Raw genomic sequence first — 72089 nt, 5'->3', positions numbered from 1 at the left:
ATGTAACTACAACCAACAAGTTTGTTCACTTTATTGAAATCGTTATTAGTTATGTGTAAACCATCTTAATTGTTCTTGAAAAACCATCGTTTAAACCTTGAAAATCATTTTGTATATATGAATCACCCCAAGACAATTGAAAACAGTAAAATAGGGGAACTATGTACTCACATGTAGTGCAAAGTATCCTCAATCAATAGAACTTTAAAGCAAACGAAAGGAATCAAGTAGCACCTAGTAATTGAACCACTAGTCAAACAATAGACGCCTAAATCGGACGATCGGATAGAATGAAGTCTCATAATCCAAATGAGTGTTGGAACTCATGTGATATGGTTTAACAAAGCTTACATCCTAAATTGAAACCTAACCTAAGTGCTTTCGACCCATCACGACCCATTAAGGTAGCTTACGCTACTTTAACGCGTCGTGTGCGCAAAAGCGCATTCAAGACGTCTAACTAGTCCTATGACAAGTATTATATGCCCATACCTGTTTAATTATGTTACATAATCAGTTACGTGTCAAAAGTTTAGGTTACATATATTTAGTTACCATTTATGTATGAAAAAGGGTATTTTGGTAATTTACCAAAGGCATATAAACTACCTGTTATGCGACTAATCAAACCTAAGTGACCATAAGGTATAACCTCGTAAGGTTATTCCCTACGCTACTATGGTCACTTAACATGTTTGGTCGGATCCTAATGATCGACCAAACGGGTCGTGTTCGAAAGTCTAAGCGGGTGTTTAGTCCGCTTGACTTTTGGCTCCACACAATCACTAATCTAAAAAAGTGACGAGCTAAACATGCTAGAACATGTTTAGTTAAGTTAGAAAACAGGTTTTGATATCAAAACAAACGGTTTTAATATCCTAGAGTAGGTTGGTTAAAAATACGCGAGAAAACGCATTTTGGCCGAAACTACGACTCGTCACTGAGCCTAGATAACGTGGTAATCTGTAGGTATAGTCACTAGGGACTATAACCATCATGATTACGCTCATGTTATGAAGTTCAAACGAACTTCGCATTGACCATAAACTGGTCAATGTAGAAAGTCAAACGCAGTTTGACTTTAACGATAAAACGAATAAAAGGAACGAAAGAATACTTACAAAAGGTCCCCGCAAGCTTTAATCTGATTTACTCTCAGGTATGAAGCATAAACTTCAACTTAGAGAGCCAAAATCAGATCAAGTGTGCTTTCGGAGTGAAGTGAAGGTGGGTATTTATAGGAATTCAAGAACCGTTAAGATCGTTCATCGAAAACTGAGCTTTGATCTGGACCTTACATGTGTGCCCATGGTTTTCTAAAACCATGGGAGCCCCTAATATGAGTCATAATGGACTAGGTTCATTGAATACCAGCCCATGGTTTTGCAAAACCATGAGTTAAAGCAATCAACACTTCAAAATGGACTAGGTTCATTGAATCTTGTCAGAAATTTCAAAAATGGTCCCGGCACTTGTAAAACTTGATTGTTTGTGCACTTTTAAGCCCCGTTAACCCCATTTCAAGGCTCTAAAATAAAGTTAAAATATAGGGAACTCAAAACATGCTCAAAAATATCTCGGATGTCGGTTCGGTTGGTCGTACGGTTGCGTTATTCGCTTAATTACGACGGAAGTCGTAACGAACGCAAAAACGATCCAAATTAAGAGACGAATGGAATTTTATCATGCCAAACACTAAAATAAAATATTTTAATGCTTACATAAATTTTTGGATGTCCGGATATATTCAGAACGTAAAATATTCGTGAAAATGCAAACTTGTGCACTTTTTGACGCTTTTAGTCCCTATTGATCAATAAAGTTTATTTTAGCATATCGAACCCCTCAAAGCCTATTTCTAAGCTATGTAAAGGTTATTTAGGGTATTTTTAACTTATGATCAAGTTCCAGAATGTTCGTTACTATACAAATCGGTATAGTTTCGCAGTTTGACACAAATAGTCCCTGCGATCGAACAAACTTGATTTCAACACACCAAACCATTCAAAACTTATTTCCAAGTTATGTGGAGGTTATTTAAGGTATGTTAAGCCTATGTCACTATTCCGGAGTGTTTGTCGCGTTATACTGACTGCGTTTACGCACCAGTTTGCGTACAACCTTCCAGAAAGTGATTTAAAGCTTGAAATCGGAATAGAATCAAATTGTAAAATCACCAAACATAAATACACACATAATAACATCAAAACACATATAATACTACCAAAGCACATTTTTTTATTGATAACCAACATTGTTTTACATTGTACGACGATTAACAGAACACAGTTGTCACAGTCTCCCCTACTTCAGGAAATTTCGTCCCGAAATTTTATTTAGAGGAAGCTTGTGAAAACAAATGCGGATATTTTGCCTTCATCTGGTCCTCACATTCCCAAGTAAACTCTGGGCCACGTTTGGACTCCCAACAAACTTTGACTAATTTAATCCGTTTGTTCTTCAACTGATTGAAAGTACGGTCCACGATCTCCACTGGTTTCTCAACAAAGTGCATCGTTTCATCGATTCGGATTTCATCAAGAGGAATGTGGAGATCAACGTCAGCTAAACACTTTCGCAAATTGTACACGTGAAAAGTCGGGTGAATATTCCCAAGTTCTAGAGGTAGCTCTAGTCGATAGGCAACTTTCCCAATTGTTTCCACAATCTTGAATGGTCCCGCATATCGAGGTGCACATTTTCCTTTCTTTCCACTTCTCACCACTCCCTTCCAAGGTGAAACCTTGAGTATGACACAATCTCCGACTTGGAATTCTAAGGGCTTGCGTCGCATATCCGCATAACTCTTTTGACGGCTTCGAGTTGTCACAAGATTATCGTGGATTTTCTTGATTTTGTCTGTTGTTTCCAGAATGAGTTCAGGTCCAGTAGGCTGAGCTTCACCGGTCTCATTCTAACAGACAGGTGAACGACATTTTCGACCGTAGAGAGCTTCGAATGGTGCCATATTAATACTAGCATGATGACTATTGTTGTAAGAGAACTCTATCAATGGCAGATGAGAATCCCAATTACCACCAAAGTCTATCACGCATGCTCTAAGCATATCCTCCAAAGTTTGAATTGTTCGCTCAGATTGACCATCTGTTTGGGGATGATAAGCAGTGCTTAGATTTAGTTGGGTTCCCAAAGCAGACTGCATGGTCTTCTAGAAATGAGATAAAAACCGAGCATCACAATCAGAAATGCTATCCAAAGGCACACCATGTCGTGATACAATCTCATCAATGTAAATCTTTGCAAGTTTATCAGCAGATAGATCCTCGCGAATTTGAATAAAATGAGCTGATTTCGTTAATCGATCGATAACAACCCAAATAGCATCATGACCTTTAGACGTACGCGATAACTTAGTGATGAGATCCATTTCAAGGCTCTCCCACTTCCAAACCGGTATCTCTGGTTGCACAAGCAAACCAAAAGGTCGTTGATGTTCAGCCTTAACTTTGAGACAAGTCAGGCATTTTGATACATACAAGGTAACATCCTTTTTCATACCAGGCCACCAACACTGAGTACGAAGATCCTTGTACATCTTATCAGCACCAGGATGGATAGAATATCGAGACTTGTGAGATTCGTCCATCACCAAGGTGCGAAGATCGTCTTGTTTTGGAATCCACAAACAATCCTTGAAATAGAGCAACCCATCGTCCTTCGTTTCGAGTTTAAGCTCAAGCTGATGTGGTAATTCCGTACCCATCAAATTTTGTGAAACACAAAATTGTTGAGCTTGAAGAACACGAGTTTGAAGATCAGATAGCATTTGAACAGAATGAAGCTTGACTCGCTCTTTTCGACTAAGCGCATCAGCTACGACATTTGCCTTACCAGGATGTTAACGAATCTCGCAATTGTAATCGCTTAAGAGTTCAACCCAACATCATTGCCTCATGTTCAACTCTTTCTGATTAAGAATATGCTGAAGACTTTTGTGGTTTGTGAAAACCACACACTTCGTTCCATAGAGGTAGTGTCTCCAGATTTTAAGCGCAAAAACCACAGATCCTAACTCAAGATCATGAGTTGTGTAGTTCTTCTCGTGAATTTTCAGCTGTCTAGACGCATAAGCTATGACTTTACCTCATTGAATAAGGACGCAACCAAGTCCTAGATTCGACGCGTCACAATAGACAACGAAATCATCAACTCCTTCAGGCAGAGATAACACAGGAGCATCACAAAGTATCTGTTTCAGCGTTTGGAACGCATCTTCTTGCTTGGGTCCCCACTCAAAAGGCTTATTCTTCTGAGTCAAAGTAGTGAGTATAACCGCGATCTTCAAGAAGTTTGAGATGAATCGACGATAATAACCAGCAAGAGCAAGAAAAGATCAAACTTCTGTAGGTGTTGTTGGTGTATTCCAGTCTCTAATAGCAACAATATTGGATGGATCCACATGAATACCATGCTCATTTACTATATGACCCAAGAATTGAACTTCTTTAAGCCAGAATTCACACTTGTTGAATTTAGCAAAAAGTTGTTCCTTCTTCGGGAGTTCCAATGTTAAGCGAAGGTGTTGCTCGTGCTCGGCTCGAGACTTTGAATATACAAGAATATCGTCGATGAACACAATGATGAACTTGTCTAAATAAGGTTTACAGACCCTATTCATTAAGTCCATAAAGATAGCTGGAGCATTCGTCAAAACCAAAAGGCATGACAGTGAATTCATAATGCCCATATCTTGTGCGGAAAGAAGTTTTGGGAATATCTTCTTCGAAGACACGAAGTTGATGATACCCAAAACGCAGGTCGATCTTTGAAAAGAATGAAGCACCTTGCAGCTGGTCGAAGAGATCATCAATTCGAGGTAGGGGATATCGAATCTTGATGGTGAGCTTATTAAGCTCACAATAATTGATACATGTTGCTGACAGTCTGTTGCTGACAGAAGCCGTTGAAGCTGAAGCTATCCAAAGACCAAAGACAGTGCAAGATTACTTGAAGATTGCAAGACGACCGAAGACAAAGTTTTGACTCAAGACAAAGTTTTTATGAAGCTATTGTCAAGGGGGAGTTTGTTGGTGCATATTTGTGACAACAGCTTAGATTTGGTCTTTGGATATCTTGTAATTAGTTAAACGATAAACAGTTAGCGGGTTTAGGTTTGTAATAGTTAGTTGTTATGTTTGGGCTAACTAAACCCAAGGAATTGGGTGATGGGGGCGAATTGGGCCTGTCCAATTCGCAGCCCAGGAGTCTTTATCCTAGCCCACTTGTAAACCTTGTGTTATATAAACAAGGTTAGACATTAGGGTTAAGGTTAATCAGCCAAAAACAGTGTTTGAGAGAGCAATTTCGTGAGGGACTAGGTCTTGGACGAAATTTAGGGTTGTTAGGGTTTTGGATTGATTGTAATTCGTGAGATTGATAATCAATAGAAAACCCGGTTTAAAAGTGATTACTGATTTCTGTTTCTACACTTTTCTGCTGATTCTGATCAAGAGGATTCCGCACTCTTGATTAGAAAGACGATTCTGTGACGATCCATAACATCAAGGGGACCTTGAGCATGAACAAGGGAAAGGAAATAGAAACTGGAGAAAGTTCGAAACCACCAGAAAAGGAAATAGGAATAGATCTTAAGCAAAAGGGAATAGAAATTGGCGAAAGCTCTAAACAATCTGAGGAAATCACGTTCCAGGACGAAATAGACCGCCTACTGGATAATTGTGATGTTATAGAGCCTATCAACGATAATCTTTTCTCTTATCCTGTTACAGCCCAATTTCCACTAAACTTAGGACCAGCTATTCCAGACCCACTAGTTCACACCAGACCATTAGGCCAAATAGAGGAATGGTGGACTAATGACTGGCAATTCCAAAATATAGTTAATAATCCCTATAGTTTTCTCCCACAGTTTGATCCAGAACCTATCCCTAATCCGCCAATGAGCTATGAAAATTTAGCTGAGTTACGTCAGTTTGGTGAAGAACTGATAGGCACCGGGAATAGGATCCGGGAAATGGGGGAGCAGATCTCTTGGAAGTACGACGAGAGGGAGCGTCGTTACTAAAACTGACAGTGGACCAAAAGATAGGAAGGGCTGGAAAAAGTTTGTCTGTATTATAACTAATATAGTGAAACTGATTCTGTAAAATGGGCAATAAAACCTTGTAAGATATGGTGTGTACGGATGCATATACAATATACAATAACAAAATGACAGTCGAGAAATCGACAATTTTGGTTATGTTTGTATGTTGTAGTAATTTATATGTTCATCTGTGCTAAAATTATTATTATTAAGTTAGACACTAATAGTTCCTATTAATTAGCAGATGGAAAACGCTAACAATGAACCAATTAATGAAGTAAATCAATCTGAGCAAGAACAGGAAGATCAATATATAACCCGACAAGATATTGAGCACTTTATCGCCCAAGGGATAGCCAATGCTATTCCAGAAATTGTAGCTGCTGTTCAAAAACCTGCCGAACCACAATTAATTCCTAGTAAACGTATTCCAGAAGATAACGGCAGTAACAACATAAATGGAGGCGGCAATCATGACGATCATGATCCACAACAGGCCCCACTCCCTAAGAGAATAAAAGCTGCAACGCCTGGTTGCACTTACAAAGAATTTCTTGCTTGCAAACCCGCATAATTTGCAGGTAATGAAGGGCAACTGCAACACTGCGTTGGTTAGAGAAAACTGAGGCAGTAATTGCAATAAGCAAATGTGCCGAAGAGGATCAAGTGATGTATGCATCAAATCTGTTCAAAGAAGGAGCACTAGAATGGTGGAACACGGTCCTCCAGGCAAAAGGAAGAAGGATAGCCTATGCTATGAGTTGGGAAGAATTTAAGAATCTTGTAGAAAGAAAATTCTGTCCCGAATACGAGAAGGAACAAATGGCAAACAAGTTCCTAAGTCATCGTATGTTAGGTGTAGATTGCCGGGGCTATACTTCGACATTCTTTGAATACGCGAGAGTGGTGCCAACACTGGCTTCGCCAGAACCGGTACTTATTTCCCGTTACATCTGGGGGTTAATTAGTGAAATCCGAAACATCGTTAAAGCTGCGAGACCTCGTACTATTGACGATGCGGTAGAATTAGCTAATACCCTAACGGATGAGCTGGTACGCACAAGAGAGGAATATCGCAAGAAGGAATTAGCTCAAAAGATTACCCAAGGATTTCGTGTGGGTAATACCAAGAAAAGAGGAACGGGGCAATCCTCATCATCTCCTTTCTGCAAAACTTGCAAAAAGAAGCATTATGGACAATGCAACATGGTTTGCAATTTTTGCAAGACCAAAGGACATCGGGAAGAAGACTGCAGGAAGAAAATAAGAATTTGCTATAATTGCAAAGAAAGAGGTCATTTCCAATTTGAATGTCCTAAATTAGCTAAACCTGTAGCCAACCAAACCAAACCAGCTGAAGGAGCAACCAAGAGAAATGCGCGAGCATTCCAGCTGACCACTCAAGAGGCCGAACTCATTCCAGATGTGATAGCCGGTACGTTCCTAGTACATGACGTATTTGCAAAAGTATTATTTGACTCTGGTGCGAACCAAAGTTTTATAAATACTTCATTTTGTCAAGCTCTTAAGTTACCATTAACCACTCTTAGGCAAATTTTCATAATTGAAACCGCAGAAGGAAATTCTGTGAACATAGATAAAATCTGGCAAGGAGGAAAAATAGAACTCTTAGGCCATAAATTTTATGCAAATTTGTTACCAATGAATTTAGCCGGATTCGATATAGTATTAGGAATGGATTGGTTAATAGCCAACCATGCACGGATCCTATGTGACAAAAATGCAGTAGAAATTCAAACCCCTTCAGGAGAGGTAATTGTAATTACTGGAGATAAACCTCGAAAGCCATTGAAATTCATATCAGTAATGAAATTGGCTAGTTATTCGAGAAAACAGGAAATGGTGTATATGATTTCCGTAATCATTAACACTAAAGATAAGGAACTTCAGGACATCCCCGTAGTTTCAGAATACCCAGATATTTTTCCAGAAGAATTACCTGGATTACCACATGATAGAGAAGTAGAATTTAGAATTCATTTAATTCCAGGTACTGCACCAATAGCCAAAGCACCATATAGATTAGCACCTACCGAAATGCTAGAATTGAAAAAGCAGATAGATGACTTACTAAGCAAAGGATTCATACAACCTAGTTCATCCCCTTGGGGTGCACCAGTACTCTTTGTGAAAAAGAAAGATGGATCGATGAGAATGTGTATCGATTATAGAGAATTGAATAAGGTTACGATTAAGAATCGATACCCACTACCTAGGATTGATGATCTTTTTGATCAATTGCAAGGAGCTAGGTATTTCTCTAAGATAGATTTAAGATCTGGATATCATCAGTTGAAAGTACAAGAAGAAGACATACCTAAAACTGCTTTTAGAACTAGGTATGGTCATTATGAGTTTACAGTCATGCCCTTTGGATTAACGAATGCCCCAGCAGCATTCATGGACATGATGAATCGAATCTGTAAACCATACTTGGATAAATTTGTGATCGTTTTCATCGACGATATACTTATTTATTCCAAAAGCCAAAAAGAACATTGTGAACACTTACATGTTCTCTTAACTTTGTTAAGAAAAGAAAGGCTTTATGCCAAATTCTCGAAGTGTGAATTTTGGCTGCAAGAAGTACAATTCTTAGGTCATGTGGTAAATCATGAAGGTATCCATGTAGATCCTGCTAAGATAGAAGCAATTACAAATTGGAAAGTCCCACAAACAGCTATGGAGATAAGAAGTTTTCTAGGCTTAGCTGGATACTATAGACGATTTATCAAAGATTTTTCTAAGATAGCCGTACCATTAACTAAGTTAACCTGTAAAGCCGCTAAGTTTGAATGGGGACCTAGACAAGAAGTAGCCTTTAAGATTTTAAAGCATAGATTGACGAATGCACCAATCTTAGCTTTACCCGAAGGAACAGAAGATTTTGAAGTATATTGTGATGCTTCAAAATTAGGCTATGGATGTGTGTTAATGCAACGCAAGAAGGTAATTGCGTATGCTTCTAGACAATTGAAAAAGCACGAAGAAAATTATACGACTCATGATCTAGAATTAGGAGCCATAATTTTTGCCCTTAAGATATGGAGACATTATCTGTATGGAAGTAAGTTTACTGTTTATACAGATCATAAGAGTTTAAGATATATATTTGGGCAAAAAGAGTTAAACATGAGGCAAAGAAGATGGATGGAGATGCTAAGCGATTACGACTGTGATATCCAATATCACGAAGGAAAGGCAAATGTAGTCGCAGATGCCTTAAGTCGTAAGTACCATGAGAAACAGAAACAAGTCCGTGCTCTGAGGATAAATCTACAAGTAGATTTAACGGCACAAATCAAAGAAGTTCAGAAAACAGCAATCAAAGATGATGCTGAAGGAATGAAAGGTTACCTAAAAGAACTAGAACAAGGAAATGATGGAATTTGGAAATTCCATAAGAAACGAATTTGGGTACCTAAGCAAGGAGAATTAAGAAATAAGATTTTAGAAGAAGCTCATAAATCTAGGTATACCATGCACCCAGGAAATAATAAGATGTACCAAGATTTAAGGAATAATTTCTGGTGGATCGGAATGAAAAAGGATATAGCCGAATACGTATCCAAGTGCTTAACTTGTTCACAAGTTAAAGCTGAACACCAGAAACCTTCAGGACTACTACAACAGTTAGAAATGCCTGTATGGAAATGGGAACTCATAACAATGGATTTTGTTACCAAGTTACCCAGAACCAGAAAAGGCCATGATGCTATTTGGGTAATTGTCGATCGATTAACCAAATCAGCTCATTTTCTACCAATGAAAGAAACCTTTAGCATGGAAAGGTTAGCACAACTGTACGTGGACGAAATAGTATCCCTACACGGAGTCCCGCTCTCCATTGTATCGGATAGAGATAGTCGTTTTACATCTCATTTCTGGACAAGTTTTTAGAAAGCAATGGGAACTCGACTAAATCTAAGTACTGCTTATCATCCACAAACAAACGGACATAGTGAAAGGACAATACAAACTCTAGAAGACATGCTCCGAGCATGTGTAATTGACTTTGGTGGTAATTGGGATAGCCATTTGCCATTAATTGAATTCTCCTATAACAATAGTTATCATTCAAGCATCGAAGCTACACCATTCGAAGCACTGTATGGACGCAAGTGCAGAACCCCAGTATGTTGGGCAGAAATAGGAGAAAGTCAATTATCAGGTCCTGAAATTGTACAAGAAACTACTGACAAGATAACTCAGATCAAGGAAAGACTGAAAACAGCTCGAGATCGTCAGAAAAGCTATGCAGACAATCGTCGCAAGCCTTTAGAATTTCAAGTCGGAGATAAAGTACTTTTAAAAGTCTCTCCTTGGAAAGGAGTAGTACGATTCGGTAAGAAAGGAAAGCTGAGTCCCAGATACGTAGGACCATTTCCAATAAGCCAACGAATAGGACCAGTTGCTTATCGTTTACAACTACCAGAAGAATTATCTGGAGTACATGATGTATTTCATGTATCCAATCTTAAGAAATGTCTATCAGATGAGTCCCTGGTAGTACCTCTTCAAGATGTAGAGGTGAACGAAAAGTTGAAGTTTATAGAGAAACCACTACAGATCGAAGACAGAAAAGTCAAGTTTCTCAAACATAAACGACTGGTGTTGGTCAAAGTCAAATGGAATTCAAGAAGAGGACCAGAATACACTTGGGAGCTAGAATTAGAAATGAAGCGCAAATATCCTCATTTATTCCAATAAATCTCGAGGACGAGATTTTTCTTAAGGTGGGGAGGATGTAACAACTGTCACTAAAATCCATACTTAGGATGGTAATTAGCTATTAAGGAAACGCTAATTGAAAAACCCAAGTGATTCCGCATAAACCCTAAAATTTTCGTAACAATCGGAATCAGGATCAGGGCCCCTAAAACTCAGGGGGGTTAAACCCTAGTGACGTTTATCCTCTAAACTTGCTGGAGAAGTAAAATTTCGTTTGATTAACAACTCATCCAAGCTACTGGGACACGAACCTACCCTACCCTAAATTGTTACCCGTCGCGCCACGCGACAGGACCAGGTTTCCCTGTCGCGACACGCGAGGGAACGCATTTTCCAGCTATAAATAGAGGGCAGTGGGACTTGGTTCTGTGCTTTAATTCGACGTTCAAATTCTAATTGTGCTCTGAGTTATAGTCGAAACAGTTCACAAACACACACGATTATCGAAACGCTGCCGCAATCAGGGTAATAACTCGATCGCTATTACGATTCAACGTCCGATCGATTATAACTATCCAACGATAGTCCAGGTGCTGCTCAATTGAGCTTGTACTTTGATTATTTGTCGTGATTTCGACTTGAATATTAGAGTGCTGTTCGAATTCGTACTATGCTCTGTTATTCGTTGTGAATCCGATTGAATTATCGAGTATTGCACTGATTAATCGTTGTGAGGGTTTAATCTCGTGAATTGACGTAATTGCTGTATTAGTTACTAACCTGCCTGTGTGTGCATTGTGTTAAATTAGGTTTAATCAAGGCTAATCAGTAGGCTTATATCTATTGCTCGTTAATCTGCAATGTGAGTCATTCTTCCTTTTAACTGTTTTCTCACAGTTTGTGAGTAAGTATTACAATACCTCAAATTATTTTCAAGGTTATAATTACAGGGATTAAGTCTTTGTAATCACCAAATTACAGCTGGTATGTGGGGTATTGTGCACATTACTATTTCTATCACTCTATGTGAGTGAGTATTACTCTATGTGAGTGATTATTACTCTGTGTGAGTAAACCATCACTATTGGGGTGACGGGACCCAATAGTGGTATGACCACAGTCAAAGATCCGGTCGAGTGACAAATACCCATTCTTGATAATTGGTTGATAAAAACATTGTAATCGCTCTTATTACTGTAAATTAATAATTAACGGGTCGTTTTAGAAAAAAGAATGATTCACTCAGTATTTCCCCGCTGACAAAACCTTTTTCAAACATGTTTCAGGTGATCTGTGTGATACAGGAAAAGTGCAGTAAAGCACTACAAGCTCAGAGAAGTGGCTCATTGTGAATAAATAAATAAAACATGTTTTGGAAAATAATGATTTCTGTGTGAAATCAACTGATTGTGAATTATGGGATTTTATCCCTAAAAACTTTGTGTAATATATTAAAACGAGCATGTTTTTACAGTGAAAAGATCCTGTAATAAAAGACTTCCGCTGCCATCAGATACCACGGGTACCACTGGAACTGCTCGCGGGCCCCGATTCCGTCCAGGGTGGGTCGGGGATCGCGACAGGAATACGAACAATCTTGTCGAAACAAACCACCTCAGCATGGTGTTTGGTTAACCAATCTATTCCAACGATAATGTCGAAGCTCCCAAGTTGCATCGGCGTGAGGTCAATAGGAAAAAAATGGTTATCAAGGTTCAACTGAAAATCACGAATAGCAGAATCGGGAACAAGAGTTTTACCAGTAGCAACTTCGACAGATAGGGGTTTCCTCAGTTTAGTTCTAGGTATCGCCATTAAAGGTTCAAAAGACAATGAAATAAAACTTCTATCGGCACCAGAATCAAAAAGAACAGATGCAGGTCGATTATTAACAAGAAACGTACCATTGACAAGGAATGTACAATTGACAACGAGGTTGTCAGCCAAATCAATCGCTTGACGCACAACGACAAATCAAAGCAAATAGGTCAATATAATGTATTGCTAAAGACATGCTTGCCTATAAGTGATCACTCACCACAAGAGTTCCCAGGTAAGAGTGACTGGTCCGATTATGTGGATTTGTACGAACACTCTAGCCTTAGATAGAAAACTCAGAGTACAGGCACTCACTCTTCCAGTTTGCACATGTTCACATTATTTTGGCCAAACTTTGATGAGACTTTGAAAACTTAGATGGTTCAAAACCTTATAACAGAGGGTTCAAAACCTAGTAATCAATCATCCTAGAACAGATGATTAGTTTTTAAAGCGGATTCGAACTTAGTGTTCTCATTGTGGTTATCACCTAAGGGTAGGTGACAGTATTGTTTTAAAATCTAAACATAAGTAAACTTGTGTTAGGGTCCTAAAGTTATAGCCTAGGCCAAAGCATTACTAATAACCTCATTCCCTATAACCATTGGCTCTGATATCAACTTCTTCTGTCACACCCTGACCACGTAGGACAACAAGACTTGGCGGAAACGTCGGGGAGTGTTGTAACAGAAGCTATTGTTTCACAACCATGGATACAAAAATAGTTTCGTTTTATTGATAATATTAAACATTACATTGTCTGAACACAAAACAAACAAGTTAAATATCGACTATCATTGTTATTATGTCACTAAGGCCTTGTCCAGAGCCTACGTGACGCATACATCCTAGAAATCAATCAAGCAATCACACCTGAAACATATGTAAAAACAAAGCCAGCAAAGAAATGCTGGCGAGTACATAGGTTTTATGAGAGTATCGGAATCATGGCTTCGTTTACATGTTGCAGTACTTAATTAGACTACAAGAGTCAACATACAAACTTTGTTTTGAAAAGTGTATTGCAACATAATTAACCAACTCAAATCAAGATGGTTATAGTTTATAAAATCACGTAGCCATGATTCTTAACCCCAAAAACATTTGTTTTAGAAAACCAACTTGTAAAACATCTTGTAAAAACTCGTTAAAAACTCATATGGTTTATATCCTTTAGAAAACATCATTGTGTGACATTGTTTCAAAATCGTTTACCTAAGTGAACTAAATAACGACACGGGTATGTAACATGATGAAAACACTTGTATATAAGAAGTACCAGCGGCGTATCTTCCATGCCTTTATCACATTACACCCGTCCCGTTATCTAAACACTAACCAAAAACCAATCGTTTACCCAACTCGTTTAACTTGTTCAAATCGTTTTCAAATCGTTTCCAAATCGTTAACTCGTTTAAAATCGTTTAAATCATCCTTGTTTTAATTGTGAAAACTATATATGGTTGTCTCGCTAACAACATTCAAACCTTTGTGACTAGACCACCTCGCTTCTCGCTTCTTGAATTAACAAACCACCAAAGGGTAAGTTAACAAACATCAGATTCAGTCGTTACCCACAACCCCCACACATAACCATGGGCGCAGTAAAATAACGGGATTTGTCAGATCCTATGGTACCATAACCTAATACTGATCGGCTTGATCAATGCTAATGAATGTCATTTGTTATGTAACTACAACCAACAAGTTTGTTCATTTTATTAAAATCGTTATTAGTTTTGTATAAACTATTGGTGCATCCGTCTGTCGTCTTCGTCTTGTATAGAATTGTTTAGATTAGGGCACGAAATGTTGATTTCCCACAAAATGGACATGACTTTTTCGTGACGAATTAGAAAATTGGCATTTCGTGGGGAATCATAAAGTTGTACTTTCGTGGGGAATCAGAAACACTATAAATAGTGTAGTGATATTGTCATTTGGTGGGGAATCAGGATATTTGTACCGAGGTGCTGCCAAATTGTCTCCAGCCATTGTATCATCACGTTAATCAATACAAGAGACCGTTAAAGTGTATAACAAGCTAAACGAAGATCAAATCTTTGTATTCCGCCTCTGATTTGATTTAAGAACTCTTCTGAACGACTCGTTCGGGTCTGAAATCGATCCTACAAGTGGTATCAGAACTCAGGAAGAAGAGTTCTTACCGTTTAGCTCGTTTTCACTGGAAAATTCTGATTTCTACATCTTCTTTTCACCATTTTTGAAGATTTCACGGTTAAAATTGGTTCAATTTTTCACAAAATGTGTAAAACAACATATTAACAAACCCTTGAAAGTTTCATGTTAAAATTCGGACTAAAAATGGACAAAATTGACTTCCGAAGTGATTTCGCTTGAACGGAACTTGTCTGATTTCGCCTGAGAAGGTGTGATTCAGCTCCAAAGTTCTTACTGATTCCGCTTCAGACTGCTAAATTGCTGATTTCGCTTTAACATACTTGTTGATTCCGCTCCAGTACATCATTTCTGAGATTCCACTCCAAAATTAGTTTGTGATTTCGCTCAAGAAAGCTATATTGTTGATTTCGCTCCAAACTTCATTTTGGTGATTTCGCTCGAAACACTATCTAGGTTATTCCGCTTGAAAGTGTTCAAGCTAAATCTGTGATTTTGCTTGAAATACACTTATTCCGCTCGAAATTGTCCATCTTAGTTCAAGCGAAATCAGATTTCGCTCCAAACTACACCTTATTCCACTTGAAAATCAAAACTGTTGATTCCGCTCGAAGTTATTGACTGATTTCGCTTGAGCATTATATTCCGCTTGAAACGCTATTTCATTTGAAAATGTTTCAGAAGTTCACGTGATGTTCTTGATTAGATAAAATCATATTGTGTAGTCCAATTAAAATTGATTAAGTTGCATGTGATAAAGTTGGGTGGCCCAATTGGATTGTGTTGGGTATTAAAGTTGTCGGCCAATTACATTGTGACTTAAAATCATCGTAAATTGAAGTTCAGATCTTGTAAATTGAAATTCGGCTTAGTGGAAGTGAAGGACCAATCAGATGTTATTGAATGTCAGTGCATGTGATTATGTGACAGTAGATTCAATCCATATAGAAAGTGTTGTGAATAATTGTTGTTGACCATTGATGTTGTCAAGATAGTGGGTATTGAGTGTCATAGTGGTCCAATTAAAATTTGTGGTTAAAAAGCTGATTCATAAGGTTTGCATGTGAAAGATTGCTTGTCGGTCATTTATAAATCAAAAATTGAATTTGAGTGTGCATGTGTGTTGAATTGTGTGTGCATGTATCGGTGATCATTGAGATATTGAGGCCCAATCACATTTATAAAGGGGTCCAATCAGATTGATTTGAACAATTGCTATTGTCAACTAAGTGAATTTTGAGGTCCTATAAAATTGAATCTTATCATTTTTGTCGACCCAAATTTGTGGCCCAATCATATTCTGACAATTGAATTGAAGATAACGACAACCTATTTGAACGACCCAATAGAATTGATGTTTGTGTTGGATCATTAATATCAAACCTGCGAGGCCCAATCATTGATTCAAAGTGATTCAAAGTCAAAGCATCGGATACCCGCACAAGAGAATCCTCACCCGATCAGTTGTCGCTTGATTTTTGTCACTAAATTGGATATTCATCTGATTCAGTTGATTGATAAAGTGACTGAACTGATTTTAGTTTGTGTGAATTATCGTATCATTCAAAAATTCGTCTTTGAAAATCTTTTAATACCGAAACATGGGTTCTGAATTTTATATTGCACAAAATAAGTTTGATAGTTTTACAGGTATCAAGGGAGAGTCTACAATAGAATTGATCAAGAGGTATGCCAAGTTGCATATAGAAATGAAAAATTTGAACATTAACAAAACGAATGAGGAATGGACTGATAAGTTGGCGAATGCTTTACCAAATGATGCTTTACCGTTGCGAGTCGAGACCACTGTTGCACATACACTATTGGGCCTTCACTGTCACGGGCCCAATCTATTGAGCCCAACGATTTGAATTATGGACTGTTTGTTATTGGACCGGTATACGTTTACTATTTGGGCCGATTGAGAATCTGGACTGTTTTGTTATTGGGCTGCTTATGTCATTGGGCCGGGTATGATTGGACTTAGAACAATTGGATCCTCACATGTTATGTCTTATCTGCTTACGTGCGTACATGTTTGCCATGACTATACGTGATTACTATATACGTGCTATATACGAACCTGACTCGTATAATAACCATGATAGGACGTGAGTGACCATTTACTTGCTACTTGTACTTTCTGTGTATCTGCCGAGCAAACCAAGGTGAGTTCACACAGCCAAGGCATGGGATTCCCGGGTTGGGAATTGGGTTGGATATGATGAATATGGAATGATTACTCGTACTTACGCATATACCAGACTATAGACCATCGTCCTCAGGTTAGTCAGGACACGTTACGTAAAGCCTACGTAACCCAGTATATTTGCCATATGTCTCCCGGGTCGGGAAGGACACGTTACGTAAAGCCTACGTAACCCAATACCATTCACTGGCTTCCAGGTCGGAAGGCCACGCTGCGTAAAGCCTACGTAGCCCCCACGCGTACCACTGTCCTCGGGGAAGGGCACGTCACGTAAAGCCTACGTGACCCTGTACGTTTTCCTGTTCTCGGTAAAGAAGAACACATGGTCGGAAGTTAGTCTAGTAAGTACCGTTAATGAGAAGCCCTCATTAGCCAAGATAAACATGGGAAGCCCCCACCTTTAGTACACACTAGTATGGGAAGCCCCCACTAGCTATACTTATGCATGTTATGAACTTACTTTCTGTGAACTCGCTCAACTAGTTTGTTGATTATTTGCTGCATGTCTTGCAGGACCTTAGGTACATTGGGGAGCTTGCACAGGGAGGAGCAGGTCGTTGTGGGAATTGGATTCATAAACGTTATTGAACTTATAACTTTATTTGGATTTATTATACATTGCTTCCGCTATTAAAACGATGTTTGGTTTTGGAACATCAATCATGTCATGATGATTTACATTATTTACTTTTATATTAAATGCTATGTTTGATATGATTGATGGCTTGATCCTGGTCAGTCCCGCTCCCAAGCGGTGGTATTCCGCGGGTGGATTTTGGGGGTGTGACAGATTGGTATCAGAGCCATTGGTTATAGAGAACTTGGTTTTAATATGGGAAAACGTTTTATTAAAACCGGACTATAACCAGTACAGTGCTCTCAACGATCCACAACGACGCTTCGCTCCACGTGCAAGACTCGACCTCCTAGGTAATAAGGTTTATGTTTATTGCCTGTTTGCTAGAACTGCTTAGAACTTTGCTCGCATTACGCTTAGATACACATGCTTTGGTTACATGAGAACACCTATATGCCTACGCTTTTCTGTCATCGCCCTACTCGCGAACCATTCTTACGTATGCTACTTGTTACTATGAAGATCATGTCTGGACGAATCAACATGACACAAGCCCAACTAGAGGCTCTTGTTCAAGCTCAAGTTGCTGCGGCAGTTGCAGCAGCTCAAGCAGGTAGTATACCCTGCAGTATAGGCACACACTAGGATCTTTAGATCCTACATTAACACTCGTATTTAACTTCGTCCTATTCGTACACAATAGGTCAACACGCGCAGCAGCCAGTCTGCACATTCAAGAACTTTATGGACTGTCGTCCAAATTCCTTCAGCGGCACAGAGGGGGCAGTGGGACTCCTCCACTGGTTCGAGAAGCTAGAATCAGTATTCGAAATGTGCGAGTGCCCTGAGGCTCGCAAGGTCAAGTTTGCTACCGGTACTTTGGAAGGAATAGCACTGACTTGGTGGAACGCCCAAGTCCAGATCTTAGGGTTGGCAGCTGCTAACGCCACCCCATGGAAAGACTTTAAGGAACTCATCAAGCGTGAGTATTGCACACGTGAAGATATTCACAAGCTAGAAGACGAGCTGTATAACTTGAAAATGGTTGGATCAGAAATCGAAGCGTATACTAAACGGTCTAATGAGCTGGCCGTTCTGTGTCCTACTATGGTGGACCCTCCTTACAAGCGCATTGAGTTGTATCTCAAGGGATTGGCGCCAGAAATTCAGAGCCACGTGACGTCGGCTAATCTCGAAAACATCCAGGAAATTCAGCGTCTCGCTCATCGCATCACTGATCAGGCAGTGGATCAGAATAAACTGCCCAAGCGTGTTAATGCTACTGCTAACGTCACCACCTCAGTTACTCCTGCTACGTCTGGTGACAGTAAAAGAAAATGGGATGGAGATTCTAGTAAAAGTTCAGCATCTGTTCAGCCACAAGCTCAGCAGCAGAAGATTGACCACTATCAGCAATCCTCTGGTGGACACAGACAGAGGAGATATCAGGGTAGTCAACCTAGGTGCCACAACTGCAACAGGCATTACCACGGCCCGTGTAACAAGGGTCGTTGTCAAAGGTGTCTCAAGATGGGTCACGAGGCCAAAGACTGTAGGAGCCCTCGTCCTGCGAATCAGAATCAGCAGCAGCAACAACCCGCTACACAGAACCAGCAGCAGCAGCAGCAGCCACAGCGTGGAAACCGGGGATGTTTCCAGTGTGGGGCTGAAGGTCACTTCAAACGCGATTGCCCTCAGTTGAACCAGAACCGCAACAACAACAACAACCAGGGCAACGGCAACAACAACGGCGGGAACAACAACAATAATGGCAACGAGGCAAGAGGTCGAGCTTTTGTCTTGGGAAGAGGAGACGCAGTGAACGATCCCAACGTTGTTATGGGTAAGTTTCTCCTCGACAATATTTACGTTACTGTTTTATTTGATTCGGGTGCGGATACAAGCTATATGTCTGTGAAAATGTGTCAACTGCTAAAACGTGCACCAACACTTTTACCCACCAAACATGTAGTAGAGTTAGCTAACGGTAAAAGTCTAGAAGCCACGCACGTAGTTCAGGGTTGTAATCTCATCCTAGCTGGTCAGGCTTTCTCTATCGACCTCATTCCCATAGTTTTGGGTAGTTTCGACGTCGTGATTGGGATGGATTGGCTTTCCCAACACCAAGCAGAAATCTTATGCAGCGAAAAGGTTATTCGCATTCCTCGTTCGGGTCAGGAACCTCTAGAAGTACAAGGCGACAAGAGTGGTGCAGTGGTTGGCATCATCTCTTTCTTGAAGGCTCAGAAATGCTTACGTAAGGGTCACACAGCCATTTTGGCTCTTGTTTCAGATGCTTCAACAAAGGAAAAGAAATTGGAAGATATTCCAATCGTACGTGATTACCCTCAGGTGTTTCCTGAAGACTTACCTGGCTTACCGCCTCACCGTCAGGTTGAATTTCAGATCGAGCTCGCTCCAGGAGCAGCACCCATAGCTCGCACACCATATCGTCTAGCTCCATCGGAATTGGAGGAACTGTCAAAACAGCTGCAAGAACTCTTGGAAAAGGGTTTCATTCGCCCAAGCTCTTCGCCTTGGGGAGCTCCAGTGCTTTTTGTGAAGAAGAAAGACGGTACGTTCAGGATGTGCATCGACTACCGTGAACTCAACAAGGTGACGGTGAAGAACCGTTATCCTCTTCCGCGCATCGACGACTTATTCGACCAGTTGCAAGGGTCGTGCTACTATTCGAAGATAGACTTGAGGTCGGGGTACCATCAGCTGAGAGTCCGGGATGAGGACGTCTCCAAGACAGCCTTCAGAACTCGTTACGGTCACTACGAGTTTCTCGTCATGCCATTCGGGTTAACGAACGCGCCTGCTGTATTTATGGATCTTATGAACAGAGTGTGCAAACCCTATCTTGACAAGTTTGTCATAGTATTCATTGACGACATTCTGATTTACTCCAAGAGTCAGGAGGAACACGAGCAGCATCTTCGTCTTATTTTGGAACTCCTTCGGAAGGAACAGTTGTACGCCAAGCTTTCTAAATGCGACTTCTGGCTTCGTGAAGTCCACTTCTTAGGCCACGTGGTAAACAAGGATGGGATTCATGTCGATCCATCCAAGGTAGATTCGATCAGAAACTGGCCTGCACCGCGTACGCCGACAGAAATACGCCAATTCTTGGGTCTGGCAGGTTACTACAGACGGTTTATCAGAGACTTTTCGAAGATTGCTCAGCCGCTTACGCTACTGACACAGAAGGGTGTTACCTATCGCTGGGGAGAGCCCCAGGAGACTGCTTTTCAGCACCTAAAGGATAGACTTTGCAGTGCACCTATCCTCTCTTTGCCAGAGGGCACAGATGACTTCGTGGTTTATTGTGATGCATCCATTCGGGGACTTGGATGTGTGTTAATGCAGCGCGACAAGGTTATTGCTTACGCCTCTCGTCAACTCAAGGTTCACGAACGAAACTACACGACGCACGATCTAGAGCTGGGAGCTGTCGTTTTCGCGCTTAAGATATGGCGACACTACCTGTACGGTACCAGGTGCACGATTTACACCGATCACAGGAGTCTCGAGCATATCCTTAAGCAGAAGGATTTGAATATGCGTCAACGACGATGGGTCGAGTTACTTAACGATTATGAATGCGCTATCAAGTACCACCCAGGCAAAGCCAATGTTGTGGCTGATGCCCTCAGTCGGAAAGACACTTTACCACGGCGCGTGCGAGCGCTACAGCTTACGATTCAGTCTAGCCTTCCAGCACAGATACGAAATGCTCAGGTAGAAGCATTGAAGCCCGAAAATGTCAAGGCTGAAGCCTTACGCGGCTCACGACAACAAATGGAACAGAAGGAAGACGGCGCCTACTATGTAACGGGGCGTATTTGGGTCCCTCTTTATGGCGGACTACGCGAACTTGTAATGGATGAAGCTCACAAGTCTCGCTACTCGGTACATCCAGGGTCGGATAAAATGTACCACGACATCAGCACTACTTATTGGTGGCCTAGTATGAAGGCCCACATCGCTACGTACGTTGGAAAATGCTTGACCTGTGCGAGAGTCAAGGTCGAATATCAGAAACCAGCTGGCCTACTTCAGCAGCCTAAGATACCTCAATGGAAATGGGAAGAAATTTCTATGGATTTCGTTACAGGCCTACCTAGGTCCCAGCGTGGGAACGATACAATATGGGTCATAGTTGATCGACTCACCAAGTCTGCACACTTCCTGCCGATAAAGGAAACGGATAAGTTCTCCACCCTCGCAGACGTCTATCTTAAAGAAGTTGTTTCGAGGCACGGGGTGCCCACGTCCATCATTTCGGATCGCGATGCACGATTCACGTCAGAACTTTGGCAAGCAATGCATAAATCTTTCGGCTCAAGGTTAGACATGAGCACAGCATACCACCCTCAGACGGATGGACAGTCTGAACGTACGATCCAAACTCTCGAAGACATGCTTCGAGCATGCGTTATAGATTTCGGCAACGGCTGGGAAAAGCATCTCCCTTTGGTGGAGTTCTCGTATAATAACAGTTATCACACCAGCATTCAAGCCGCTCCATTCGAGGCATTGTACGGGCGTAAATGCCGGTCACCCCTCTGCTGGGCAGAGGTGGGGGATAGTCAGATCACGGGTCCAGAGATTGTAGTGGACGCCACAGAAAAGATTGCACAGATACGACAACGCATGGCGGCAGCACGTGACCGTCAGAAAGCCTACGCGGACAAGCGTAGAAAGCCATTGGAATTTGAGGTCGGGGACCGGGTTTTATTGAAAGTTTCACCCTGGAAGGGTGTGGTTCGTTTTGGCAAACGGGGCAAACTGAATCCGCGATACGTCGGACCATTCGAAATTATAGAAAAGATTGGCAAGGTAGCCTACAAGTTGAATTTACCAGCTGAACTCGGGGCAGTTCACAATGTCTTTCATGTATCGAACTTAAAGAAGTGCCTATCGGATGAAAACCTCATCATTCCTTTTAAGGAACTCACTATCGATGAGCGGTTGCAGTTCGTCGAGGAACCAGTGGAAATCACGGACCGGGATGTGAAGGTCCTCAAACACAAGAGAATCCCTCTTGTTCGAGTTCGTTGGAACTCCAAACGTGGCCCAGAGTACACCTGGGAACGCGAAGACAAGATGACAGAAAAGTACCCCCAGTTATTCGGGAACAAGGCAACCACTACTGAGGCTGAAGCTACTACTTCGGAATTTCGGGACGAAATTCCAGATCAACGGGGGGAGGATGTGACACCCCAGGAAAATCAGTGAACAGTACAGTTTGCCTAGCTTCCTCAGTGAGTGCATACCAAATTTCGGGACGAAATTTCCAATTAGTTGGGGATAATGTGACAACTCGAACTTTAGGCTTGCTTTGATGTAACGTTACGTGCTTATGAGAACTGGATTATATGATTTTAAACGAATATTTGTTACGTGTGTTATGTGTGTATGTATGTTATGCGTTGCACGAGCCCAAACTACACAAACCGGCCACACAAAGCCCTTTGGGCCACTCCTTGTACACGCGGACCATTAGACAACCGAGTGGGCTCGGCCCACTCCCCACTCGCAACACACAAAACCGAGTTTAGGGGTTTTGTTTTACCACTTTTGCAAATCACAAATACACACACACAAACCCTAGAAGCTTTGCTCTCTCTCTCGTTCGTTTGGAACCGGACGGCACAAGCAACCGGAAATTGATTCCGATTTGGATAACCCTCGACCGATCGGTTAGTGTCTTTAATTGAATTGCTTTACTTGATTTGTGTGTTAATTGGCTGAATGTGTTGTTCGATCGGCCGGACACGTTTGTTAATCAGCCGGACAGGTTATATAATCGGATTTGTTGTTGATGATGTTAGTTGATAGTGTTATTTTAATTGGCTGCATATATGTGCTGAACGAATATGATTACTCGGCTCCATAGTTGTTAAAATTGAACATGTTTAAGGGTTTTGATGGATTGTTCATGAATACGATTATTAGGGTTCATAAGAGTTCTTGATGTAATACTCTATTTGATCGATATGATGCTAATGATTTGTTGAAAATTATGTTAATTGATCTGGTTACCAAACTGACCAAACTGTTAGCTGAAATCACGGAGTTAATTGACTAGAATTATGGAAGGCTGTTACATGCGCACGGTTGCGACTCGGCATCACCAGTTGCGAGTCGGAACCCCACTCGAGACCAAACCGCACGAACCGCAACCACGGTTGCGAGTCAGATTGCGACTCGTAACCAGACCGGGATGAACCGAGACCATCTATTGCGACTCGCATCCAGCCGTTACGACTCGAGATCCCCGTTGCGACTCGTAACCCCGTTGCGAGTCGAGACCACTGTTGCACATACACTATTGGGCCTTCACTGTCACGGGCCCAATCTATTGAGCCCAACGATTTGAATTATGGACTGTTTGTTATTGGACCGGTATACGTTTACTATTTGGGCCGATTGAGAATCTGGACTGTTTTGTTATTGGGCTGCTTATGTCATTGGGCCGGGTATGATTGGACTTAGAACAATTGGATCCTCACATGCTATGTCTTATCTGCTTACGTGCGTACATGTTTGCCATGACTATACGTGATTACTATATACGTGCTATATACGAACCTGACTCGTATAATAACCATGATAGGACGTGAGTGACCATTTACTTGCTACTTGTACTTTCTGTGTATCTGCCGAGCAAACCAAGGTGAGTTCACACAGCCAAGGCATGGGATTCCCGGGTTGGGAATTGGGTTGGATATGATGAATATGGAATGATTACTCGTACTTACGCATATACCAGACTATAGACCATCGTCCTCAGGTTAGTCAGGACACGTTACGTAAAGCCTACGTAACCCAGTATATTTGCCATATGTCTCCCGGGTCGGGAAGGACACGTTACGTAAAGCCTACGTAACCCAATACCATTCACTGGCTTCCAGGTCGGAAGGCCACGCTGCGTAAAGCCTACGTAGCCCCCACGCGTACCACTGTCCTCGGGGAAGGGCACGTCACGTAAAGCCTACGTGACCCTGTACGTTTTCCTGTTCTCGGTAAAGAAGAACACATGGTCGGAAGTTAGTCTAGTAAGTACCGTTAATGAGAAGCCCTCATTAGCCAAGATAAACATGGGAAGCCCCCACCTTTAGTACACACTAGTATGGGAAGCCCCCACTAGCTATACTTATGCATGTTATGAACTTACTTTCTGTGAACTCGCTCAACTAGTTTGTTGATTATTTGCTGCATGCCTTGCAGGACCTTAGGTACATTGGGGAGCTTGCACAGGGAGGAGCAGGTCGTTGTGGGAATTGGATTCATAAACGTTATTGAACTTATAACTTTATTTGGATTTATTATACATTGCTTCCGCTATTAAAACGATGTTTGGTTTTGGAACATCAATCATGTCATGATGATTTACATTATTTACTTTTATATTAAATGCTATGTTTGATATGATTGATGGCTTGATCCTGGTCAGTCCCGCTCCCAAGCGGTGGTATTCCGCGGGTGGATTTTGGGGGTGTGACAATTTTGAACACTATCGTCATTGGAAGATGTGAACGTAACATCAATGTTTTCCGGAAGTTTAACTTCACTTTCTTCTCCAATTTCAACCAACCCCGATTGCTTCTTCGTGTAATTATCCAAAACCAGCGGTGGAACTTTATGAAAACCCACCCTAGTTCCATCAGAATAAACATCTTCGCCAGCTTTGTTTTTCCCGATGGGTTTGGGAACAATATGTTGCAAAACAAAGCTTGCGGAGCTGTAACTATTAAGCTTCAACTGGATTCACTCGTTTTCAATTTCAGCCTCTTGACATTTAAGTTTCAGCTTAGCGATTTCATCCAGTTGTTGGTTGATTGATTCTTCTTTTACTCTAAGCACAGCTTTAAGTTGAACGTTTTCTTTGTAAGTTTTACCATTTCGATCATCATTATTTTTCATTGTGCTTTTGAGCTTTTCAAACTTCTCAGAAATCTGACGGTTTTCAAGAATTAACTTTTCATTTTCTTGTTTAACTTTTTCATGTTCAATTTTATCATTTTCAATTTGACTAGTTAATTCTTTTATCCGTTTAGTTGAAGCTTTAACTGTTTTGTCATGACTAAGAATTTGATTCTCAACGCTTCTGACTTTTGCTGTCAGATCATCAACTTTCTTTCCGTTGAGATACGTGACCGTATTACAAAATTTGCACTCTTTGTTGCAATTTTTGCAATCCACATTTCCATCAATTTGTTTACCTGACGCACTTGTTGACAAGTTTGAACTGACCTGGCTTTTTGACTCAGACACGGAGTTAGAGTCTACCTCAAGTGCTTTAGCTGCCAGCACTTTGTCAGCCATTTTCCCCAGATTCTCAGCAGTCAACTCCTGCGTTGTATCAATAACTCCAGTATCAACTTTATTTGCCTGCCCTTCTTTCTCTTTTCTCTCTTTCTCTTTCTCGTCATCAGTTCCCCACCACTTATTCTGCCAATACTCATCCTCTTCTTTGTACTCCTTGATGATGGCTTCAATATCAAGTGTTTTGTCCTCGATTGCAATGTTTCCATATGGATCAAGATAGCACTCTCTGTCCAAATCCCATCTTCTCGCTCTTCTTGCCTCCAGATAGATACCAGAATTCTGATTACTCTGTTTTCAGCCAACATCTTTCTGTATCTATACTTCTGCTCTTCAGTTCGATTATCTTTCCAAGGAATAGGTTCGTTTTTCGCCATGAACGCATAACCAACCGCATCTTCCTTCGGTAGAACCTCTTTGCTCCAATCATAACCCTCATCATCATAAATCACCGCAAGTGCTCTAGATTTTTCTTTGTTGTCTTCAACCTCCCTTAATCTAGGCGGCTTAGATTTATTCTGATGATAGATTGCCTTCTTGTAGTAATCCTCTCTGAATGGGTTCTCCGACTCATCAGCATATGCGTTTCTGCATAATCGTTTGAAGTGACCTTTTTGTTTACACTTAAAGCACGTCACCTTCGATTTATCAAAACCCAATTTGCTAGACAGACCACCAATTGACTTCATGCCCGTTATCTCCATGAACCGTTGAGCACGACGAACAACACTAGCCATACACCAACGAATATCTATAAGCTCCATCTCTTCAGGATCTATTTGATCATAGTCCTCCTTCGTTAAGTTGGTGTTGCCTATCTTCCCTGCTACTAAACCTTCATATGATTCCAGAACCGATGCTAGGAAGATCATCTGCTGCTTAGCCGACTCCTCATCAAAATTCTGAGCATTCTTTAAATCTATTGCGATGTTACATTGAAATTTTGCATGAGAATGACTTGCAGATGATGAAGATCCACTGTGATAATCACTATGATTTCCACTGCTTTGACTGCTTTGACTTTCTTTGCTAGTTGACGAAACATTCTCAGCAGAAAATGCAGTCTTGGGAGAAGTTGCTTTTGGCATCATGCTCTTTGGATAATAAAGATCCAAATTCTGCTGGTAGGATGAATGATTGACTTTGAATGTCTTCTTCAACTCCAACTCATGACTCTCGAGTTTTTCAATCAGCAGATCTAAAGTCAACTTTTCTAGTGCCTTGATGGTATTCTTCAGCATCAACGCATAATACCTCCAATCCATCTCGTCTGGCAACGAATCAAACAACTTGTCGATAAGCTCATCTTCAGGATATCTGATACCATGTCTTGCCAATTCCAGCTTCAGATGACCAAACCTTTTTATCATTTCACAAACAGACTCGTTCTTTAGACATCCAAAAAGATCAAACTCTTTTCTAAGAAGTTTTCTTTTGTTTTTTACAATTTCAGAACTTCCTAAGCATTTTGTTTCTAACTTCTTCCAGAGATCTTTCGCATTTGAATAATCGATCAGTGAGATTATATCCTCCTAAACCGACTGAAACAACAAAGCCACAAACTTCTGTTCAGCTACAAATGAATCAATTTCCTCAGCTGATGTCAACGTTTCACCAGTTTTATTTTCATTGTCATAACCGTTCTTCAAACTCTTCCAGCTGGAAAATGCAAATGCCATCAACCAATCTTCAAACTTTCTCGACCACCTACTATATTCTTCGATAGCCATTAGCTTTGGAGGTTTGTTGAACGTTCCAAAGGCACTTTCCGATTCCCAAGCTTCCTTTTTATTCACAATCGTTGGATTCTCATTCGTATTGCTTGACGAAGTATCATGGTTTCTGGAATTTCCAGCAAACGCGTACATATCACTGAATGGGTTCAAGAATATATAATCCATCTTGAATGTACCTGCAAAATCAACCAACACTTAGAGAAATTTTTCGAAATTTTTGAAAACTGTGACAAATAAGCGAAATATTAGCTATTGTGACTGATAAGCGAAAGTGTCAAATAAGTGAAACCACTCTTGTCTGAATGAGCGAAAATGATAAATGACCGTATGAGCGAAACTATATTTGTCCGTATGAGCGAAACTATGTGGTTCGTATAAGCGGAACTAACTTGTTTGTATGAGCGGATCTAACTTTGTTCGAATAAGCGAAACTATCAAGTTCGTAAGAGGAAACTAGATGTTTCAATGAGCGAAACTACCGTATAAACGAAACCAGGGTAATTTCAAGCGAAACCTACAAGTGAAACTAGGTATTTCGAGCGGAACCTGCTATTTCTGAATAAGCGAAATATAGTTATTACGAGCGAAACCTTCGATGTCCAGAAAAGCGAAACCTAGTTTCTAACTGATTTTTACTATTTTTAATCCGTGTTTTAACCTGAAACTTTCTAGGGTTTGTTATTTGTATGTTTCACACGTTATAGTCAAAAATCAGGCCATTTCAATCGTAGGAACCAGTTCAAACTGAAAAAGTATGAGAGAAAGTGAGTAGAAATGAGAGAATTCTGTAGAATCAAGCTGTAGTAGTATGAACTCCTCGTCCTGAGCTCTGATACCACTTGTTGGACCGTGTTCACGACCCTAAACAGTCAGTTGACAATGTTCATCTTCACATACGAAGGCGGAATCAACGTAAATGAAGTTGCACAGCTTTTCCTATTCAATTTCTTCTCTTTATTGCTTTCTGAATCAAATTTGACAAAGTTTCACACCAAAAGCACACACAGTGTTTCGCTCCAACGTACACAACTAATGATCAGGTTTCGCTTCTGAAGACTATATATAGTCCCTGTGGTAAACTACATAAGCGAAACCTATAGATGACTAATGAGCGAAACCTCTTACATATTATGACATATAAGCGGAACCTATATAATATACATGTTTTTGACTTTCAAGCTCCTAATTTGACCTATCTTGACCTAAGACTTAACATAGACGTAGTCAACAGACATTCCATGCACCAACAAGAAGTGCTCAAAATGTGATAAATTTGAGTCCGTCAATGTCAAACTCTTGAAGGATGTGGAGAGTTTGACATTGGAAAAAAAATTTTAAAAGAAAAAGAAAAAGATTTTCAAAATCAAATAAAGATTTTAGAAGATGAGAAAGATATTTTTGGTAAAAATAATCTTGAAAACAAATTGCAATAAATTCTCATCTTGCTAAAATCATTCAGCTTGAAAAAGAAGCTGAAAGTGATCGGAATAAAATTGCTGAATTAGAAAATAAGTTAAAAGGTTTTGTGACTTCTGCACCATATGTGTGTCCAGAACCGATCAATGCTGTTCCAATAACTGACAATGTCACAAATTTTGACAAAGTCAAAATTGAGGATTGTGATGATAAAACTGATGATGAAAATGAGAAAAATGAGAAAATAAAATATTTTTAGAATTAAAAGAAAAATTTAAAAATACTGTTTTGCTATCTACTGAAATTGGTGAAGGCTCAAAGCAAAAGCCTTTTAAGAAGATTGTAGAACAGAAACAAAAAATTCAAAATTCAAAAAGTTTTCAAAATGAAAATAAAAGCTCATCAGTTCAGTCATCCAATCATTATGCAATATCACAAAAATCTGAAAACAGAAACTCACAAAAAGTTGATAATAAGTGGTGCAGGTCGGACCACAGTGCTCAAAAGCCAAATCCAGCAAACAAGGGAAGAAAGGAGTATCACCAAGCCAAATAGTGCTTTGATCTGAATGTTTGGGCTGGAAATGGTGATTGGTAGGATAACAGAGTGTGTTACCGATGCGGTTATCAAGGTCACATTGCTGTTAACTCCCAGGGTTGGAGTTATGAGACAAGGAGATGCTTTAACTGCAACATCATAGGTCACATTTCCAGAGATTGCCCAAGGAGATCGAATGACAGATTGAGGGATAATTCTCAAAAATTGGCAAAGAAACCAGTCAATGTCAAGCCCAAAGAACAGAAGGTTCAAGAACCTAAAGTTCAAGAAAAGAAAGTGAAGCTTTCTCAGGGGCAGAAAGAGAGACTGAGGAAAAAGAGGAAGAAGGCCAGAGAGTATCTGGAGAAGATTTTGTCCTCAGGTTCATCTGTTGGTAAAAATAAGAGTTCTAATGAATCACTTTCCTCGACTGCAAAGTAAAGCAAGATGAATTCATTAGATACAAATCTGAGGACAGAAGAGAGAAAGAAGAAGTAGAAAGTTACTGGCGATGAATCTGTTTCCGTGAAAACAAAGGAGCCACATGTCGGCGATGAATCTGACTCATCAAAGTTAGACAAGCCACATTCAGGCAATGAATCTGGTGTGGTAAAGGCAGAAGAGCCATGTGTTGAGGTAAAAGTTGAGAATTCTGATTTAACAATGGATGATGTAAATTTTACACCATTGTTGAACAAGGATTCAAAATCACCCAAGGACCGTCATGCTTGGGTGAATCTGTTCAAATGAAAAACCTGACTTGCCGGAGTTCCCAGGTTGGTAAGCGTGGAACATGAATCGGGACATTTCTTGAGAAATTTCACTCTGGTGATTTTTCATCTTACATGTGGTAAATCAGGGACATTAAGTTGTACTTGATTTTCTACAAGTGGTTTTTATGGTAAAATCAAAAAATGATAAATCTTTGCATGTGATTAAAAGAACAAGGTGATGAAATGACCCCGAACCTACAAATGATTGGTAAACAAACTAATTTTTCCGGAAAAACCATTTTGATTAAAACAAACTTAAGTGTTTTGAAATCACAATGGGAAAATAGTTTGTTGTGAGGGGGAGTTCTGATTGTTTACGCCAGGTGGATGGAGATTTGAAGTGATTCTCATCAGCTTGTCAACTTTGTACAGTTTAATTTCAAATTTTCTTAGAAAATCAAAATTGAAATATATTTTGATTTTAGGGGGAGAAAATAAAAAAAATAGATAGAAATTTGAAAATGCCAAAAACATGATAAAATCAAAAATGAGTTTTGTTGTGAAAAAGAGGAAATGATAGTACATCAGTGGACTGTCACAACATGCAAAAGAAATGGAAAGTTAAAATGTGATAAACAATCTCACTGCGGATATGCCAGTAGGTTTTTGCACATTTAGTAGATTGTGACGAGATATAAACCTAAAAATCCAAACTTGCTTAGTTCGTGGGTAACAACTTCTTGGATATATGGGTAACCCCCGAAATCTTGTTTGAAAGGTCCCTCTTTCTGAGATACTAGGTCTTTATGGTTAGTGATATCTGGGGTATTATCCTGGGACTTCTGCTATTTGGAAATACTGACCTAGTCCCCGTATAATACTTTCCGCAAATGCTTGAAAAAGCGCAGCCCTCAGCAAATTGATGAAACAATAAAATTGATAGTCATTGCTGTTGAAACAAAAGATCCTCTAAAGGGGACACACCTAAAGTCAAACCGTCTTCTCTCTGCTGAACGGAAGTTCTGACCTGAGCTCTCACGGTTTCGCATCTAACCCCTTACAGATATCATCTAGGTATACTCACCTGTAAGACTGAATATTGGGATTTGGATACGGGAGTATATTCAAGTAGTGGGACACGCGAATAAGTTTAAGTCTCTAAAACACTAATATCGTATCTCGGATCAGTTGAACTTTGTGTGAAAATTTAAGTGGACCAGTATATTGACAATCTAGGTGATTTGTCTCAGAAACTGATATGATCCTCTTACACGAACTCACAAAAATATTGTATGTAAATATTTCTTTACTGCATTACATTTCTCTTATTACAAAATCCAAAAATATTTTAGTGTATTTTAGCATTATTTTTTTTTAAATTCAAAAAGATTTTCGACAACTGGTGTTGAAAAGCTGATTTTCAAAATTAAAGTGCTAAACTTGATGAACTGGTTTGGGAGTAGTGTGTGTGAAAGATTTAAAGTTAAAATTTACAAGTGGTCATCAAAAGATTTAAATATATTTCTCCTACAAGTGGTTCATTAGAAACTAATTGATAGATCAGATTGTAATAGGATCTACAAGTGGTGTATGAATACAAAAATGTTTTATCATAAAACTTATGTTTGTGGTAGAGTTTTATGCAGGTTGAATTAGAGCTAGGTTTGTTGATCCTAAGCAAGATTCAAGAATCCACATTTAAGGGGGAGTGCGTGTTGTTGCTGATGAATTTGAAGATGAAAGAGAAGAGATAGAGATTGAGGATACTTACAGCATCAAATACTTGAAAGAGAAGCCCAGAGACTGATAAAGACTAAAGATGCGAAGACTCGATGTGACAACCGGTAATTTACGCCCTTAATTACGTGATTAACAGGCGATTTGCGTGACATTAAATGGTGTTTACGACGTTAATTAACTTAACCAGGCCCTTGGAGTGCCCAAGAACATTTATTCGAATATACAGTGCGCGTGTGGAGATTTACAGGAAATCGGCTGAATATCAAGCGACAACGAACTGATACCGTATGAAATACTGACAACGCCGACAAATACGAATTTTCTATGAATATTCTATGTTTATGAAATTAATTTTTGAGAATTTAATTTGCTTTCGTACATCACAAAACGCAAACGGGAACAAGAACGCGACTCCAGGAAACACACCGGTAACAAAACGGAAGCATCGGAGATGCGTATTATTTTTAGAACTTAAATTTTTGCAATATATTTTGTTTCGAAATTAAATTTCAGTGATTATAGTGAAATCGGATCGAAAAACTGATCTAAACAGTGAATGGCGTCTTCTACGAAATTTTTGTGAATTTGTACCGTAAGCGACGCTCAAGCACGTCAGGCGCGACTACCGACACTAAGTTACGTCTTTTTAATTTAAAACAACAAATTTCGACATTTTTACAACATCGGGCTTCAAAAACGAGTTCATAGAAATCATCGGGCCACTTAAAACACGAGCTTTGGGGCTTGTGGGCCTTGGGCCCAAGCCCAAAGCCCATCAGCTAGTATAAAAAGGGACCATGCCCTCTTTACTTCACATTTTGAAAACAAACAGACAAGAACACACACACCCTGACTTCTCTTTCCCTCTGTTAATCTTTCCGGCGACACAACCGGCGGAGCCGGCCGGTGGCGGAGCTCCGGCAGTCCTTTCTCCAGTCACACACCCCCCCCCCCTTCAACCCTCTCACCTTCGACAACCCCAACACCCCCTGAGCTCCTGCCTATCTCGTCACAACAGGTCACCGAAGTGACTTCCGGCCACGATTTTGACCGGCGTTCGGACGCCGGCTTCTCCGTCAAACAACCACACACCCACACCTGTCTCATCCCCTTTTCTCACTCAGGTTCTGGTCGCCGGACTCCGGCGACGGATCCGACAGATAATCCTCCGGTGAGGATGATGAAGACACAAAGATTGGCAGGAGAGAGAGGGAGCTAAGAGAGAGACCGAGAGAGAGAGGGAACCGACGGTCGGAGGTTCGGTTCGATTATCCGACGATCCTTGTTTCTGTCCGACGAGTATCCGGTTAAAAACCCACCTTTTTCATCTTTTGTTCATAAAGATTGATATTGATGATAATGATGATGGTTCTTATATTCCGACAACAGACTACCGACGACGGCGGAGCCGCAACATCGGTGGTAATTTTCGGGTTAGCGGTGGTCAATTCTGGATGGTGGTTCGCAGCTCGGGATCAGGTGCAGGGCTCCAAAAATTCGAGTCTAGTTGTGTTTCAGTCAGAGATGGTCTCGGCTCAGGTTAAAATTGGTTCGACTCAGTGTACTCCGACTCAACTCGGTCCGACTCAGCTTGACTCGGTCCAACTCGGCTTGACTCGGTTCATCTCGCCTCAACTCAGTCAACAAGAGCTGACTCGGTCAACACAGTTGACCCGTTCAACTCAGTTAGGCGGCTCGACATTTCGGCGTGAAGACTTGGTAAAAACTAATGACACGTTTAATATTTACGTAATTTTAAGTATTTCGTGAACGAGCTCGACCCGAACTGATTTGATAATAGTTTACTTTTGGTACATTTGGCAATAATTACATATATATAGTGTTTATATTGTTACTATTTTGTTGAATTTTGATATAATAACGACAACTGGTGTTGTTGGGGGCGTCCAAAAACAGAGGAAACTCTGCCCGTTTTTCTAAAAAATCCGTAAAAAAAGCGTGTTTTATTATAAACCAAACATTCGGATTCTAATAATCTTTTAAAAAATCAAATACGAACATACAATTACTTTTGTCGACACTATACAACTTACGAAAGCTACGATTCGAAAATTATATACGACAAGTAAATATAGTTATTATATTTATTTGAAACTCCAAAATCCGACATGTCTTTTATGAAATCAATATAATTATTTATATTGTTTCAAACGCCGAACACATCTTCGCTTTATAAAATAAATATAGTTTTATATATATTTTTTCGAATGTCGAACAACATGAATTCGTTTTTACAAAATAAATATACTTATCATATATATCTCAAACGTTAGACTCAAATCCTTTTATAAATAAATATAGTTACATATTTATTTCCGACACAAGCAAAACGATTCTCTTACGAAAATAAATATAGTTATTTATTTATTTTCGAACACGACAAGTCGACGATTCTTTTTATAGAATAAATATAACTTTTATATTTATTTCAAACGCCTAAACGGCTTACGATATATAATACGAGTTTATTATAAATTCTTTTCATGAAACATTCGTTACATACACGTACGACTTCACAAGACGGCCAATACGATTACAACAATATATTTATATATTTTTATAAATATTTGTATACTTAAAATCTTTCGAAAACTAAGTGTATGTAGACTTAGTAAATTATCGTAACAATAAACAAAACCTAGCAAGTATAACTCGGTCATTTTCGTTAAGTTAACAACGTACCAATGAATCGTTCGATTAATGATTCGGTAGAGCTCGGTGACACGTAGTTTTAGTTACCGCTTTTAGAAACTTATTAGATATTCCGTGTTAGGAATATTGTAGAATGCACACTAGCAAGTCTCGTCTTGGAAACGACATTACGAAGTCGTAATTAGCTAGCTTCGTACAGGAATATTCAGGTGAGTTCATAACCCCACCTTTTCACTGTTTTACATTTTTCTAAATGTTTTCGGGGTGGAAAGACATGCACATTTTGCAAAGCATACAAGAATTACATATTCATAAACCATTTTACAAGCAAGTTTTAACAAATTACGAAAAGCTTATGTTTTATACCGGTTTTTCCAAACAAGCATCTTTTTTTGAAATATGCATACACACGAAATCTAGTTTTCTAAACTACTAGAAAATACAAGTACAAAGAGATACAGGAATTGAGAAATGATAAAAGAATTGAGAAATGATACAGAAATTGAGGAATGATACGAGAAATCGTGTCACGAATAGGGTAACATAAGCACCATTAATCGTGTACATACTAAGACCGCAGAACAAAAGGTTAGATCTAACGGGTGTCAGGGCAGCCCCACTCTTGGTGACAACTAGAACCAAGTAGTGTTTCTGTGTCTCAGTCGTGAATCGACTACAGAAAAATGCCTATGGTTTGGTGACTTCCTATGTCGTGTCAAATGTTAATGGCCTTGCAACCCAGTAACAACAAGATACATACATGTTGGTGCATGTTTTGTGACAACAGCTTAATAGTTTGTTTATTTAGTCTTTGGATATTTTGTATTGGGCTTAGCATATTGGTTAGGGAGTTAATTATTGTTATGGGCTTGGAGAATGGCCTAGCCCATACCAAAGCCCATATGCAAAGCTTATCCTACAAATACAAGGCTTGGCATTAGGGTTTAGGTAAGCCATTTGACACACTTGGAGACATTGAGAGAGAGTTAGAGAAATCTACAGAGAGTGGCGTGGCTGAGAGATTTCTTGTGGACTTTAATTGATTGTAAACGTTCGTGTTGGATAATCAATAGAAAACCGGATTGAAGGTGTATCGTGCTCTTGATTCTTGTTCTACTTGTTTTCTGTGAAATCTGATCTAGGGGATTCATCAAAATTGAGTCATTATAATGGTAAATTTGTTGATGTCAGAAACTATATAGCTGACGCTATCCAAGGACCAAAAGACTGCAAGATGTTTGAAGACAAAGTTACACTATGAAGCTATTGTCAAGGGGGAGTTTGTTGGTGCATGTTTTGTGACAGCAGCTTAATAGTTTGTTTATTTAGTCTTTGGATATTTTGTATTGGGCTTAGCATATTGGTTAGGGAGTTAATTAGTGTTATGGGCTTGGAAAATGGCCTAGCCCAGACCAAAGCCCATATGCAAAGCTTGTTCTATAAATACAAGGCTTGGCATTAGGGTTTAGGTAAGCCATTTGACACACTTGGAGACATTGAGAGAGAGTTAGAGAAATCTACAGAGAGTGGCTGAGAGATTTCTTGTGGTCTTGAATTGATTGTAAACGTTCGTGTTGGATAATCAATAGAAGACCAGCTTGAAAGTGTATCGTGTTCTTGATTCTTGTTCCCCTTATTTTCTGTGAAATCTGATCTAGGGGATTCTGCACTCTAGGTTAGATCGACGATTCTGTTACGATCCGCATGGGTTAGGGGACCTGCAATAAAGAAATACTTGATACACAAAGATACTTGAATTATACAAGAATACAGGATACATACAAGAATACTTGATTTTACGAACATAAAGCGTTACAAATACAAAGTTTCCATACAACGCAACAAGAAAATGATTTTAAATTCGTTTTCTCAACAATACTTCAAAAACCGATTATTCAAAAAGATTTATTTCAAATCTTTTACAAACAAACTATGAACTCGCTCAACTTTATGTTGATTTTTCGCATGTTTCTTTCTCAGGTTACTTTTCAGAAACTATGGCACGGTTGGAATAGGAGGACCATGCAGAGTCGAGTACTTAGTGGCGTTCATTTTCTAAAAGACTTAGATTATTTGCTTCCACTGTGCAATGAAGATACCAGTCCAGTCAAGCCAATGCTCTGATATTCGGGGTGTGACAGATTGGTATCAGAGCTATAGGTTACAGCGAATAGGTTTTCTGTAGAAATACCTAGGCTCTAACCTCACTATCCTCTGGGAACTTAAAATATTAAAACCTGAATACAGAACGCCTAAGACTCGAATACGGTCTCCAACCGTTGCCGAAAAACAAACAGTCAAGATTTTGTTTTCAAACATACGCTATTGTGGCGTTATACACATGGCACAGAAAAAAAATTATATACAGTACACAAAACTCTGAGAGTTTAGGAAACATGCATTTAAGACCTTCAGAAATTCATGTTGAAGTTCATTAAAGGTCATCACGTAGGAACCGCGAATATTAACTCGGGCACACACTATTATTCATATTGTCTATGATATTTTAACTTCCCGAGCAGGCGTCATTATAATGGTAAATTTGTTGATGTCAGAAACTGTATAGCTGACGCTATCCAAAGACCAAAAGACTGCAAGATGTTTGAAGACAAAGTTACACTATGAAGCTATTGTCAAGGGGGAGTTTGTTGGTGCATGTTTTGTGACAACAGCTAAATAGTTTGTTTATTTAGTCTTTGGATATTTTGTATTGGGCTAAGCATATTGGTTAGGGAGTTAATTAGTGTTATGGGCTTGGAAAATGGCCTAGCCCAGACCAAAGCCCATATGCAAAGCTTGTCCTATAAATACAAGGCTTGGCATTAGGGTTTACGTAAGCCATTTGACACACTTGGAGACATTGAGAGAGAGTTAGAGAAATCTACAGAGAGTGGCTGAGAGATTTCTTGTGGTCTTGAATTGATTGTAAACGTGCGTGTTGGATAATCAATAGAAGACCAGATTGAAAGTGTATGGTGTTCTTGATTCTTGTTCCACTTGTTTTCTGTGAAATCTGATCTAGGGGATTCTGCACTCTAGGTTAGATCGACGATTCTGTAACGATCCGCATGGGTTAGGGGACCTACAATACAGAAATACTTGATACACAAAGATACTTGAATTATACAAGAATACAGGATACATACAAGAATACTTGATTTTACGAACATAAAGCGTTACAAATACAAAGTTTCCATACAACGCAACAAGAAAATGATTTTAAATTCGTTTTCTCAACAATACTTCAAAAACCGGTTATTCAAAAAGATTTATTTCAAATCTTTTACAAACAAACTATGAACTCGCTCAACTTTATGTTGATTTTTCGCATGTTTCTTTCTCAGGTTACTTTTCAGAAACTATGGCACGGTTGGAATAGGAGGACCATGCAGAGTCGAGTACTTAGTGGCGTTCATTTTCTAAAAGACTTAGATTATTTGCTTCCACTGTGCAATGAAGATACCAGTCCAGTCACGCCAATGCTCTGATATTCGGGGTGTGACATATTGGTATCAGAGCTATAGGTTACAGCAAATAGGTTTTCTGTAGAAATACCTAGGCTCTAACCTCACTATCCTCTGAGAACTTAAGATATTAAAACCAGAATACAGAACGCCTAAGACTCGAATATGGTCTCTAACCGTTGCCGAAAAACAAACAGTCAAGATTTTGTTTTCAAACATACGTTATTGTGGCGTTATACACATGGCACACAAAAACAATTACAAACAGTACACAAAACTCTGAGAGTTTAGGAAACATGCATTTAAGACCTTCAGAAATTCATGTTGAAGTTCATTAAAGGTCATCACGTAGGAACCGCGAATATTAACTCGGGCACACACTATTATTCATATTGTCTATGATATTTTAACTTCCCGAGCAGGCGTCCTACACATAACGAAACGCTAGTGCACAGGAATACGTGAAACTTAATCTATACATCAACGAAGGTTGAAGTACGTTACATACGACTTTCAAGGTAGCGGCAGTTTGGCACGCGGTCCTGCAAACAACACGAGTCATGCTAAGAAGAAGATGTATGTCTCCGCATTCCCCCTATCGCATTAACGACGAATACGCCATGTTCGACATTCCATGGTAATGTCACCTAACAACTGGTCGTCACATGAAACCCCAGGTAAAGTCCTTAAATTTCTTTTATTGAAATTTCGACTTTCACATTTACTGAGTAGGTTTTCGCATTTCTACTCCTCTTAATGGTCATTGCATCACAATAACTTCTTCATTATAGCGAATGTTCATTTGCTTCATTTCTTGAAAATTCAAATGTTACGCACGCATCGTTTATTACGCATGTGGCTTCGTTTCGAATAAAGTGTTTGATTGAAAGTCAAATATTGTTTCGCTAAATCTAATTGTTGATTTGTGATTCAAATGACCTGCATTATTGTAATTGTTGGCTTCTTCGTTATCAGGTCAACACATTTTCTTGAAATCCCTTTCTTTTCAAGTTACATACATGGTTTTCGTTGTGACCATGCCAAAAGTTTTCTTGTCGATACATGCAATTATTGTCGGCTTGCGCCGAAGTCAAATTCAATTGTTTGAACTTGTTTATTTCACATATTCAATTCAAGACACCATATGATGTATTGAAAACATCATATTCGAATTCGTTTTAACAAGCGTTTCATTGTTCTGATTGTAGAAGAATTGTTTGGTCTACGACTCCATTAAGTCATTTGTTAACTTCGACACCTTGTGGTGGCGTTTCACTAAATTGAAGCTTGCGCTAATCTCATGTACGGATTTAAATATTTATTTATTTGTTTAGATTAAATCCGCTTCGATTTATTACTGTGCTTCCATTTTGACTTCAAACACGGTGAATTTGTTTGATCACCGCTACTATTGAATTGTTACATTCAATACGACACCTTGTTGCGTTGGTATAACTTGCAGCTTGCGCTGATCACGATCGAGCGATTCATGCAAACTATTACATTTGAGCTTGTTAAAATCTAAGTTCATTTATTGGATTTGATCATTTCTAGAAATCATTTGCATCTTGTGATACGTCCTTGAATTCACATCATTCGAATAAGTCTTGATTCGATTTCATGATCATTCACCTTGGTACTACTCGCATTTACTTACGCTTAACGTAACTCTAAGGAGTTAACGTAGTCTAAATTTCGAGGACGGCATTTTATTAACATAGGGAGAATATGAAAACCGGTAATTTACGCCCTTAATTACGTGATTAACAGGCGATTTGCGCGATATTAAATGGTGTTTACGACGCTAATTAACTTAACCAGACCCTTGGAGTGCCTAGTAACATTTATTCGAATATACAGTGCGCGTGTGGAGATTTACAGGAAATCTGCTGAATATCAAGCGACAACGAACTGATACCGTACGAAATACTAACAACGCTGACAAATACGGATTTTCTATGAATATTTTATGTTTATGAAATTAATTTTTGAGAATTTAATTCGCTTTCGTACATCAAAAAACGCAAACGGGAACAAGAAAGCTACGGCAGTCCTTTCTCCACTCACCCCCCCTTCGACCCTCTCACCCTCGACAACCCAACACCCCTTGAGCTCCTGCCTATCTCGTCATAACAGGTCACCGGAATGACTTCGGCCACGATTCAGACCGGCGTTCGGACGCCGGCTTCTCCGTCAAACAACCACACACCTACACCTGTCTCATCCCCCTCTCTCACTCAGGTTCTGGTCGCCGGACTCCGACAACGGGTCCGACAGATAATCCTCCGGCAAGGATGATGAAGACACAAAGATTGGCAGGAGAGAGAGGGAGCTGAGGGAGAGATCGAGAGAGAGAGGGAACCGGAGGTCGGAGGTTCGGACCGCTAGTCGGCTCAGTTATCCGGTGGTCGGTTCGATTATCCGACGATCCCTGTTTCTGTCCGACGAGTATCCGGTAAAAACCCACCTTTTTCATCTTTTGTTCATGAAGATTGATATTGATGATAATGTTGATGGTTCTTATATTCCGGCAACAGACTGCCGACGGTGGCGGAGCCGCGGCGTCGGTGGTAATTTTCGGGTTAGCGGTGGTCAGATTCTGGATGGTGGTTCACGGCTCGGGATCGGGTGCAGGGCTCCAAAAAATCGAGTCTAGTTGTGTTTCAGTCAGAGATGATCTTGGCTCAGGTTAAAATTGGTTCGAGTTAGTGTACTCCGGCTCAACTCGGTCCGACTCAGCTTGACTCGGTCCAACTTAGCTCGACTCGGTTCATCTCGCCTCAACTTAGTCAACAAGAACTGACTCGGTCAACTCAGTTGACCCGGTCAACTCAGTCAGGCGGCTCGACATTTCGGCGTGAAGACTTGGTAAAAACTAATGACACGTTTAATATTTACGTAATTTTAAGTATTTCGTGAAAGAGCTCGACCCGAACTGATTTGATAATAGTTTACTTTTGGTACATTTGGCAAAAATTACATATATAGTGTTTATATTGTTAATGTTTTTGTGACAACTGTGATATATAATCATCGTATTATGTAAAACAATGTCCGTTATCAATAAAACAATATGCTTTGGTGTTATTATGTGTTTTTTTTTTGTGTTACTATATGTGCAATTGTGTTTATTAATTTTACAATTTGATTCGATACCAATTTCAAGCTTTAAATTACTTTCTGGAAGGTTATACGCAAACTGGTGCTTAAACGCAATCAGTTTAAAGCAACATACACTCCGGAACTGTGACGTAAGCCAAACATACCCTAAATATCCCTTACATAACTTAGAAATAAGTTTCGAAGGATTCGGTATGGCGAAAACATGTTTATTTGAACTAAAGAACTAATTACGACAAAACTGCGAAACGAACGTTGGTGACCGCCCGGATAATATTTAAATCCCACAAATATTCTATTATGATTAAAATCTTATTTTAATCAGGTTCGTGTTGAAAAATAAATTAAAACGCTTAAAAACGTTATTTTTCAAGTTTAAGCGCGTACCGTGTGTTCCTACACGACACAGTGCTTATACTGCAAAACACAGGCAACGCAGCAAACCTAGGAATATACCAGGAATATGCCAGGAATATGCCAGGAATATGCCAGGAATATGCTAGGAATATACCAGGAATATGCCAGGAATATACCAGGAATATGCCAGGAATATGCTAGGAATATACCAGGAATATGCCAGGAATATGCCAGGAATATGCTAGGAATATACCAGGAATATGCCAGGAATATGCTAGGAATATGCCAAGAATATGCTAGGAATATGCTAGGAATATGCTAGGAATATGCTATATGGAAGGTCTATAAATACCACCATACCATAACTCCATCATTCCACACTCAACACTACACTCCATCTCTCCCTCTCTCTATCTTAATTTTCTTCATATCTTCAAGTCTTGTTCTTGAAGATTCAACATCCTTTCTAGTAAACTTCAAGATAGTGTGAAGATCTAAGGTTGTTCCCAAGGTGTTGTCAAGTGAATACAAGCTTCCTATCATCCCATAACTTACTTGAATCTTGAAGGTATAACACTTATATTTAAATTATACCTTTGGTTCATAGTTGTTCTTGATGATTTGAAGTTTCTCTTGAATCTTGGGATTTTCACTAAACTTGAAATCTAAAAGAAATGGGTCATGAAACAAATAAAAAAAAATGATGGTGTGTATACATATGTATATAACCGTACATATATATGTGTGTATATGAGTTTGAGTTTTGAGCTTTATTTTGATAAAGTACTTGTTTAAGTGTTTCATGTTCTTGAATGATGGAAAAAAATGCAAGTATTTGGTGATTTATGTATGATATGTTAAATTTAAATTACTTCAGCAAATAAACCTAAAAACAACACATATTTGATGCATTTAGATCAACATAAAATGTTGATGCTATGTTAGTATGCTTTAGGCACTTGTACATGAAGATACATTTCGATTTAAAGCTCAAGAAATGGTAAAAAGGGGTTGTATGGCAAAAATGTTTTAGATCAGGTTATAAACACTAAAAATGACATTATTTTGTGTATTATAATGGCATGAAACTTTGACATAAGTTTGATAGCTTTGCGTGTTGTACATATAGCTTAAAAAGTGGTAAAATATGTGAAATTTACATGATTTATGTGCTTTACTTAAGACCTGCACTATCATGAGTATAACCATTATTTTATTCAATAAATAACATGGGTTATGTTAAAATTTCAAGTCGTTTCGATTTGGGATGGTTCGGGTAATGTTTGATGCAAAACTATGCGGTAAAACGGTTAAAAATCGCCTTTTCGGAGGACTTTTACAAAACTTTTTTAGATCAGTAACCAAACTGATATTTTTGGTATAAAAACAAGTATTTTAACTTATATTAAGTTTACTTAGTGTTCGGTTAGTCATACGTGACTTCCGACGCTCAAAAATGTTACCGAAACGCTAAAATAAGTGTTTTTCGACATAACTATAATGGGTTGGTCATGAGTAAATTTTATGTGTTACAATGTGCTATGTGTTTTATAATATGTGTATGATGACATGATAATACTTGACAAGATTATTTGTTTTACGCTTGAGTACATATAGGCGAATATACCAAAATAATAAAAAATAATAACTTTTCAAGGAATCTCAAAGTTATGTGAAAATTCTAAGTATCGGAGAAACTTCGTCATTTTTATGAATTTTGTTTATTAAACCATTCTTATTTAATTTAGGACAAATAAATAATTTGAGGGATTGTGTTAGCATATAAAAACGCACCCAAAGGTGAGTACATAGTTCCCCTATTTTACTGTTTTCAAATGTTTTGGGGTGATTCATATGTATCAAAACGATTTCGATGTTTTAACGATGGTTTATATTAAACTAATAACGATTTCGATAATGTGAACGAGCTTGTTGGTTGTAATTACATAACAAATGACATTCATTAATTTCGGCCAAACCGACCAGTATTAGGTTATGGTACCATAGGATCCGACAAATCCCGTTATCAGACCGGACCCATGGTTATGTGTGGGTTAGGTGGGTAACGACCGAAACTGATGATTTTTAACTTACCCTTTGGTGGTTTGTTAATACGAGAACAAGTGGAACGATGAACGAGTCACAAAGGTTTGAATGTTGTTAACGAGACGACCGAAAGTAGTTTCACAATCTAAAACGAGAATGATTTAAACGACTAAAGAGATGTTTAACTAATTAAACGATCTGGGTAAACGATTGGAAGCGATGTCACACAAACGAGGTTTTCGAAACGATATATACTATACGAATTTTATTACGAAAAGGATTTACGATTTGGTTTACGAAAAGCAAATGTTTTGGGTAAAGATTCATGGTCTCGAGGTTTACAAATTATAACCAAACTATTTTGATTCGGTTATTCATTTTACGATACAAATATTTTACAAAAAAAAAAACAAGATTTCTAATGTCGATTAACGAAGTTATACGAGTTATTTCGACATGCAAACGAGCCATGAATCTGACACTCACGCAAAACCTATGTACTCGCCAGCATTTCTTTGCTGACTTTGTTTTTACATATGTTTCAGGTGAAGTTGCTTAGTGTTGATTACGAATAGGAAGCATGCTCACTTAGGACCGGACGAGGCCTTAGTGATTTAATAATGACATTAGTCTATGTTTGATTTGCTTGTTTAACTTAAGACAATGTTTAATATTTAATGAAATGAAACTCTTCGTGTCCATGGTTTGAAACAATAATTCTGTTACAACACTCCCCGGCGTTTCCGCCACGATTTGTCGTTTTACGTGGTCGGGGTGTGACAGAAGAGTTGGTATCAGAGCCAATGGTTATAGAGAATTAGGTTATTAGTAAAATTTCGACCTAGACTATAACTTTCTAGGACCCCAACGCAAGTTGATTTGCGTTTAGAATTTTAAAAACGAAATCCGAATCTGCTTCAAAAATTAATCGTCTGTTCTAGGATGATTGATTACTAGATTTTGAACCCTCCCATTTTGATTCATTTTTGGCTTAGTGCCTCCTGAGTTTTCAAAATCTCGTCAAAGTTTGGGTCTAAATAATGTGAACACGTGCAAACTGGAAGAGTGAATGCATGTACCCTGAGTTTTCTGTCTAAGGCTAGAGTGTTCGTACAAATCCACATAATCGGACCAGTCACTCTTACCTGGGAACTCTTGGGGTGAGTGTTCACTTATAGGCGAGCATGTCTTCGCGATACATTATTTCGATTCATTACTTTGATTAGTCACTGCGTGTTGTTTGTTTGTTCGAGGTAACGAACAAATGATCGCCTTCCTTATATTTCGTCGATATTTTCAAAACCTCTTTTGTTTTTCCTAACCGTCGACCTCACATGTTTCCCATATTTCCTTGTTAGACGATGCCTCCTCGACGTGATGCACAACCTTTTACCGCTGAAGAAATCGCAGCCCTTGTCTCTCAGCAAATGGCTGCTGTGCTCCCAGGCGTTGTGACCCAACTCCACGAGCTGTACAACAACAATAACGATAACAATGCACAATGCACTTTCAAGAGTTTCAACTCTGCTAAGCCGCTAAAGTTTTCTGGGACACAAGGTGCGACTGCACTCCTCCAATGGTTCGAAAGTATCGAGAACACATTCAGACATGTGCAATGTCCGAATGGGCGTAAGGTTGAATTTGCATCAAGTGTGTTCGAGAAGCGTGCCCTTACTTGGTGGAACGGAGTGATGCGCGATAGGGGTGCTGAAGTAGCGTTGGCACAAACCTGGGAAGAGCTTCGAGCTCTCATGATGAGAGAGTTTTGTCCCCGTCACGAAATTCGAACTTTGGAACGAGAGTTTGACGATCTAAAACAAGATGGGGGAGAACACCGTGCGTATACGGATCGATTTGAGGAGCTCAGTCTTTTGTGTCCTACTATGGTTACCCCGTTGGAGAAAGCGATAGAGAGGTATATCGATGGGTTACCCGATTCCATACAAGACATTGTGACTGGTATTAATCCTACTACTGTTCGCCAAGCGATCGAGTTAGCTGCTACCCTGACTGAGTCGCAAGTCAGGAAGCGTAAACTTACCTGCAAAGGTGATAAGAAGAAGTCAACTGATTCTGCTAAAGAAAAGGAAAAGGGTAAGGGTAAGAAGGGTGAGTCATCGAAGAAGTCGAGGAAGCGAAAGGGTGCTCAGAACTTTGCAGTAACTGCACAAACTGCTCAGAACCCTCAGAACCCAGCAGCTCAACCTCCTGCTAAGAAAGCATATGCTGGTACCGCACCCCATTGTGCTCGCTGCAACGGTCATCACGTTGCACAACAAGCTTGTAGGCAATGCACAACGTGTGGTAAGCTTGGGCATCTGGCCAGCGTCTGTCGTTTTGGTCAGAATCAGATTGTTCAAAATCAAGCTCCAGTACAGGGGAATGCTGTTAGATTCCCACCGGGTTCGTGCTTCAATTGTGGAGAGTATGGTCATTTCCGCAACAACTGTACGAGGTTGGCAAATACGAATGCAAATCCGAACGTGAATGTCAATGTCAATGCAAATGCAAATGCGAATCCCGCTCGTGGACGAGTATTCAATCTGAATGCAAACGAGGCGCGAGCTGACAACCTCGTCGTCAATGGTACGTTTCTTGTTAACAATCGACCTGTATCTATTCTTTTTGATTCTGGTGCCGATAGAAGTTTTGTTTCATTATCTTTTGAGCCTTTGCTTGCGATACCTAGAACTAAACTAAGGAAACCCTTAACTGTCGAAGTTGCTACTGGTAAACCTCTCGTTCTCGATTCTGTTATCCGTGATTGTCAGTTAAACCTTGATAACCATCTTTTTCCCATCGACCTCACACCGATGCAACTTGGTAGTTTCGATATTATCGTGGGGATGGATTGGTTAACCAAACATCATGCTGAGGTGGTTTGTTTCGATAAGATAGTTCGTATTCCTCTTCCATCTGGTGATGTTCTGGAAGTTCGTGGCGAGAAACCAACAGGTGGTTTGAAGCTTATGTCGTGTACGAAGGCTCAAAGTTATTTGCGAAAAGAATATATCGCTTTCCTGGCACATATCACCGAGGAGAAAGGCAAGAGCAAGAGTATTCAGGATATTCCGATTGTTCGGGATTATCCAGAGGTGTTTCCTGATGAACTGCCTGGGTTGCCTCCAGTTCGTCAAGTCGAGTTTCATATTGACCTTGTACCCAATGCCAACCCGGTTGCGAAGGCACCTTATCGTCTTGCACCGTCGGAAATGCAAGAGTTATCAAAACAACTTCAAGAGTTGTCTGATAAAGGATTCATCCGTCCGAGCTTTTCACCTTGGGGAGCTCCTGTCCTCTTTGTGAAAAAGAAAGATGGATCTTTTCGAATGTGTATCGATTATCGTGAGCTTAATAAGCTTACCATCAAGAATCGATATCCCCTACCTAGAATTGATGATCTCTTCGACCAGCTGCAAGGTGCTTCATGTTTTTCCAAGATCGACCTGCGTTCTGGGTATCATCAACTTCGTATTTTCGAAGAAGATATTCCCAAAACTGCTTTCCGTACAAGATATGGGCATTACGAGTTCACTGTCATGCCTTTTGGTTTGACGAATGCCCCAACTATCTTCATGGACTTAATGAATAGGGTTTGTAAACCTTATTTAGATAAGTTCATCATTGTGTTCATCGACGATATTCTCATTTATTCAAAGTCTCGAGCCGATCATGAACGACACCTTCGTTTGACATTGGAACTCCTAAGGAAGGAACAACTTTTTGCTAAATTCTCCAAGTGTGAATTCTGGCTTAAGGAAGTTCAGTTCTTGGGTCATATTATCAATGAGAAGGGTATTCATGTAGATCCATCCAAGATTGCTGCAATTAAGGATTGGAATACACCAACGACACCAACAGAAGTTCGTTCTTTTCTTGGTCTTGCTGGTTATTATCGTCGATTCATTTCTAATTTCTCGAAGATCGCGGTTCCGCTCACTGCTTTGACTCAGAAAAATAAGCCTTTTGAGTGGGGACCTAAGCAAGAAGAAGCGTTCCAAACACTGAAACAAAAGCTCTGTGATGCTCCTGTTGTATCTCTGCCTGAGGGAAACGATGATTTTGTTGTCTATTGTGACGCGACGAATCTAGGACTTGGTTGCGTTCTTATGCAACGTGGTAAAGTCATAGCTTATGCGTCTAGACAATTAAAAATTCACGAGAAGAACTATACGACTCATGATCTTGAGTTAGGAGCTGTAGTTTTTGCACTTAAAATCTAGAGACACTACCTCTATGGAACGAAGTGTGTGGTTTTCACAGACCACAAAAGTCTCCAGCATATTCTCAATCAGAAGGAGCTGAACATGAGGCAACGACGTTGGGTTGAACTCTTAAACGATTATGATTGCGAGATCCGCTACCACCCTGGTAAAGCGAATGTCGTAGTCGATGCGCTTAGTCGAAAGGAACGAGTCAAGCTTCATTCTGTTCAAACCCTATCTGATATTCGATCTCGCGTCCTTCAAACTCAACGATCTTGTGTGATCAAAGACTTATTGAAGTATGAGCTACCGCTCCAACTTGAGCTTAAACTCGAAAGGAAAGACGATGGTTTACTCTATTTTGAGAATCGTTTGTGGATTCCGAATCAGGACAATCTTCGCACCTTAGTAATGGACGAATCTCACAAGTCTCGATATTCTATCCATCCTGGTGCTGATAAAATGTACAAGGATCTTCGTACCCAGTATTGGTGGCCTGGTATGAAGAAAGATGTTGCCTTGTATGTATCGAAATGCCTAACTTGTCTCAAAGTCAAGGCGGAACATCAACGACCTTCTGGTTTGCTTGTACAACCAAAGATACCGGTTTGGAAATGGGAGAACATTGCAATGGATTTCATCACCAAGTTACCGCGTACGTCTAAAGGTCACGATGCTATTTGGGTCGTAGTTGATCGTTTGACAAAATCTGCTCACTTCTTACGAATCCGTGAGGATTTCTCTGCTGAAAAGCTTGCCAAGATCTATGTAGACGAGATTGTATCACGACATGGTGTTCCCTTGGATATCATTTCTGATCGTGATGCTCGATTTTCATCTCATTTTTGGAAGACCATGCAATCTGCTTTGGGAACCCAACTGAATCTAAGCACTGCTTATCATCCCCAAACAGATGGTCAATCTGAGAGGACGATTCAAACTTTGGAGGATATGCTTAGAGCATGCGTGATAGACTTTGGTGGTAATTGGGATTCTCATTTACCATTGATCGAGTTCTCATACAATAATAGTTATCATGCTAGCATTAAGATGGCACCATTCGAAGCTCTCTACGGTCGAAAATGTCGTTCACCTGTCTGTTGGGATGAGACCGGTGAAGCTCAGCTTACTGGACCTGAGATCATTCTGGAAGCAACAGACAAAATCAAGAAAATTCGCGATAATCTTGTGACAGCTAGAAGCCGTCAAAAGAGTTATGCGGATTTGAAACGCAAGCCCGTAGAATTTCAAGTCGGAGACCGTGTCCTACTCAAGGTGTCACCTTGGAAGGGAGTGGTGAGATTTGGAAAGAAAGGAAAACATACACCACAATATGTTGGACCATTTAAGATTGTTGAAAGAATTGGAAAGGTTGCCTATCGACTAGAACTACCTCCAGAGCTTGGAAATGTTCATCCGACTTTTCACGTGTCCAATTTGCGAAAGTGTTTAGCTGATGCTGATCTTCACGTCCCTCTCGACGAGATTCAAATCGATGAAACGATGCACTTTGTCGAGAAACCTGTGGAGATAGTGGACCGTACATACAAACAGTTGAAAGGCAAACGGATTCATTTGGTCAAGGTTCGCTGGGAATCCAAACGTGGCCCCGAGTTTACTTGGGAACATAAGGACCAGATGAAGGAGAAATATCCGCATTTGTTTTCACAAGATTCCTCTAAGTAAAATTTCGGGACGAAATTTCCTAAAGTAGGGGAGACTGTGACAACTGTGATATATAATCATCGTATTATATAAAACAATGTCCGTTATCAATAAAACAATATGCTTTGGTGTTATTATGTGTTTTTTTTTTTTGATGTTACTATATGTGCAATTGTGTTTATTAATTTTACAATTTGATTCGATACCAATTTCAAGCTTTAAATTACTTTTTAGAAGGTTATACGCAAACTGGTGCTTAAACGCAATCAGTTTAAAGCAACATACACTCCGGAACTGTGACGTAAGCCAAACATACCCTAAATATCCCTTACATAACTTAGAAATAAGTTTCGAAGGATTCGGTATGGCGAAAACATGTTTATTTGAACTAAAGAACTAATTACGACAAAACTGCGAAACGAACGTTGGTGACCGCCCGGATAATATTTAAATCCCACAAATATTCTATTATGATTAAAATCTTATTTTAATCAGGTTCGTGTTGAAAAATAAATTAAAACGCTTAAAAACGTTATTTTTCAAGTTTAAGCGCGTACCGTGTGTTCCTACGCGACACAGTGCTTATACTGCAAAACACAGGCAACGCAGCAAACCTAGGAATATACCAGGAATATGCCAGGAATATGCCAGGAATATGCCTAGAATATGCTAGGAATATACCAGGAATATGCCAGGAATATACCAGGAATATGCCAGGAATATGCTAGGAATATACCAGGAATATGCCAGGAATATACCAGGAATATGCCAGGAATATACCAGGAATATACCAGGAATATGCTAGGAATATACCAGGAATATGCCAGGAATATGCTAGGAATATGCCAGGAATATGCTAGGAATATGCTAGGAATATGCTAGGAATATGCTATATGGAAGGTCTATAAATACCACCATACCATAACTCCATCATTCCACACTCAACACTACACTCCATCTCTCCCTCTCTCTATCTTAATTTTCTTCATATATTCAAGTCTTGTTCTTGAAGATTCAACATCCTTTCTAGTAAACTTCAAGATAGTGTGAAGATCTAAGGTTGTTCCCAAGGTGTTGTCAAGTGAATACAAGCTTCCTATCATCCCATAACTTACTTGAATCTTGAAGGTATAACACTTATATTTAAATCATACCTTTGGTTCATAGTTGTTCTTGATGATTTGAAGTTTCTCTTGAATCTTGGGATTTTCACTAAACTTGAAATCTAAAAGAAATGGGTCATGAAACAAATAAAAAAATGATGGTGTGTATACATATGTATATAACCGTACATATATATGTGTGTATATGAGTTTGAGTTTTGAGCTTTATTTTGATAAAGTACTTGTTTAAGTGTTTCATGTTCTTGAATGATGGAAAAAAATGCAAGTATTTGGTGATTTATGTATGATATGTTAAATTTAAATTACTTCAGCAAATAAACCTAAAAACAACACATATTTGATGCGTTTAGATCAACATAAAATGTTGATGCTATGTTAGTATGCTTTAGGCACTTGTACATGAAGATACATTTCGATTTAAAGCTCAAGAAATGGTAAAAAGGGGTTGTATGGCAAAAATGTTTTAGATCAGGTTATAAACACTAAAAATGACATTATTTTGTGTATTATAATGGCATGAAACTTTGACATAAGTTTGATAGCTTTGCGTGTTGTACATATAGCTTAAAAAGTGGTAAAATATGTGAAATTTACATGATTTATGTGCTTTACTTAAGACCTGCACTATCATGAGTATAACCATTATTTTATTCAATAAATAACATGGGTTATGTTAAAATTTCAAGTCGTTTCGATTTGGGATGGTTCGGGTAATGTTTGATGCAAAACTATGCGGTAAAACGGTTAAAAATCGCCTTTTCGGAGGACTTTTACAAAACTTTTTTAGATCAGTAACCAAACTGATATTTTTGGTATAAAAACAAGTATTTTAACTTATATTAAGTTTACTTAGTGTTCGGTTAGTCATACGTGACTTCCGACGCTCAAAAATGTTACCGAAACGCTAAAATAAGTGTTTTTCGACATAACTATAATGGGTTGGTCATGAGTAAATTTTATGTGTTACAATGTGCTATGTGTTTTATAATATGTGTATGATGACATGATAATACTTGACAAGATTATTTGTTTTACGCTTGAGTACATATACGCGAATATACCAAAATAATAAAAAATAATAACTTTTCAAGGAATCTCAAAGTTATGTGACAATTCTAAGTATCGGAGAAACTTCGTCATTTTTATGAATTTTGTTTATTAAACCATTCTTATTTAATTTAGGACAAATAAATAATTTGAGGGATTGTGTTAGCATATAAAAACGCACCCAAAGGTGAGTACATAGTTCCCCTATTTTATTGTTTTCAAATGTTTTGGGGTGATTCATATGTATCAAAACGATTTCGATGTTTTAACGATGGTTTATATTAAACTAATAACGATTTCGATAATATGAACGAGCTTGTTGGTTGTAATTACATAACAAATGACATTCATTAATTTCGGCCAAACCGACCAGTATTAGGTTATGGTACCATAGGATCCGACAAATCCCGTTATCAGACCGGACCCATGGTTATGTGTGGGTTAGGTGGGTAACGACCGAAACTGATGATTTTTAACTTACCCTTTGGTGGTTTGTTAATACCAGAACAAGTGGAACGATGAACGAGTCACAAAGGTTTGAATGTTGTTAACGAGACGACCGAAAGTAGTTTCACAATCTAAAACGAGAATGATTTAAACGACTAAAGAGATGTTTAACTAATTAAACGATCTGGGTAAACGATTGGAAGCGATGTCACACAAACGAGGTTTTCGAAACGATATAAACTATACGAATTTTATTACGAAAATGATTTACGATTTGGTTTACGAAAAGCAAATGTTTTGGGTAAAGATTCATGGTCTCGAGGTTTACAAATTATAACCAAACTATTTTGATTCGGTTATTCATTTTACGATACAAATATTTTACAAAAAAAAAACAAGATTTCTAATGTCGATTAACGAAGTTATACGAGTTATTTCGACATGCAAACGAGCCATGAATCTGACACTCACGCAAAACCTATGTACTCGCCAGCATTTCTTTGCTGACTTTGTTTTTACATATGTTTCAGGTGAAGTTGCTTAGTGTTGATTACGAATAGGAAGCATGCTCACTTAGGACCGGACGAGGCCTTAGTGATTTAATAATGACATTAGTCTATGTTTGATTTGCTTGTTTAACTTAAGACAATGTTTAATATTTAATGAAATGAAACTCTTCGTGTCCATGGTTTGAAACAATAATTCTGTTACAACACTCCCCGGCGTTTCCGCCACGATTTGTCGTTTTACGTGGTCGGGGTGTGACAGTTTTGTTGAATTTTGATATAATAACGACAACTGGTGTTGTCGGGGGCGTCCAAAAACAGAGGAAACTCTTCCCGTTTTTCTAGAAAATCCGTAAAATAAAGCGTGTTTTATTATAAACCAAACATTCGGATTCTAATAATCTTTTAGAAAATCAAATACGAACGTACAATTACTTTTGACGACACTATACAACTTACGAAAGCTACGATTCGAAAATTATATACAAGTTTATTATAAATTCTTTTCATGAAACATTCGTTACATACATGTACTACTTCACAAGACGGCTAACACGATTACAACAATATATTTATATATTTTTATAAGTATCTGTATACTTTAAAATCTTTCGAAAACTAAGTGTATGTTAACAACGTACCAATGAATCGTAACAATAAACGAAACTTAGCAAGTATAACTCGGTCATTTTCGTTATGTTAACAACGTACCAATGAATCGTTTGATTAACGATTCGGTAGAGCTCGGTAACACATAGTTTTAGTTACCGCTTTTAGAAACTTATTAGATATTCCGTGTTAGGAATATTGTAGAATGCACACTAGTGAGTCTCGTCTTGGAAACGACATTACGAAGTCGTAATTAGCTAGCTTCGCATAGGAATATTCAGGTGAGTTCATAACCTCACCTTTTCACTGTTTTACATTTTTCTAAATTTTTTCGGGGTGGAAAGACATGCACATTTTGCAAAGCATACAAGAATTAGATATTCATAAACCATTTTACAAGCAAGTTTTAACAGACACAAATGGTTTACGAAAAGCTTATGTTTTATACCGGTTTTTCAAACAAGCGTATTTTTTTGAAATATGCATACACACTAAATCTAGTTTTCTAAACTACGAGAAAATACAAGTACAAAGAGATACAGGAATTGAGAAATGATACAAGAATTGAGAAATGATACAGAAATTGAGGAATGATACGAGAAATCATGTCACGAATAGGGTAACATAAGCACCATTAATCGTGTACATACTAAGACCGCAGAACAAAAGGTTAGATCTAACGGGTGTCAGGGCAGCCCCACTCTTGGTGACAACTAGAACCAAGTAGTGTTTTTGTGTCTCAGTCGTGAATCGACTACAGAAAAATGCCTATGGTTTGGTGACTTCCTATGTCGTGTCACATGTTAATGGTCTTGCAACCCATTAACAACAAGATACATACAGAAATACTTGATACACAAAGATACTTGAATTATACAAGAATACAGGATACATACAAGAATACTTGATTTTATGCACATAAAGCGTTACAAATACAAAGTTTCCATACAATGCGACAAGAAAATGATTTTAAATTCGTTTTCTCAACAATACTTCAAAAACCGGTTATTCAAAAAGATTTATTTCAAATATTTTACAAACAATATGAACTCGCTCAACTTTATGTTGATTTTTCGCATGTTTCTTTCTCAGGTTACTTTTCAGAAACTATGGCACGGTTGGAATAGGAGGACCATGCAGAGTCGAGTACTTAGTGGCGTTCATTTTCTAAAAGACTTAGATTATTTGCTTCCGCTGTGCAACGAAGATACCAGTCCAGTCACGCCAATGCTCTGATATTCGGGGTGTGACACTCGACACTGAAGACTCCGTCAACATTCGAGGGGGAGTTTGTTGGTGCATCCGTCTGTCGTCTTCGTCTTGTATCGAGTCTTATATAGAATTGTTTAGATTAGGGCACGAAATGTTGATTTCCCACGAAATGGACATGACATTTTTTTGGGGAGTTAGAAAATTGTCATTTCGTGAGGAATCAGAAAGTTGCACTTTCATGGGGAATCAGAAACACTATAAATAGGGTAGTGATAGTGTCATTTGGTGGGGAATCAGGATATTGTATCGAGGTGCTGCCAAATTGTCTCCAGCCATTGTATCATCACGTTAATCAATACAAGAGACCGTTAAAGTGTATAACAAGCTAAACGAAGATCAAATCTTTGTATTCCGCCTCTGATTTGATTCGAGAACCCTTCTGATTGACTCGTTTGGGTCTGAAATTGATCCTACATAAACCATCTTAATTGTTCTTGAAAAATCATCGTTTAAACCTTGAAAATCATTTTGTACACATGAATCACCCCAAAACAACTGAAAATAGAAAAATAGGGGAACTATGTACTCACATGTAGTCCAAAGTATCCTCAATTAATAGAACTTTAAACAACCAAAAGCAAACCAAAGGAATCAAGTAGCACCTAGTAATCGAACCACTACTCAAACAATAGACGCCTAAATCAGACGATCGGATAGAATGAAGTCTCGTAAACCAAATGAGTGTTGGAACTCATGTGATATGGTTTAACAAAGCTTACATCCTAAATTGAAACCTAACCTAAGTGCTTTCGACCCATCACGGCCCATTATGGTAGCTTACGCTACTTTAACGCATCGTGTGCGCAAAAGCGCGTTCAAGACGTCTAACTAGTCCTATGACAAGTATTATATGCTCATAAATGTTTAATTATGGTACATAATCAGTTACGTGTCAAAAGTTTTGGTTACATATGCTAAATTACCAATTATGTATGAAAAGGGTATTTTGGTAATTTACCAAAGGCATATAAACTACCTATCATGCGACTAATTAAACCTAAGTGACCATAAGGTATAACCTTGTAAGGTTATTCCATACGCTACTATGGTCACTTAACATGTTTGGTCAGATCCTAATGATCGACCAAACGGGTCGTGTTCGAAAGTCTAAGCGGGTGTTTAGTCCGCTTGACTTTCGGCTCCACACAAGCACTAATCTAAAAAAGTGACGAGCTAAACATGCTAGAACATGTTTAGTTAAGTTAGAAAACAGGTTTGATACCAAAACAAATGGTTTTTATATCCTAGAGTAGTTTGGTTACAAAATACGCGAGAAAACACATTTTGGCCGAAACTACGACTCGTCACTAAGCCTAGATAACGTGGTAATCAGTAGGTATAGTCACTAGGGACTATAAGCATCATGATTACGCTCGTGTTATGAAGTTCAAACGAACTTCACGTTGGCGATAAACTGGTCAATGCAGAAAGTCAAACGCAGTTTGACTTTAACGATAAAACGAATGAAAAGAACGAAAGAATACATACAAAAGGTCCCCGCAAGCTTTAATCTGATTTACTCTCAGGTATGAAGCATAAACTTCAACTTAGAGAGCCAAAATCAGATCAAGTGTGCTTTGGGAGTGAAGTGAAGTTGGATATTTATAAGAATTCAAGAACCGTTAAGATCGTTCATCGAAAACTGAGCTTTGATCTGGACCTTACATGTGTGCCCATGGTTTTCTAAAACCATGGGAGCCCCTAATATGAGTCATAATGGACTAGGTTCATTGAATACCAGCCTATGGTTTTGCAAAACCATGGGTTAAAACCATCAACACTTCAAAATGGACTAGGTTCATTGAATCTGGTCAGAAATTTCAAAAATGGTCCCTGCACTTGTAAAACTTGATTTTTTGCACTTTTAAGCCTCGTTAACCCCATTTCAAGGCTCTAAAATAAAGTTAAAGTATAGGGAACTCAAAACATGCTCAAAAATATCTCGGATGTCGGTTCGTTTGGTCGTACGGTTGCGTTACTCGCTTAATTACGACCGAAGTCGTAACGAACGCAAAAACGATCCAAATTAAGCGACGAATGGAATTTTATCATGCCAAACACTAAAATAAAATATTTTAATGCTTACATAAATTTTTGGATGTCCAGATATATTTAGAACATAAAATACGCATGAAAATGCAAACTTGTGCACTTTTTGACGCTTTTAGTCCCAATTGATCAATAAAGTTTTTTTAGCATACCGAACCCCTCAAAGCCTATTTCCAAGCTATGTAAAGGTTATTTAGGTTATGTTTAAATTATGATCAAGTTCTATAATGTTCGTTACTATACAAATCGGGATAGTTTCGCAGTTTGACACAAATAGTCCCTGCGATCGAACAAACTTGATTTCAACACAACAAACTGTTGGTGCATACATCTGTCGACTTCGTCTTGTATCGAGTCTTAATGTAGGATTGTTAGACTAGGGCATGTTGTACGAGAAAATGTCAATGTTTAGATTGTTTAGATGTTGATTTCGCTCGAAACATCACCTGTATGTGATTTCGCCCGAAATCACATTTGTGTTGATTTCGCTCCAGATGTCTTATGCTGATTTCACTCCAGATGACTTCATGCTATTTCGAGCGGAATCAGACTAGTATATATAGTCTTTATGAGCGAAATCAGAATAACGGTTCCTTGTATTCCATACCGAAGTGCTGCTGGTGTGACGTTTGCGTGTAAACTGTTAAAATCAATACAAAAGTGTGTTAAAAGTGAATTGCTAGTTATTTCTACGTCAGATTCTTGTTTTCCGCACCTGAATCTGATCAAAACTCCTCTGATAGACTCGTTCGGGTCAGCAAACGATCCTACAAGTGGTATCAGAGCTCAGGAGGAGGAGTTCTGCAGAGATTAGCTGGATTTCATCGAGATTTCTTGTTTCTACACCTTCTTTCTTCATCAGAACGAGATTTACCGGTCAAAACTTGTTCAAACTTTCACAGACTATGTATATGTGACTATTAACAAATCCCTGAAAATTTGAGGTTAAAATTCGGACTAAAAATGGACAAAATGGACCCCCGAGTTGATTCCGCTTGAATAGACAAAATCTGATTTCGCTCCAAACTCGTGATTCCCCTCCAAACATTGATCTAATTCCGCTCCAAAATGATGTTAATTCTGCTCGAGTGTACCAAACAAGTGATTTCGCCCCAAAATATCTCCTGATTCCGGTCCAAGATCATCTATGTCTGATTTCGCTCCAATTAACCAACATATGATTCCGCTCCAAATTGAATTTTCAGATTCCGCTCCAAATTCTATTTGGTGATTTCGTTCCAGAAAGACATATATCTGATTCCCCTCCAAACGCACTAATTCCTGATTTCGCTCCAAGAAGTGTTGTTTGCTATTTCGCTCAAACCTGATATTAGTTAATTCCGCTCGAAAGCTACTATTTTTGAAAAACGTGATAAGTAAACATGGATTCTGAATTTTACAACGCATTTGCAACAACCTCGACTACTCCGGCTGACATTGCTAAGAACTTGAACATGGAGAATGAAACCGGAACAATGCAAAAACCCCCGAAACTTATGGGAATTGAATATTATCATGGATGAAAGAAACGTTTTGAGAATTGGGTTCAGGCGAATCATTTAAAAGCTTGGGAAAGCATTGAAACTAAATATGAGAGGCCACAAAACTCAGTGGGAGTTGGTAAAATCATTTCAAAATTCACAGAGCAAGAGAGAGAAAGTTATAAAGGAGAGCAAATGATGATCAATCTATTACAACAAGCTGTTAAAGAGGATATATTTGTGTTGCTTCAACATGATGACAGTGCTTATTCAATCTGGGAAGCTCTTAAAAAGAAATTTGAAGGAAGTACAGAAATGCTACAAAGTGAAGCAGCTTTGTTAAAAAAGGAGTTTGAATTGTTTACTTGTATGCCTTGTGAGACAACAAAGACTCTCATTGAGAGATATTGTCATCTTGTACGCACCATGTCACAATTGAAGATTACAAAAACTCCAGCAGAATGGGTAGAAAAGCTTACTGATGCATTACCACAAAAGGACTGGGGTACATATCTGATGATTCTGAAAAATTCTGGACAGTTTAGCAGATTATCAATTGCTCAGTTTATTGAAAAGCTGGAGGCACAGGATCTTGAACAACAGAAAATTGCCAGAATGAATAATTTAAGCAATCAACAAGATATCAAACTGTACTATAAAGGAAATGTTCAGACAGTTGAAGCGAGTCCAAAAATCCAAACAACTTTTAGTGCAGGAAATTCATCCGGAACAAGCAGTCAAAGCTCAATCAATACTAGTGGATTTTCAAATGTGAATCCTGCAAGTGTTCAAAGTGCATCTATTGGAAATGGGCATCTGATTCAGTAAAATGTGGCTTTACATCTTCAAAATGGACAAAATTATTCTGAAGAAGTTGTGAAAAGTAATATGGGATTACTGGTCACTGCATTAGAATCTTATGAAGGGTTGATTGCTGGAAAAATTAGTAATCCGATGCTCACAAAGGAAGATTATGATCAGATCGATGCAGAGGAGTTGGAACTGATGGACATTAAATGGGCCTTAGCTAGTGTTTTGAGGAGAGCAGAAAAATTTAGAATGATTACATGAAGAAGTGATTTCTTGGATGCAAATCTTTCTAATTTAGGTTTTGATAAATCTAAAGTTGTCTGGTTTCGTTGCCGGGAGAAAGGCCATTTTAAAAGAGAGTGCAAGAATCAGGAGCCGAGAGGAGCAAAGGATTCTTTTGGAAAAGATGATTATTATAAGAAGTCCATATATCAACAAATCACTTATCAACTGCATCAGCAAAAGGAGTCACAAACGGCACATGGGAAAATGATTGAAGATGCCAACAAGAAAGCTTACTAAGGCATAATTGATCCAGAAGACGAGAAAGTGGCTGAAGGTTTTAGCTGGGATAAGTACATTCCAGAAGATTCAAATGTTCGAGCTTTCATTGCTCAGATTGTTTAGAAACCAAAATTACTGAAGGAATGGATAGATGTGTTATCTGATAAGGAGAAAAGTGAAGATGAAGAATCTGTTTCATCTGAAAGCAGTCCATTAGAAACAAGTGATGATGATGAAGAGCTTGAACAGATAAACCTTGGAAAGACACATTTATCTTCTGACAGATTTGAATTTTATTTTGCAGAGAAATTGAAGAAACTGAAAGAGAGGAAAGCTGCAAAAGAATTGAAAGAAGTCAAAGTGGTTGAGAAGATTGTGGAAGTGGAAAAGATAGTTGAAGTTGAAAAGATTGTGGAGGTCGAGAAGATTGTTGAAGTCACAAAACCATGTCTCACATGTTTGAAATCTTGCAAACAGTGTGCAGTAAAAGACGAGAGGTTTAGTGAATCAGAAAAGATGAAAGAAAAGTTGAGGTTTGACGTAAAGAATTTGAAAGAATCATACGATGTTTTGAACAAAACAGTGAATAGTTTGCAAACGACAAACACTGAAAGAGAAAAAGCGTTGAAAATGTTGAATGCAATAATGATGTCTGTTAGATCTGAGTTTGATTCTGATTGTATTTTGTGTTTGTAATTAAGATGAAAATGGATGAGTGTGCAGCGGAATTATGATGAAAACAAACTTTGCATACAATCAAACGAGAGTAATACTTTGATCAAACAACTTTTCACAATGAATCGAAAGATTGAATTTATTTCAATAACGATTACAATGATTGATGAGTGAATGCAAACTCCCCCTCAGCCAGAGCTCAGTTGTTTGTTCGTGCAAAGAAGACGATGATGCAAAAGAGCTAATAGAACAGTACAAAGTACTGAACTATTAATAGGCACTTGCAAACCACTGAGCATCTTAGCTGACGTCACCATGAAAGTGACATCTAACCTCCTAACAAACTCTAACCTCTGATCTATACAAACACTGCTATGTTAACTACTGCTATTACATTACATTACAAAACAGACTATTGATCAGCTGCTGCAACCTTCCACTGCTGTGAACCCAGCAGCACTTGTCCGGATCAGCAGTGCTTGACTCAAGGTAGTAGATTGAATCAGCAGGGCTTTAGTCTTTCATCAGGTCTTTACTTGAGCAGCAGTTGTAGGTCAGCAGTTTGCAAGATCTGCAGATAGGAGGTCAGCAGATGTTGAAATCACTTTCAAGGGGAGATATTTGTATGTAATCATCTGCTTATTCAGGATCCGCTGCTCTGATCCAGTTTTGGCTTTAATTATCTGTTCCTCTGATAGGGTTCAATCCCAACAATCTCCCCCTGGAACAGATAATGCCAAAACTCTTCATTATTGTGGACATTTATTGCCTCATCAACAGTTCCGTTATCTGACCTTTAAACTGTAGTTCAAAGTCAAGGGCATCTGTGTCTTCATCATCCCTGCTAAGTGGAAGATCAAGGAGATCCTGCAAATCTTCAAGACTCAGGCCAAGAGCTTGTTCACTTGATATTTTCTCCACTTCTCCACCAGACCTGAGCAAAGTCAATACGCAGGTCTGTTTGTCAGTTTCCCACTTTTGTATTTTTGAGCCTGGTGGGTTTTTTGGGAGATGTTTATTTGCAGAGGTATTTGGTGAGGCTGGCCTATTCATAACTGGCTGAGTAGTATTTGCAGTTTGATCTAAACCAAGAGATTCTATGATCATTTTCTTTATGCCTTCTTTTACAAGGTCATCTCCTTATATCATCTCTTGGATGGTTTCACCTCTCAACTGTTTGTGTATCCTTCTTTTATAGATGGCAGTACCAGTTGGAGCAGTGGCTCTCCTGATTTGCAGCTTTGATGGTCTTTTTGAAACCTTTGCTTCAGGATAGTCAGGCTTTTGAGGAACTTTTGGATCTTTCTTTCTTAATTCCTCCAACCTTTTGTAGGTGATCCTGACCACATCTTCTTTCCATCTAGCAATTTGTCTTTTGTTTCCATATTCAGCAGCAACCAGTTCTTCTCTCATTCTTTTCAGTTCTACCTATTTGTCAGGTACATTCTTTCTAAACTTTGCCCAGTCAGGAGGAGTGTGAGTGACTTTCCTTTTTATCATGTCTTGAATTCTTGCTGCTTCATTTTCAAGCTCAGGAACAGTCCACTCTTTGTACATGTATCTCTCTCCTTTGTACTTCTTGTGAGCCATGATGCTTTCAATGTAGTCTTTCTTCAAAGTTTCAGCTGCTCTAACTGAAATTTGTTGACTGACATTTTTTTGCAAATCGTTCTAGGGAACTGACTTGCGTGAGCAGATATTGATAGTTTCTAGAAATTTCTTTGTCAGATTTCCCTTGTGTGTTTCTTTTCGAGATATCCTCTGCTTACTTGGCCTTGATCTTCAAATATTCATCAACATTTTTAGGCCAGGGATATCCTTTTATTGATGGCAACCTCCTTTTGGCAGGGTCATCCTCATAGTAAAAAGATTTTATTTCTTCTCTAACAGCTTCTAGTTCAAGAGGAAATTAAACACCTGCAGGAGGTAAGGGCTTGTGCATTTGAACTGAAGAGAGAGTAACCGGTTTTGGTATTGTGACAAGAGCTAAAGATTTTGAAGGTGTTTGGGATGGTGAAGTGTCATCATCTTTGAGAATTAGCCTTCTCCTCTTTATTTGAGGAGGAGCTGATGATGTTCTGGATGGAACAGTGGTAGTGGATGTAGTGGCAGTGATTTGTGATTGACAAACAGTTGTTGAAACAACTGGTGTTCCAACCACTGTTGTCTTTACAACAGATGTTGTAACAACTGCTGTCTTCTGCCTTTTGGCAAGAGGTGATTTTGTTTTTGGTGGTAATGGTGATAAGGCAGTGGATGTAGTGTGTGTTGAAGTGGTGTGTGTTGAAGTGGGAGCAGATGTTGAAACCACTAAAGTACTAACAGTAGTGGATACAACAGGAGTTACAACAGTTGTTTTAGGTGGTGGTTTTGGAACAGACTTTGAACGTCTGGTTGGAATGGATTTGGGTAGCCTTACTCTTCTTGTAGGCTTCTTCTTTTCATCAACAAGATTTTCATCATCTTTTGACCCTAAAGTACCCTGATCCGGATAATCCACCCTGGCTTTCCTTTTGGCCTCTCTATCCCTTTTTACACTTGCAACTGCTTCTGCCAGTGCATTTGTGGTCACATCAATTTTCTTGGTTCCATCAGGCAAAGGGATCTGTTTGGTCTTGTTTGCATTTTCTAGTGCAATGTAGAGACCATCCTCTATTCCCTTATTTTTCCACTCCTGAATTTTCTCCCCCTTTTTGGCATTATCTGGGGGAAGTTGATCAATGAAAAGAACTGTTGGAGGAGCAGTACCAGTGGTGTGCAGGATCTGAGTTTTGAGAGCCTTTAGATCAGCCTGAGTGTTTTTGAACCTTGACTCCATTGCATTTCTCAACTGTTGAACATGTTTTTCATGTTGCTGATCTGCTAGTTGTGCTTGATGATGGAGAAAAGGTTGAAATAGATTCCAGAGCTCATTTGTAGCAGATGCCTGTTGTGGAGCAGGTGCTTGAGGTGGAACAGCAGTGGATTGTACCTTTTGTACTTGTAACAACTGTTGTAGCATATTTTTGAGTTCTGCAACAGAGTTATCAAGCTTCTCAACACGAGCCGTCAATTTCTGGTACTTTAAACCATAACCTAATTTAATGGGATCATCTGATTTCCCACTAACAGTGGTTTTATCAGTGGTAGAAGTAGGGAGTATACTCCAAACATTAACCACTGATGCCCCTTTTTCTTGGTACTGGGGTCTTCTCCCTTCAACACTTGACAACCTTTTGATGTTGCCAGTAGGATAAATAAATCCACTGGTGGTTGGCAGAGGTGCTATAAAAGGAATTGCCTCCAAGGAAGTCTTATTGATGTAACCACTATCCAACTGTAAAACCAGTGGGTTCAACAGTTGTAGTGGCTGCTTCACTTGGATTACCACCAAGAGTCACTTGTAACTCAAGGGGTGTAACCTCCTCAGGTTGTGTTGGTGGGTTAGCAAGGAATGATACATCAGGCTCAGTCATTTGTTGATGCATATTCTCAATAACAGGTGATTGAGAAGGACTGGGTAATGCCTGGTTCAAATCGATTGCATCCAACAAAAGTTGCGTTTTTGGTGGAATTGTGGATGTGAGGTTGGGTGTAGAAAGAGGATTTGCCCCGGGCATTGGGCTGTGGATGATGGAAACGAGTGTTTCCAGAGCATCATAATGTGGTGGCCCTTTGTGTACAACCTGTTCTTTTTGTGAAGAAGCAGGAGGAGTTTTGGTTATGGGTTGAGATATTTGTACCAACTGCTATGAGGAAGTAGCAGCAGTGGTTTCTTGTGACGTTTGTGTTGTCACCGGCAGTAGCTCTGGTATCTCATCCTCCGGAGTTGCCGTTTTGATTGGTTTGGGGGGATTTTGATGATTCTTTTTGTTTGGCTTTTTGGGATTTGTAGGTGTGGGTTTCAAAACAGTTGGTCTGCTGCTTTGATAACCTAGAGAAGTGGGATCAGCAGCAGATACCTGAGGAGCAGTAGTAGCTGCTAAATTCTGCTCAGGCACCTCTACTTGTGTTTTGCAAGGTGCTAACATTCTTGAAAAAGTTTCAGTTGTTAGGCTATTTATTCGAGTAATCTCACCTTGATTTATTGCAGCTAAATCATCCTTACTGAATTTCCTTTCAAAATAGTAACTTAAAAATCTTGGAAACAGTAAGAATGATTTTGTTTCAACATTATTAACCAAATCTTTAAAAATTTCCCGAGAATAGTTAAAATTTTCTTCTTGAAGAATTGCATATCCCAGATTTTGAATCTTTAAAGGGATTTCATTGAAAGAAGTGGTTTTGTTTGAAACACATAGTAGGAGGGTATGAAATAAAAATCTGGTTGCAGAAGGAAAATAACCTTTTTGTAAGGTAAGTTTCTTCATCATTGTGGCTTCATACCCTCATTCAATGAAGTCAGTTTGTAACTCGTTTTTAGTGAAAGAAGTTTTACCTTCCTGATCATCGAGTTGAAAGACCTCTGAAATGGATTGTGGCGTGATTTGGACGGCTTTACCCTCTATAGAAGAGTGTATGGTGGTTGCAGTGTCACCTTGTTTTTCAAGGGTTGCATTCTTCTAGAACTCCCTTTGGGTCTCCAAATAGATTGGTGCATCGGCGGTGAACAAAGTTTTGTACTTTGATTTTGCCATGATGTTAATGATGGAATCGAAAACATTGGTGGCTCCTGGTTTTGTGAGAAGACCCAGGAGATTGTGAGATGATTTATATGGAATTTCAGTGGAGATTGCCTTTTGAGAGGCTGTTTTCGATGATGATTTTGATGTGGGTTTTGCAGATGGCTTCGATTTTGTCATTTTTGAATAGAATGATCTAAGAAATTTGAGAGAAATGAGATGAAAAACTGCTTTGAGTAGAGAATTTTTAAGAATTCAATTCGACAGTAAAACCCTGTTTTGGTGTTGAGTGGGGGATTTTTATAGGGAAGAAAGTGAATGCTGACGTGGCAGCCGTTACAAAAGGTCTGAGCACTATGTACTGTCCACGTGACAACCCCTTGTGAGAGTGAAGGACATTACTTTGATGAAAGTGACTGATGAAGGCAGTGGTAAGGAAGCAGTGGATGATTTTCACTATCAGTGGATAGCATATCAGTGGATAAGACACTGCTTTTTAACAACAGAGATTATCAAAAGAATGAGAGAACAGGGGTTGACTTTCAGCAGTGGGCAGACTTTTAAAGTGGAGCAGACTTTTGAACAATCAGTGGTTATGGCAGACTTTTAAGGATTTTAATGAAAATTTCATTTTTAGCTATTTTTAAGGATGGATTTTGATTTTCTGAAAACATTTTGTTGCCTTTATTCATAGAAAAACAAGATGTTGCTTGTTATTCCATGTTCAGCATCCCAATCCTAGAGACCAAGCTTTCAAAAGTGGCTGTATCAAGTGCTTTTGTGAGCACATCTGCCAGCTGGTCTTTAGTTGGGACATGATGCAGAGAAATCAAACCTTTTTCATAGCAATCCCTCACAAAGTGATGTCTGATGTCGATGTGTTTGGTGGTAGATTGGGAAACTGGATTTTTGATGATATTTTCTGTTGCCTGACTGTCCAACATGAGTGGTGTTTTTAAGGCAGTGATACCAAAATCCAGTAACTGATTTTGAAGCCACAGGAGTTGGGCTGTACAGCTTGCTGCAGCAATGTATTCAGCCTCAGCAGTAGATGTTGAAACTGCTGCTTGCTTTTTACTTTTCCAAGAAACTAAGCAATCACCTAGAAACTGGCACCTTCCTGAAGTGGACTTCCTTGTGGTGTGACATCCAGCAAAGTCACTGTCTGAAAAACCTGAAAGCTTGATGTTCCCATTAGCTGGATACCAGATACCAAGTGTGGGAGCACGTTTTATGTATCTGAAGATCCTTTTTACAGCAATGAGATTTGATTTTCTAGGAGCTGACTGACTTCTTGCACAGACACATGTTGCAAACATGATGTCTGGTCTAGATGCAGTTAGGTATAATAAAGACCCAATCATGCTTCTATAAAGGGTTTGGTCAATCAGCTCATCCTTTTCATCAGACATGACAAGCTTATTTGTTGCCATGGGTGCGCTGCATGGTTTACAATCATTCATATCAAATTTGGTCAAAAGTTCTTTGGCATATTTGCTTTGATGAATGAAAGTTCCATTTTGCATTTGCTGTACTTGGAGACCAAGAAAGCATTGCAGCTCACCCATTGCACTCATTTCAAACTCAGCTGTCATGAGTTCTCTAAACTCTTCACACATTTTGTTACATGTGCTTCCAAAAATAATGTCATCCACATAAATTTGGACAATCATTAAATCCTTCCCTCTCCATTTAAGAAACAGTGTTTTATCAATGGTACCTCTTTTGAAACCATTTGAGAGTAGGAAGTTGGAAAGAGTTTCATACTAGGCCCTTGGTGCTTGTTTCAGGCCATACAAGGCTTTGTTTAGCCTGTAGACATGATCAGGATAAAATGGATCCTCAAAACCTGGAGGTTGACATACATACACCTCTTCTTGAAGTGTACCATAGAGGAAAGCACTTTTGATATCCATTTGAAACACCTTCATGTTGTGGTTGACAGCAAAGGCCAGGAATAGTCTAATAGCTTCCAATCTTGCAACAGGGGCGAATGTTTCATCATAATCAATCCCCTCTTCCTGTCTGTAACCTTGAACCACAAGCCTGGCTATATTCTTGACAACAATGCCCCTTTCATCAGTTTTGTTCTTGAAGACCCACTTTGTTCCAATGGGACTAACCTCTGCTGGCAGTGGTACAACCTCCCATACTTGTTGTCTTTTAAACTGTTGGAGCTCCTCTTGCATGGCTTCTACCCAGCTGTTGTCTTTCAGTGCCTCTTGGTACTTGACTGGCTGATGGAGTGATAGAAAACCAGCAAAAAGACAAATGTTTTGGGTTTGGCTTCTTGTGAGCACCCCTTCATTGATGTTGCCAATGATTTGATCAGGTGGATGAGATCTCAAGAAGATTAAATCTCCTTGGTATGGTATGATGGCATTTATTGGTGAACGCTGCAAATGTGTATCATCTGAGCTAACCACTGCTGGTGACTTTGATGACCCAGCAGTGACTTCAAAATGTGGTGGAATAGGAGGTAATGAAGTGGACAACTGCAGACTTTTATCCACTGTTTGAGGACTTTTGTCAGCAGTGTTTGAGGATGTGGAAGCAGTGGTGGATGGGCTACTTTGGTCAACAACTGTTGAGGTAGCAGTGGTTGAGCTTTGACAGCTATTTTGAACAGCTAGTGCTTTTCCCTTTGTGGCAGACCTTTGAGGGATGATGATTTCATACCCATAGTCTGGTGTTGTATCCTCTGATGGACCTGCACTGTTAGTCTTGACAACAGTATTTTCAAAAGTAAAATTTTCAAGATCAAACAGATCTGCAGGATTTGCTGGGATTTTCATTGATGAAAGTTCATTGAACTTCACATTCAAAGTCTCCTCCACTGCCTTGGTCCGTGTATTGAACACTTTGTAGGCCTTGGCAGTGGTTGAGTATCCCAGATGATAACCACAATCAATTTTGGCTGCAAATTTTGAAATGGAATCTTTTAAGTTCAAAATAAAGCATGGACAACCAAACACCTTGTAATATGAGATCAGTGGTTTGATATTATAAAGAATTTCATAAGCAGTCTTTTTGTGCCTGGGGTTTATTAAAACTCTGTTCTGGACATAGCAAGCAGTTTTTACTGCCTCTGCCCAGAAAGTTAATGGCAAACCTGAATCTGCAAGCATAGTTCTGGCAGCCTCAATCAAAGTTCTGTTCTTTCTTTCAACAACCCCATTTTGATCTGGTGTTCTAGGGATACTGTACTGCCTTACAATCCCTTTCTTCACATAGAAGGCATCCAACTCCTTATTTTTAAACTCTGTGCCATTGTAACTCCTGAAGCTTTTCACTGGAAGGTCAAATTGCTTTTCAACCTGTGTCACAAAGTCTTGTAAAATGCCTGCAGTCTCATCTTTTGAGTGTAAAAAGAAAGTCCATGTAAACCTAGAAAAGTCATCAACAATAACCAAACAATATCTTTTCTTCTTGAGGCTCATGACTTGAACTGGGCCAAACAAATCCATGTGTAGCATTTGCAAACACTGGGTTGTTTTGGACTCTTCAATGGACTTGTAGGAACTTTTATGCTGTTTTCCTTTTAAACAGGAAATGCAATGTTCAGGACATGAAAACAATTTTTGTGGTAGGCCTCTCACCAAACCATTTTTTGAAATTTCAGTGATTGTCTTAAGATTTGTGTGTCCCAGCCTTCTGTGCAAAAGTTCTGTCTCTTTGTTAGAGGCAGCTGAGAACAGACAGGCATCAGCTCTGGGACACTCTTTTGACATATCAACAACATAAACATTGCCACTTCTTTGAGCAACAAGTTTAGTTTGACCAGTTTTGATTATTGCTTCAATCTTTTTGACCATTTCTGGTCCAACAATCCTACAACAATCTTTTGTGAAGAATGACCCAAACCCTTTGTCACTCATTTGTGATACACTCAGAAGGTTGAATTTTAGATTGTCTATTAGATTGACATTTTGAAATTTTATATTACCAGATTGAACTGTTCCAGACCCCAGAACTTTCCCTTTACTATTATTCCCAAAGGATATATCACCCCCTCCATGGATTTTAAAATATTTGAGGAGGGCTTTACATCCTGTCATGTTCCTGGAGCCTCCACTATCTACTACCAAAGACTATCAAGGCATGCAGAAGCTCCCTACACATGAAGTAAAAGGATTAGTTCATTAACGGCTCCAAAGCCAATAGGGCTTTGGATGGGGTTTCAACAGTATCTGGTATGGATGCAGAGTGATGGACAGTGGTTAGGTCAGGGGTTTGGACAGTTTTAGTACTGTTTCTTGCTAACCACTGTTGGGGGTCTTGACCAATCACCTGCTGATAACCAAAAGGATGCATATTCACTCTAGGTTTAGAGGGCCTTTTGTAGGCCTCATAAACGTGTGGAATCCTTTGGTAGGACTGTTTTTCCTTGCCTTTTCTGAACTGATTGGCAGGGGGTGCATCAGTAACCTGAACATCTCTTTTGACAGATGTTTGGTTCAGCTGTTTTGTGACAGCTGTTTCAACTGGCACAAACAGAGGTTGTTTCTTGGTGAATTTGACAGATGATAATGATGATGATGAACTCAAGGGTGTTTTAGCAATGTACTCATTCTTTTTCACATCAAAGTTTTTGAGATACACACATGCTTGAGTTTTGTGGTTTGTTTTGCCACAAACAATGCAACTTTCAACTGAAACAATGACACTTGTTCTGTTTAAATCATAATCTTTTAAGTGGAAGCAGTCTTTTGTTAGATGATTCCTTTTCTCACAGAATTCACAAAACAAGTTATCAATTTTTTCTTTCTTCTTTCTCTTTTCAGACTCCTTTGCAGCAGAGGTTTTAACCACTGCTGGGATATCCTTGAGAGGTATGACTTTAGCTTTTGGAGCTTTAACACCATCAGTTGATGTAAAGTCCATTGGCTTGAAATTTTCAAGAATATCACACTCATCAGACCATTTTGGTTTAAACTGATAATTTTCAAGCTCCTCAATAGTAGAGGATCCCATTGGTCTGTCAAGTGTGATTTTGTTACCAAGTTTGTTAGTGATTTTCACTTCTTGGCCATTCTTGTTTGTGAGAATGAACTCAGTGATTACATCAGTGGTTGGAACAGATTTTCCAAAAGCAGTGTTTTCATCATCATGTTTTCTATAACCAACCCCAAATTTCGCATTGCTTTTTATCTGTTTTTCAAGCATAACCTCATACCCTTTGCATGATTCCACTCATCTCTCACATGTGATCTGGGTGGACTCTAACTCCTTTTTGCAAACTTGGTATTTTTCTACCATAGTTTAGAGTTGGGTTTTGGTTATGCTCTGCTCTTCTTTCATGCTGCTAATCTCTTTCTCTTTTTTCAGTCAATTTGTTTTTAAGTTCTTTTAAAGATCTTTCAAATTTGACTTTATCAGTTAAGATTTTATTCCGAAGGTTTTCGTTCACCTCTTTGATGTTAGCAAAAGCAATAATGCAATTGTCAGAACACAGTTTTTCAAGAACTTGAGGTGATACCTTGGCAGCAGCCATCATCGCACAATCACATTGAGGATTTTCTTAATCTTTAGCTCTTTCTTCTTTCTCACCTGCTTTTTCTTCTTTCTTTTCTTCCTTGTCCTCTTCGAACCATGGGTCTGTCAGTGGTTTAATCAGGGTACCTGAACTTTCTCCCAACAATAGTTCACCAGCCACAGCAGTAACCACTGCTTCAGTCACCTCATCCACTGTTTCAATACTCAGCTGTTCTTCTTCAGTTTCAACCCCCTCCTGTATTGACTCTAATGCCATCAAACAAAATTCATCATGAGAAGAATCATTGGAAGCATAGAGTGCAAAATTTTCATCACTAAGGTCTTCAGGCATACTGCTCCAGTCAACAAACCCTTGAGTGAAAAAACTTTGTTGATCTGGTTGTACTACTACTGGAGCAATGGTTTGTGGTGCAGGCTGCACTTGTGCCTGGGGATCAGGGGTTTGAACATATTGGATCTGTGGAACAGTAGTTTGGACATAGTGCACTGGCACAGGGGCAGCATCATAGTGTGCAGTGTACACTTGAGCTGCTGGGGCATATTGGGCATAGTGCACAGTGCCTTGATTTTGAGGTCTAGGATTTGAACTAGGATGAGTGATTATGGGACCAGCAGTTTGACTCCTACACTCCCTAGCAAAGTGTCCCAACCTGTTACACTTGTAACACTTGATTTTGGATTTATCCAACCCAACCCTTAGATTCCCATGCAAACCTGGGAATTTTCGCCCTGTTCTTTTGTAAAATTTGCTAGTTCTAACACTTAGCAAGGCCAGTTGGTGCAGGATGTCCATTTCCTCTAAATCAGTGGGATCAAAATGCTGTAGATCATTGAGTTCAAAGCTTAGATTGTCTAACATCTGGTTTTCGTTTGCGGTGAATGCATAACTTGTAGAGTGAGGATCAGGGTTGTTAAAATTTGCACCAGCAGTTATATCAATGAAGTGATCATAACCCTGATCCTTACCACTACTCCCAGATTCTTCTTGACCCAGAAGAGCAGTGTTACCGAATGTATAATCATCAACGACTTTTCCTGACTCTTGTAACTTCCTTTTCTAGTTCAACTCCCTTTCGAAGGTTAGGAGTCGACCGTGGAGTTGGGTCAAGGTCAGACCCTTGAACTCAGGTGAATTTCGGGTGACAAAAGCTATGGTGTCCCATTTTTCTGGCAGTGACCTTAGGAACCTGCTATTTTGAGTTGAGTTAGAAAAAGTGGTTAACAAGCCTCAGTTCACTGATGAGACAACTGAAACGCTCAAATTGTTGCGTCAGTGATTCACCTTTAACATGACAAAATGTTTCATACTGTTGGTTCAGGATTTTCCTATTGTTTTCTATGACTTCTTCGGTTCCCCCAAATTGTTCCTTAAGCTCGTCCCATAACTCTTTGGCACTGTTATAGTGTAACAGTCCAGCATATATTTCATTGCGCAGCGCTGATGCTATGATGCTAAACGCTTTAGCATCTAGCTCGAACTTTTGATAGTCGGTTTCGGTATAATTTTCAACTGGTTTTGGAACAAACTTTTTAGCATCTTCAGTCCTTGGCACTGTGGGAACATGGGGACCAAAGGCGACAGACCTACAACAACCTGTGCTTTGTTGAGCGAGGATGTGACCCATCCTCCTCTGCCAGATGTTGTACTCATTTCTTTTTAGCATAGGTGGTTTAAAAAGCGAGCCGATGTTGTTTTTATCATCCTGAGATTGTGACGTCATTCTTGTTGTTTTACAGACACTGAGAAATCAGCTTTAATGGTGATTAATCTTTGCTCTGTTTTTCAACAAACGAACAAACGATCAGTATCAACTGTTATGAGCTGAACTATTTACGTCCAAATGATTGTTAAATCAAATTTGACTGTCCAAGCTCTGATACCAATTGTTGGATCAGAGTTTGATTCTGATTGTATTTTGTGTTTGAAATTAAGATGAAAATGGATGAGTGTGCAGCA

General features: G+C 39.1%; 2 long non-coding RNA genes across 2 annotated transcripts; both read left to right on the top strand.

Moving 5' to 3' along the window:
• Positions 1 to 41997: 41997 nt before the first annotated feature.
• Positions 41998 to 44330, top strand: LOC118484132. The gene is made up of 3 exons (XR_004872817.1): positions 41998 to 42163; positions 43344 to 43395; positions 44187 to 44330. It is a non-coding gene; the product is annotated as an uncharacterized LOC118484132 (long non-coding RNA).
• Positions 44331 to 50503: 6173 nt separating this feature from the next.
• Positions 50504 to 52803, top strand: LOC118484138. The gene is made up of 3 exons (XR_004872841.1): positions 50504 to 50639; positions 51818 to 51869; positions 52660 to 52803. It is a non-coding gene; the product is annotated as an uncharacterized LOC118484138 (long non-coding RNA).
• Positions 52804 to 72089: the final 19286 nt, after the last annotated feature.

Source organism: Helianthus annuus, chromosome 2 (genome assembly GCF_002127325.2).
Source record: "Helianthus annuus cultivar XRQ/B chromosome 2, HanXRQr2.0-SUNRISE, whole genome shotgun sequence".
Taxonomy (NCBI): Eukaryota; Viridiplantae; Streptophyta; class Magnoliopsida; order Asterales; family Asteraceae; genus Helianthus; species Helianthus annuus.
This window is presented reverse-complemented; position numbering and strand designations above follow the sequence as displayed.